This window comes from Amblyomma mixtum, chromosome 4 (genome assembly GCF_055824585.1).
Source record: "Amblyomma mixtum isolate Tamu chromosome 4, ASM5582458v1, whole genome shotgun sequence".
NCBI classification, from domain to species: Eukaryota; Metazoa; Arthropoda; class Arachnida; order Ixodida; family Ixodidae; genus Amblyomma; species Amblyomma mixtum.
Window position 1 is genome coordinate 67,874,074 of NC_143015.1, and position 71,775 is coordinate 67,945,848.

The 71,775-nt window shown below is 48.0% G+C and overlaps 2 protein-coding genes across 2 annotated transcripts; one reads left to right on the top strand and one right to left on the bottom strand.

Annotated features, from left to right (window-relative positions):
- The first annotated feature begins 5,616 nt into the window (after positions 1-5,616).
- On the top strand, positions 5,617-41,321 carry LOC149346757 (uncharacterized). The gene is made up of 5 exons (XM_089541413.1): positions 5,617-5,688; positions 13,291-13,395; positions 36,495-36,542; positions 39,079-39,129; positions 41,232-41,321. The coding sequence occupies exons 1-5, from the start codon at positions 5,617-5,619 to the stop codon at positions 41,319-41,321; spliced, it is 366 nt and encodes a 121-aa protein (XP_089397539.1).
- A 9,633-nt stretch (positions 41,322-50,954) lies between these two features.
- LOC149346758 (uncharacterized) lies at positions 50,955-69,732 on the bottom strand. The gene is made up of 6 exons (XM_089585444.1): positions 69,570-69,732; positions 66,561-66,637; positions 56,473-56,568; positions 55,412-55,459; positions 53,890-53,937; positions 50,955-50,999 (listed from the first exon to the last, which is right to left on the bottom strand). The coding sequence occupies exons 1-6, from the start codon at positions 69,730-69,732 to the stop codon at positions 50,955-50,957; spliced, it is 477 nt and encodes a 158-aa protein (XP_089441570.1).
- Positions 69,733-71,775: the final 2,043 nt, after the last annotated feature.

Genomic DNA, 71,775 nt, shown 5'->3' on the forward strand with positions numbered 1-71,775 from the left:
TTTGACCGCAGGACCTCTGACCTTCGACCACTTGACCTTTGACCTTCGACCACTTGACCTTAACCTTTGACTTTTCGAGTTGTCGGTAAAGGGCGGTAAGAAGCCACGTGGCAATCGAGTGGTGCCATCTGATTCAATCTAAATTTGTAATTTCAGGGTATGGGGTTCAAATGCTGGAGCTGTGCGTTTTGACTTAGGCACACTCCATGTAACTATCTGCAAGATATCTTGCACATCTTCTTTGAATGTTTGTAACACGTCCTGACAAGATGCGCACGACCTCTTATAAACATTCAATAACGGTCGCAGTAGTCACATGAGACGCCTTAAAACGGCTTGTTCATCTTGGCAAGAGCATCATATCTGTTTATTATTGGTGCACACTGGGTAGGGAATTCTGTCGCGCATGTGGCACAGGGATCGGAATAGCATGTCTGGAGCTATAAAACATTCCTGCCGTATGCAGTTATGCATGCGTGCACATGTTCGTAACATGTGAATTTAACTTTTTTTTTTCTGTTGTCATGTTTCGTATGGCCACGCTTCTCTCTGGGTATTTCCTGTTCAGACATAAATACTGCACTGCAGCTGCGTATAGCTCAAGCCGTAAAATGTCTCGTGTGGAATGTCACCTCCAGGCTACTGAAGAAGGATTTCTTGAAGACAACATTAGTAAGCATCTTGCGTAGCTGCTGAAGACATAAAACTATTTCCTAAAACATCTTCCGGAAATCTTTCCTAGGTGTCTTCTAGACAAGTATTAAACAGCGTCCTGCAAATATCTTTTGTAGCCCAAGATGTCTTTGACCATTACAGACATTTCAAGATATCTACAAGATATTCTGTGCTGAGTGGTAACGCTCTCTGTGGCGTGATCCGCAGCGTCAATACTGACCCTTATTTCGTATCGACCTCACTTGTGATATTCGCATGCCCCGCAATTTAGATGACCTTGACCATAATTCCCTGTACCGAATGCGCTTGGACTTTTTTACTCTAAATACTTTATTCATTAATTTGGTTCATCAAAGCCATTTGTGCTCGATATGTGCTGTTCGCGAAGATCTTGAGCAGTTGGTCTGCTGCTGCCTGATTTTCAACACTGACCCCAAGTCATTACCAAGAACGTTAGCACACCACCTGTGCTGGAGCATGTCCTTGGACCCTGGAGTGATGTGACTTTAACTGCGCGTAGAGAGCCTTACTGATAATCTTCGGGACACGCGTTGGATACACAACATTTGATGTTCCTGTTTGTGTGTGCGCGAGTGTAGTGGATGCTTGATTTCCCTTTTCAGCTTTTTTTTTTACGTCCTTTTCCCCCATCTTTTGCACCCTCTTCTATTATCCTCATCTGGAGTAACATGCCAGATTAACAACCGCGAAAACCTCTAATGTATTGATTAAAATCCCTCTCTCTGGAACCAGTGCATAAGAAAAGGATTATTTGAGGTCGAAGAGGAAGGAGTACGCAGAAACCCGAGCTTCAGCAGGTATAAAATTGCCTGCTGCCAACCACGGGCCTCCCGAGCCCTTATCAGGCAATCGCATTCAAACAAAACGCCAGCCTGTTTTCACGTTCAGCAAGGCTGTTCGTCGGTATTTTTGTTTCCCAGAGTTTCCTTATTTACCGCAACGAATTTGTTTCAGCCGTCCTGCAATGAGGGCAAATGTCATGGCGTGCATGGCATTGGTCCTGGTTTACCTAGCCAGTCCAACATGCGGCTCAAAATCCGCACGTTTTCATCTGCCCGAGCTTACTAGGAGATGCAAAAACTGTAAGTAACGTTTTGCATGTCGTTCTCTTTCAAGGTCCGATTCATGGCTGATAGCTAATTGCATGTAAGGAATGACATGATATGACCGGGACATTAAATAATGTGCTCGAAAATAAAACATAATGATATGAAGGCTACTAACCATGAATCATGTGGAATGAATGGTTGGATTTGGTTTACGGGCAACTCAGGTATGAGGGAACCCGTAGTGGCCGGAAAATTTCGGGTGAACTGGGTTGCGTTGGTCGAAACGTGCACTGATATCCCACAGTAAATGGACCTCTAGCATTTCCGCTCTTTCGAAATGCGACTGCTGCGGCAGAGACCGAACCCGCGTCTTTCGAGTCGGCAGCGGAACGCAGTAACCACTGAGCCACTGCGACGGATTAGTGCAGCGAATGAAATAGTAGGGCCTTTTATGTGGGGGAAAAAAGAAAACGGCTGGTCTATGAAATTAACACAGTGTGTTTCAAGAGAAAAACAAATGTTGTCGTAGGCCTTTGGGCGCTCAATATTGAACCTTTTGGGAAGGTCCCTGCCTGAAGCAGGATTGTGTTTTTTGTAACGAACAAAAAACAACCCACCGGATTCCACCGTGCGTTATAGGTTGTGTTTTGTACTTTCAAAATATTCTCTTTCTCGTAAACAGAGGTTAGGCTACTTATTTCCTAGTGCTGAACACCACAAACAAACAAAAATAAGAACGCATTGGTGATCCCATCTACAACTAAATGCCCGGTGGTCGCATTTCGATGGAGGCTGTATGCTAGAGACCCGTGTACTGTGCGATGTCAGTGCAAGTTAAAGAGCCCCAGGTAGTCGAAATTTCCGGAGCCCTTCACTACGGCGCCCCTCATAGCCTGAGTTGCTTTGGGTCGTTAAACCTCCATAAATCCTAAACTGATCGTTGAAACGCGATTGTGAAACTCACAGATTTCAATGAGAAGGAGCAAATCAGTATGGACGCTCTAATATATTAAATACTATCGCTCTACAAACGACTTGTCGATCGGCAGCTCACGGCAAAAACATAGCTAGCCCCGAGAGTTCACTTTGCGGCCAAGAGAAACGTTACATATATTCTGCACTCTTCTGTGTCATCACAGTTAATCGGCCCGATATTGGAAATGTATTAGCAAAGGCAGGTCCTGCAAAGGACACCAGTGTGAAGCCATATGTTTCCAATATTGGGCCAATAACCTGTACTGTTTGGGTTTGTCTTCCTTTCTGAATCCTGATTACCGATCGCACAAGGTTTTCCTTGTTTGAAACGGCATAACAGATGAGAGATTAACTTGCTCGTCTCAAAGGATTACTCCAGCCTCAAAGCGGTCATCGAAGAGTGTCGCAGATTCAACGCAGTCTAAATTCGTAGCAAGCAGTTCCGGCGACTTCCAAACACGGCACTTTTGTTAAGACCTGCGCATATCACATCGCATTATCTACCCACCAGCTCGGCTGACATATGCGACACGGGGATCAGGTTCCTCTTCCGACAAGTGAAGGCTATGGAGTCTCCTGCTCCTCACCATAGCGACCTTGAAAGCAGCGTTGCCATCGTCTCATTGGTTCACGTCGTTTTGCGGCGTACGAGTCTTGGCTTCCTACATTGTCGTTTTTTTTTTGTAGCGTAACTACACAATGCGGGATGGAAGGAGCTTCGCGTCCCCTCTGCACCGACGATACTGCGCATTCGTGGCAGCCGCGTGACGTCACGAGAGCCAGTTGACGTCACGTGCGTGACGTCAGAGCGGGACGTCACGAGAGCCAGCTCGGCTGGAGCCAGTTGGCCGACCCGTGCAATTTCCTTTTCATCCTTCTCTCAGCCGCAACAACAACAGTGCCGTCGGCACAGAGCGGTGGTAGACACGGCGGATGTGGGCTGAAGAAACGGATGAAGTTGCTTTCGCAATTTCCGGGCTTAACCAAGCTGAGCCTCTGCCAATTTTTTGCTGTTTTTCACTCGGCAGCTTCCACTACCCTGTTTGTCCTCTAAAAAAAATTTGCAAAGAAAAGAACTACACATACTGCTGACTACATTCGAATCAGTCGGTGAGCATGGATTTTTGCTATGTAGAAGACGGCGTTGAGCGGCAAATGCCGTGGGACGGAGCAATCGTGGTAGGCGAACAGACAACGTGAACAGCAGCAGATAGTTTTGCTCGGTGTACGAACCTGTACGATTAGTGCCTACGCAATAAAATACAGAGGATGTTTACTGGATTCGAATCGTAGCACACGCACGGATTTTTGCAATGTAGAAGACGACGATGACCGGGCAGTGCCGCGGGATGGAGCACTCGCGATAGTCGAGCAGGCAACGAGAACAGGCCACAGCTGATTTTTCTGACGTCGGGTGCCCAGCGGATTAGTGTTTACACTAAAAAAAACTATATGGAAGAGAAAGGAAGCCCATATGAGCAGAGCTTTGCATCGAAAAGGAGATCAGCGCTCAAGCAAAAAAAAAAAAAAAATTACTCGGGCGCTTAATATGCGATGACATTGTTTTAGCAGTCGTCTGCTACTTGTTGAAATAGCCAGCTACTTGCTGTCGCCGACTTAGCTAAGTAGTCCCTGAATACTTACTGACATTGGCTGGTTAAGGCCGATTCACACGACGGACCGTTCGCCCGCGGCCCGCGCATTACGTATTCATGCGTCAGCACATTGAGAGGCGCGCTGCCGGCTGTGAGAGACCGCGGCCGGCAGCGCGCCTCTCAATGTGCTGACGCATGAGCACGCAGTGCGCGGGCCGCGGGCGAACGGTCCATCGTGTGAACCGGCCTTTAGCCCTACACCATCCGCGGACTGTTGATACATATATACAGAATACAAATACCGAGCATTTTGGCTTGGCCGCTACCACGTTGCATTATCCATCCATCTGTTTGTCCATCTGTTCGTCTGTCAGTCTCTCAGTCTGTGCGTCTGTCACTCTGTTCATCTGTCAGTCTGTTCGTATGTCAGTCTGTCAGTCTGTCCGTCTGACAGTCTGTTCGTCCGACAGTCTGTCCGTCTGTTCATTCGTCTGTCCATCGGTTCGTCTGTCCGTCTGTCCGTTTGTCTGTTCCTCTGTTCGTTTGTCCGTCTGTCCGTTCGTCTCTCAGTCTGTCCGTCCGTCTGGCTGTTCGTCTGTCCATCCGTCTGTCCGTTCATTCGTTGGTTTGTCCATTCGTCGGTTCGTTTTTGTCCGTCCATCCGTCCATCGGCCCGTCTGTCTGTCTGTCCGTCTGTCTGTCTGTCTGTCTGTCTGTCTGTCTGTCTGTCTGTCTGTCTGTCTGTCTGTCTGTCCGTCCGTCCGTCCGTCCGTCCGTCCGTCCGTTCGTCCATCCGTCCGTCCGTCCATCCGTCCGTCGGCCCGTCTGTCTGTCTGTCTGTCTGTCCGTCCGTCCGTCCGTCCGTCCGTCCGTCCGTCCGTCCGTCCGTCCGTCCGTCCGTCCGTCTGTCTGTCTGTCTGTCTGTCTGTCTGTCCGTCCGTCCGTCCGCCCGCCCGCCCGCCCGCCCGCCCGTCCGTCCGTTTGTCCGTCCGTGTGTCTGTCTGTCTGTCTGTCTGTCAGTCTGTCCTTCCGTCCGTCCGTCCGTCCTCCCAATCCCCGAGGTAAGCTGCCTTCCGTTTTGTCTTTTTTTACGCTTTGCATTATATGTTCACGGTCATCCGCGGCAGGTAGCTCTAAGCTCATGAGCGTGCCTTGGAGACTGAGAGCCTGCATGTGGGAATAAGAAATAAAAACAATAGCGCAGCCAGGGGTGGTCGAGGTTCTGATTTATATCACACCTGCTCGCGTTTCCGTGGATCTAAAGTGGGTTGCTTAATTTTTCCTCACTCTTTCTAGTTACCATGCACCTGCTGATCTGCATAGACGACACCAGCCCTGCAATCGTGGGACTTCATAAGGGCTATGGTGTGGACGTGAGTGAAACTACGCACGCTTGTTTGCATTCAGTGGTGTAGCTCCAGGGCGAAACGAACGTTTGCTTCAGCACCTAGAAATTAAGTTTAATCAGCCTTATATTTTTAAATTTCACTGTCCAAAATAACGTTGCAATACCATTTTTAAATGTAATTCATTCATTTCTATTCGGATTAAAATTTTGGCTGCGACAAACGACATTTTGTGGGAAGTATATTACGGTCGCCAAACTTTCACCTACTAACGCAGTGAAGTTCTGCTGTGGCATACTTTTGTCTCGCCAGGGTGTCAACGCTACTCAAACATCTTATTAGTATCCCGGTTCTGTTATCAGAGTTGTGAAAGCGTTTTAACCACGTGTACTTTGAGCCGAAGAGCACGAATACACCACTCTCTGGTAGCCCATGGCCTCGCATGTGATGGAAAGACGCAAATCTCAATGTGATCTTCAACTCAGCACGCCATGAAAAGCTCTCAATGGGTAGCCAGGAAGAGAAAATGAGAGTATTGTATTCCTTCTAAACAGTTAATTCGCCAGCCGACTAATGATGCAGCATTACTGATCTGAGTAAATACGAATGTGGTTGGTATCGGCCTCATAGCTGAGGTGCAATGGTGAGCCGGTTGTATATTGCAACGAATTAAAGCGAAAGCCTTTAATTGCTCATACTGTCGTCCGTTAACAAAGCGTGTCACACGCCTTTTAACTCGGGAACTAAAAAAAATAAAGGAAACTAATAGCGACCTCAGATAGAGGATTAAAACGGAACCTAGAAGCCAAGTTTGATGATGTAGGTTAATTAGTCAATTATGGGAAAAAATGTGGGAATTGCGTCGAAATAGCGCGGACGTCAATATAGCCACGAGAACGGTGCGACGTCATATCGAACGCAAGTCGCACGGCCTAATGAAAATTATCACAGAATGTTCGAAAAAACATAAGAATTGTGTCAAATTAGATGGAAAAATGTAAAATTGAGCGTAATTAACACTGAAGATCCCCGAAAGATGTATAATTTGGGTATCGATATAGCCACGGGAATGGCGCGACGTCACATGCGCCGGAAGTCGTCACGGCATGTGCCCTCGGCTTTCGCCTCTCGGCACTTTAGTTGCCAAAGTGTTCTCGCAATTTTTTTTTTTTTTACATACGTGGAGGAAACGGACAGCAAATGAGCCGAATGCCATTGCCTAATGATGGCCGGTTTACCTTGAGGAAGAAAAGATGATGAGGAGGCTAGCGGCGGCATTCAAAGCAACAACGGGGGGGGGGGGGGGGGCAATTCGTTTGGCAATCCGCTTAGCTCTGATCTCGTTCTCAGTACCAGAACTGCCCGGATTCTCAACCAGTATAGCCTGAAGTGGTACCGGCGATGTGTGTGGCAAAGGCATAATTTAACCTGGATAGAATGAGATGTCGTGATTTCGTTGCTGCAATCTTAGCCTGCAAGACTTAATTAGTGACTCCGGCTGGGCAATGCGTCATGTCCACTTCGTGTCTTTTTTTTTTCGGAGCTGTTGTCCGTTGAAACCTTTTTATTGCAATCTTTATATCTTCGGGAGTGTTCGTTGCTTATGCTTGTTGTTATCTGCAGCTTACAAAAACGTTTCAAGTTCCAAGTTTATTCGACAGATGAGATTGGGAGATACGTAGGAAATAATGAAAGTAACATACTGTTAGTCTGTAACGGGACATCTTGAACTTTGTAAATGTAAGATTGCAGTATCAATTTATTTATTTATTTGTTTATTTATGTATTTATTTATTTGTTCAGAGTACCCTAAGGGCCCAGCAGGGCATTAAATACAGGGGGGGGGGGGGGGGGGGGAGTGATGAAAAACAAACAAACGTGCACAAAATTTTTACAAAGGAGCAGAAAAGGTAATCAAAAATACACATGATGCAAACAGGGCAAGAAAAATTCCAAATAATTCTATAGCCGCCGCGGTGTCTCAGCGGTTATGGTGCTCGGCTGCTGACCAGAAAGACGCGGGTTCGATCCCGGCCGCGGCGGTTGAATTTCTTTTGAGGAGAAATTCTAGAGGCCCGTGCACTGTGCGATGTCAGTGCACGTTAAAGAACCCCAGGTGGTCGAAATTTCCGGAGCCCTTTACTACGGCGTCTCTCATAGCCTAAGTCGCTTTGGGACGTTAAACCCCATAAAACCAAACCAAAACCAAACCAAATAATTCTATAGAATACAAGTACATGCGATACCCAAATGAGCACTTAGCAAGAATAAATACAAACCACAAAAAAAAAACATTAAATTTACGAACAATTATACTATTATGGCTGGAAAGAATTGTTAGTAATGTAGACTGAAAAAGTGGCAAGTTTGGCATTAACACAATGCTAGATGGCTAGGAATTCTACTCATTTGTCGCCAGAACAACAGGTGATTTTAGTATTTTTTTTGTGCGCGCGAATACTGGGCAGATTTTATGAGATTTAATGCATTTCTACGAATACAGCAACGCAGCACGAAACACGGGAACCTGAAATATCTCAAAATTAAGCATAACATAAAACGAAGTAATCTTAATCATTACAATCAGAACATTACAGAAACAAAAACAGTGATGGGTTTTGCACGAAACTCCTCCTTTTTGTCGTGGGCAGTAAATTAGAGTTGATAAAGAGAAAACATGTCGCAATAATCAAATTGCGCACCTTTGATATACCAATGTCGCCGAGAAAAGTAAACTCAATAACAAAGTTGAGTACAACCGATTGAATTTCAGAATTTTTTTGGTCTTGAACCTGTTTGACTTGTTTCGATCCAGTCGGGATAGGTTCCAACCGGAACGAAATATTACTCCGGAGCCCAACTCGGGAATGAATTGGAGAGGCTTCAGCCTGAACACGAACCGAACTGTAAAGAATTCCGGGTTCATCTCTGTTTCTAAGTCTGTCGCCTTTTGCACTGTGTCGGTATGGGAAATTCAAACGAAATAGCCTAGCCGTTGCTCCTTCCCGTGCATCGCTAAGGAAGCTCTACAGAGAAAGCTGGCCTTGATGCATTTTTTTTTTCTGCCAAGCGTAGCAGTTTTTCTAGATTTTCCTACACTAAATAGAATTTCACAGAACAGCTACTGCTTTTAAGCAGGTTATTAAGGGATCTTGCTTACAGAAGGTATCTTGCTTATTTCCCAGTCTTCTTCTGTGGTAGAAGGCACTGCTTGGGATGATGTCACTGTATACCGCACGTAATGACAAGCTTTATGTTACTGCATGAATACCAATCAGTTTAGCTTTTGACGTCACCACCAAATCCGCAGAGCCAGGAAACATGTCCTTAAGAGTTTTTAAGCGCAAGGCAGGGGCAAGTGCTGGCCGTGAACCCTCCCCATATTCTGCGCATAAAAAAATCCCACAGTGCACGTCTACATTGCTGGTTGACTGAAGAGCCGTGCTGAAGCCACCTGTTGAAGATATCCCGAATTTGCCTTGAGTCAAAAATGATGACATCTTTCAGTAGTCCACTCAGTGCGAAGCCGCCACATTTCTCCATTGTTTCACTGATGGCGCAGCTTCCCCAAAGCGCCTTATACAAATGGGCAAGAAGAAAAATCAATAAAAAATAGCTTTATGGTAACTGAGAAAGTGCCATATTGGGTAAAACGAGTCTTTGGTCCTATCAAATGGGAAACTATAGAAAGAGTCATGATGAGCAAGATGATTCATATGATTTGTTAGCATTTCGCAGAATACAGGCGAAAAACGATGCGGGCATGACAAGCATCACCAAGGCACTAGAGTTTGGGACGGACCAGGGTAACTGCAGTGTGTCTAAGGTAAACGTCAGCAACGATTGCTGATGGTCTGGCGACTCAAGGGCACGAAAAGGTTTGAAGGAGTTTAGAGGGCTAAAGTGGTGAAAGGCGAAAGCCTGAGTGCTGCATTCTGCTACGCGATTGTTCACTGCACATTTTGTTGGTGCATTAATTAACTGCCAATTAATGACGCTTAAGCTTCGCCTTTAGGAGTGGAACGCGACAGTGTGTTGTAGCGCTGCCACGGAGTCCAAGGAACGCCACCACTCGTTCGGCGCGTTGTGTTACCCTGTGAACGCAATGCTTTTTGAGGGAAGAAAATGGGGCTGTAATTCTGTGTCATCTCGGTGGACACCTGAGCCGCACGGTACAGGAAGGGAGGAAGTGTGAGTGAAAGAAGAAAGAGGGGCCAAAATGAAGAAAATGAAAATTGTATTTGAGGAAAGGAAATTACGCAGTAACTGTCTCACATGTCTCAGTAAACACTAGTCGAAAATTGTATTTGAGGAAAGGAAGTTGCGCAGTAACTGCTTCACATATTTCGGTGGACACCCGTCAAAATTGGCGCGCGGTGACGTCACGACAATTTGGACCAATCTGAAACGCGGACAATTACGCCTTGCTCATCGGCAAATTGGTTTTTGCGGAAAGGAAATGTCTCTCATATCTCGGTGGACACCTAAACCTCACCTTAACGGGAAGGGAGGAAGATGGGAGTGAACGACGACGACCTTTGTTCATTCCAAACCATCGAGCTGGCATGGCGGAGTGGTAGCGTGCTCGACTCGCACTCCGGAGACCGGGGTTCGATTCCCAAGCTCGGCCAATTTCCTACTAGGTTTTATTTATTTATCTGGTCTGACAAGAAAGGTTAATTAGACTAATTGGTTAAGTAAGCAATTAACAAAACTCAAACTTACTTGGAGCATCCCTGTACGATACCTTTAATTGGTTGCATGGTTAGTGGCCAAATTACAATTGACCCCGTTTGAAATTCACGCACTGTGACGTCAGTGCCGTTTCGACCAATTGAAAAGCGACATTTCTGTCGACAGCTCATGCTTACAACGATGAGGCATTAAAGGCTTCCGCCTTAAAAAACGGCTAAAAGTTTTAGTAATACAAGACATGAATGGATGTGCAGGCCTTTACCTACGAGAAGGAGAAATGATGGAGTAGCGTGGGAGAAAGGTGATGTTGTCAGGTCCTATTTTCTATGATAAAATTTTGATAAAAACCGAGCCAAGGACAAGAAAAAGTGCCAAAAAAAAAAGATTTCTGTAGCTTCCTGCTGCCTAGATGACTGGTCCATGGACCAGTGCAGAGGATCTTCGTCGTTTAGTGTGGTCGGATTGTACGGTTGATTTAAGCTGCTTTGGAGTGTAGGGCTTTGAACGTCTTACGCAGTGCCAGTGCTAGGAAGTTCAGTGTACTTTGTGCATCCGCTGCTTTTTAGTTTTTCGGGGGGCTTAATTCACGCATTCAGTCCAGGAAAATACTTTTTCTAAGCTCTTAAAAGCACCATCGTCTTTTCGCTTGTGCTGTTATGTCTTGCCTCTACGGTTTGGAAAGGCTTAAAGGGAGACTGAGGCGGTTTTCGAATCAGCTAATTTTTTAGGGTTTTGAAGTAGTGTCATTGCTGATCACGTCTGTGAAATTATTTTTTCGATTTTGGCCAAACCAGTGGCGCAATCACCAATTAAAAACGCGATGCTTAAATCTCCCGCGCCGCGCGCGACCGCAGGAGAGGAGAACAGCGGAGAGGGAAACCTCGTCCATGTCGGCCAACGTGACGTCACGTTGAGGAGCCGGGGATACTTCGGCGCACCCGAGAGAGCTTTCAGCGCGCGTTGTTTCTCGTGCTGCATGCGTTGTTCCTCGTACTGCGTGCGTTGCGACATACAAAGCCTGTCAGCCGACCTTGAGAATCAGATTCAACACGAGGTACTACTCTGCTTTCGTGTCCACGAACAACTACGCCCGCGACTGTGTCGTCTTCCACTGTTTTCCGCAAGATCATACGCTCGCAGCGCAAGCGCTCGCTGCTTTGACGAAGAATTCAAGCAGACCAAAGCAAGCGTACTCTGCTCGAAGCACTTTCGTGAGACCGGCTACATGCAGAGCTTGTCCCTAATGTGATCTCTGGAGATTTCGGTCGCGGCTGAACCATGACGCAGTTCCTTTCATTTCCTCGCGCATGAGAGGCGTGTCACCATTTCGAAGAAGCACCTCTTCTAAAAGCAGAAACATGCTCACCAGAAACATGCCCCTGCAGAAACCTAATAGAGGCTCAAGCATGTGTTGCTCTTCTCAGCTTATAGGTGCGGCCAGACCACCTGAAGCGTGCTCAGCAAGGCTCGGTTAGTGATTTTATACTCGGTTCGACGTGTCCAAGCAAGCAAGAAAGCAAAGCAAAACACAATAAAGCAAAGCAAGCAAGCATTGAAGCTTTTCATATGCGGCATCTCGTTTAATCGTATCGAAACGATTAAAATGAAAGCGTTCGACGTTCTGATTTCGGATGCAAATTTAACAGAGAAATGAATGCAAAACATCGTCTCGCAACCTTAGTCGGTTTCTTCTTCAAGTTGTGGCAGCGAACGAGTTGCAGCTAGCTTGGCTTTTAAACACACATATAGTTGGCCACTACTTCACTGAACCTAAACTGCAGAAATAGGAAGGTCGAACGTTTCCGAGGCAGCGATTAATATTTTCTGGCATCTGCTGAACACGCCACGAGTGAAGCAGCAGCCTTGTGCGCGTATTTAGCTTAGTTTCCAGCGCACAATGATTCCTTCAATGCCCTGTGGTCACATGCCTCGCAGTGCTTGGCCACTGCGCTTCGCTAATTTTGACATCAGCTTTGTGCTGCTTCATCGTTTCCTTGAAATACTTTCTTGCCCCAACCTACGCCGGGTAGTGAGAATAGGATTTTTTGTACACAGCGCTTTGGGCCTTTTCTTTAGGATGACGCTCTTTCGGGCGAGCCAGGAGGCGTCCGGTGGTGGTAATTGACTTGAGTATTGTTCGCACCCCTTCCTTTCCGAGAATACCAGCCGAGGTTGTGCTGGCACCTTTTACGCATGATCTGCGTACGTGTCTTTCACGCTAGCGTATGCTTGTGCTAGGCGTAGAATTTTTTGCTCGTGTCTTTTTTGCTTTCAGGTGATACGTGGAATGAACAAACTGTAGTATCCTTTTCTTTGGAGGTCAGTAAAAAAATAGTCGCCATATTCGCTTTTACAACGCCACGGAAAGCTGCGATCTGCACTCAGCGCAGCGCCGGATCCGCATCGGCAGCTTCTCCAGTCCTCAAAGTGACGTCACGACTTCTCTTGACCAATCACGGGCGGCGGCGCGCCGCGCGGCGTGCCCCGCGGCACAGGCCGCATATTTCTGCTAAAAAAGGCAATTCGCGCTCGTTTCTGCCTTATTTGGATGCGATATTCGAGCATACAGCATGAAAAACTATAGGACGCCGCTGACAGCCGGATTTTCAAAAAAAGTGCTTCAGTCTCCCTTTAATGCTCGGTTGGAATTTGGACATTCCATTCTTTTTTTGGGCAAACATTTGACGAATTTCTTACAAACTATCATGCCTTCCTGACTATGAAGTGCACTTCTGCATTACAGCACAATTTCTTCAGACTCACGCAAAATGAAATGATAAAAGGCAAAAAGGGGGGCTATTTCAGAAAATGCGCTAGTAATATTCGAGTTATCCTGTAGGGTAGTGAAAAAATCAGCGGCACGTTGCTGCTGTGCTGTATTTACTGATATAAACTCCCGCAATGGCCTCTCTTGATGTTCACGATTGATTGCAGATGATCGACAAACCGGAATTTCAGAAAAAATATGCAGAGTGCTTCGATTCAAACGTGGAAAAGCCTGCCGAAAGCGACGAAGAAATCTGCGTAAAGCCCACCGCGGTAAGTGCGAACTCGTTTTTCTTTTCTAAATATCCATCATTCAGATATCACAAGCACTTGAGATGCTTAGGGTCCACGATACCTGCAGGGATTGAGTAGGCAGCATATGCAAGAAAAGGTCAGCCACTTTGCAGCTGAGTGAGTGAGTAGAAACTTTATTGATTTCTAAGATTTAGCCTGCGGTGGAGGTCGTCTTCAAGTCTTCTCTTCAAGTCTTGAGGTTGCCTCCTTAGCCTTGGGTGGTCCCCTAGTCCAGGGCTCCACTGAGTCTGGCCACCTCGCTTGCGTGTGCTATGAGTGCCCTTTGGGCCTCTAGCTCGCCGCTGGTGAGCCGGCTCTCCCATTGTTCCGCACTCGGTGTGTCGTGTTTGTGGAACGATATGTTTCTATCGCATTCCCATGTTATGTGGTATAGTGTTGGCCTCGCTTCGCACCAAGGGCATGTGGTGCGGTATTGTGTCGGGAACATCTTGCTTAGTATATATCAAATCAAATCAATTTATTTAGCATTTCTTTCAATACAGAAATAAATGCAAGGATAAGAACAAAAAGCTGCTTCTCGAGCAGCTTGACAACGGTTCTTACCCCTTGTTTTCTCTTGGCAACGGATAACAGCAGAAATAATACAAAGCTGCGATTAAAATTGTACGAAGATAAGAGCATGTAGTATACATAGAAACTGTAAACACAAAATATATAGTAAACACAAAATACATAATATACATAGTAATTCCAAACAAAAAAATGCTGCATATTAGTAAAAAGTAATAATACTGGTTCAATGTAACTGATAGACATGGATTCAATAAGACGAATACTAATACTTAATCACCAATATTTTGCACACTGAAGAACATCTAACGGCGAAATTGATATATGGCTATACAGGACTAAAAACATTTCCTGCTACATTTGCAGGCATAGAAGCACAGACCACAGTTTTACCACAGACAGTGTAATGCAGCCACCATTAAAAATACGTGCACAAAAGGCTGCAATAATAAAACAAGATTTCAAAACATTGACGTTACCTCCCTAAATTGTGAGTGAACAAACACTTAAGGTGTTGTTTCGATAGTGTGTGGATGTCCGTGTTTGAATTATGATAGTTGTTAAGTAAAGTAGGCATAATGTATTGTAGTCTGTTGTGACCATGATTCGTGCGGGAAAACGGCACCAACCATACTTCTCTTGTTCTTGTATTGTACGGCACCTCGGGTGGTTTTGTTAAATTGCATAATCGTAGAAAAGGCATCCGATTAAATTTCAGGGAATATTTGTATTTTAATAGGGCATTCAGCTCGTACATATGTGTCACAGGAACAACACCAAGTAAGGGGAACAGGTCACTTGTGTGAGCGTCGTATGGAACATCTGCTATGTGACGGAGAGCTCTTTTTTGTAAAAGAAGGAGTTTGTTGATGTTCGTTAGTGATGTAGTTCCTCATACAAGATTACAATAGTTTAGGGGAGGATTGAAAATAGCATTATAAAGTAGCAGCTTTATTTTGAGTGGAAGAACTTGTCTAAATCGGCAAAGTATCCCGCAAGCCCTGGCCAGACATTTAATCACACAGCCTACATGGATATCCCAGATCAAGTTCTCGTGAAAGGTGACACCGAGCGTTTTCACTTCCTTTGTTATTTCTATCTTCTCAGATCCTAAATAGAGATTAAGATTACGGTCAACAAATTTTTGTGATGGCGAGAAAATGACAGCCTTTGTTTTTTTATTGTTTATTGCTAAAGAATTAATTTTGCTCCATTCTGACAATTTATTCAGGGTAATATTTCCAAATTTCTCGAGTTCCGTCGTATCGTCACATTGAATGAAAAAGCTCGTGTCATCTGCATAAATTACCAAAGAGGCTTCTGGGGATACCCGTGTTATATCATTAATGTATATATTGAAGAGTACCGGTCCGAGGACACTGCCCTGTGGTACTCCGCATGCTATGCTTCGTAATGTGGACTGCTCTTCTCCGATAGAAACGCATTGTTTTCTGTTTTCTAAATAAGATCTTAGGAGAGCAAGGACAATGCCACGAAAACCGTAGTGCTCTAATTTAGCGAAAAGAGTTTGATGATTAATTCTGTCGAAAGCCTTTGAAAAGTCAACGTAAACACCTAATGTTATTTTTCTTTCTTCGAATCCTTTGATAATGAAATCTTTTTGGGTTAGAAGAGCCAGTTCCGTAGACATATTTTGGCGGAAACCAAACCGGCGCTCCGACAAAACATTATGCTTATTACAAAATGACATAATCCTTTTACAGATGACTTTTTCAAATCCCTTTGAGATAACTGGCAGCACCGAAACTGGGCGGTAGTTCGAAAGCTCATTTTTGTTTCCAGATTTGTACAGGACAGTCACTTTAGCCCTCTGCATGTTCAATGGAAAGACACCAGTGGCTAGACACACATTGAAAATATGGGCAATAACGTCTACCAGGAGGTCGACAACAAACTTAATAGGCCTGATTTCCAGCCCGTCTATATCTCGTGCTTTGCTGTTTTTGCAGGACATAAAAACGGAGTGAATTTCCTGAAAAAGAAAAGCGACAACTGCTCGCAATGTGCCAAAAACAATACTACCAACCTGTAAAAAGGTAGAAACAGACGAGGAATCAGGCCACGTCCCTCCGTCGCTGCCACCGCTGCCAGAAATGAAATGTTCCGCGGCACGACACCAGTCGAAAAGTTCGCTTTCAGGTGATTCCGTCGATAACACCAAGGGGCGGTGGATTTCGGTGCAGTCGTACGGATAAACTTGATACGCCTATCGGTGCGTCAGGCTGAAGACCGCAAAAGGTAGCAGAAATCCAGGCTGGAGGCTACGCAGGGCCGAAGAAAATCAGCGGCTGGTGTAAACTGTAAAAAGGTAGAAACAGACGAGGAATCAGGCCACGTCCCTCCGTCGCTGCCACCGCTGCCAGAAATGAAATGTTCCGCGGCACGACACCAGTCGAAAAGTTCGCTTTCAGGTGATTCCGTCGATAACACCAAGGGGCGGTGGATTTCGGTGCAGTCGTACGGATAAACTTGATACGCCTATCGGTGCGTCAGGCTGAAGACCGCAAAAGGTAGCAGAAATCCAGGCTGGAGGCTACGCAGGGCCGAAGAAAATCAGCGGCTGGTGTAAACTGTAAAAAGGTAGAAACAGACGAGGAATCAGGCCACGTCCCTCCGTCGCTGCCACCGCTGCCAGAAAAAAAATAAGTTGGGGAAGGAGTCTGTAGCTTCCGCCATTTTGCGGCTTCTTCCTTGCTTAGCTCTTTGTGTGGTGGGGGGTATTTGTATCTTAGCCCCCTGTATAAACTTAGTGTTTCAGAGTACCCAGCCCCTAGGCTAGTCCAGAGCTCCTCCGGGGCTTGTGACCCCCCAGCTCGGATAGTAAGCTGAACTTCTACCGGTAACAAGAGCATGTGGGAAGGGTCGTTCGCAGTTCAGATAATACTGACTGTTTGATGGAAAGCACGTCACCAGACCAGACAATCATCAATGGCCAGAACGAAGTGACTTCCCTTTCTTGGAAAGCATCACAGCTTCTAACGATGTCACATTGCCGACAGAAAATGTCATGAGGTGTTCTATGCATTGTTTCAACGAAAGATGGTAAAATAAACACTTAGATTAAAAATGCCCCTCCAAAGCCGTAAATTTCTGGTTCAGGTTTTCGAGGAAGGGAATGGGCGGAGGAACTGCGTGCCTTCGCGGTGGGTGCCTCAATTGCGCTTTGAGGGAATCGGCAGGGATGAAAGATGGAGTGAAAGAAAGAAGAAAAGAGGAAAAGGGTCCACCTCTGTCCGCGTGTAATGACCCAAATGTTCGTTGTGGGGAAGCGCGTAGTGCTGGCTGCCACCGCTTTATCGCTTGTTTTCCTCCGCGAGGACGATCCGCCCACCGAGAGCGCCATGCCCTCTTTCCTCAGAAGCGCCCAAAATGACCCGACGCTGTATTGTTTCGTGGCAGACCACCAGCTCTTCGCCGGTGAGAGAGGACGAGGAGTGCGTATGGCAGCATACGGAAGTTGAGGCCATAAGCTGAGATCCGCAAACGTTGACGTCAGAACGCAACACGAAGGGCCAAAGGTCAAGGGTCACGTTGACAGGGAGAGGGAAGGAAGAACAAAGGGCGCTGTTTGTACGGATACGAAACGAGAGGTTGCAAGAACGACGGGACAGTAGAAAAAATTCGTGAGATATACTTAAGACTCAATACTAGCGGGAAAGCGAAAACATTACCCTCTCTGGGCACGTATGACACAACCCGGAACGCTGTCCGACGAACCGCTGCGTCAGAGTTTTGATAAAGCAGCCACGGTGGCTCAGTTTTTATGGTGCTCGGCTGCTGATCCGAAAGACGGCGGTTCGATCCCGGCCACGGCGGTCGAATTTTGATGGAGGCGAAATTCTAGAGGCCCGTGTACTGTGCGATGTCAGTGCACGTTAAAGAAACACAGGTGGCCGGAATTTCTGGAGCCCTTCACTACGGCCTCTCTCATAGCCTTAGCGCGTCGGAACGCTAAACCGCATAAACCAACCCACCCAATAATTCTGATACGGAAGTCTCTGAATCTCTGAAGGCATAATAGTTATGGTGCATACATCGTCAGTTCGAATCTCTGTCGCAAGCTAGCATCTAACTTGACTACCACATGTGAACTATATGCAATCAGACTACGCCTCACACCACCAGGAACGATGTACGACAAATGGGTGCCTCACAGTTTAGGTACCAATTCCAGGAAAAGGCGCGGTACATGGAGATCGGCCAGTGGCGAGTATTTACAGACGAACGGCATGTTTAGGACAGCCTGAAGAGTCGGTGCTTCTCTTGCTATGTGCGTCATTCAGCCATTTCATGGCATCAACGCACTCTTGCCAACGAGGGATTTTCTGTACTATCTGCGAGTACACACACACACGCCACCAGCTTTTCTCGTAATGGTACTAGTAATGCTTTCTTATTAAAACTGGACCGAAAGTTTCGGCACTCCCTGCTGCGAAATTTAAGCCCAGCTTGATTTCGCAATATACTTAGGCTGAAATCATGGACGGTGCTGAAGCCGTCTTCAAGACTGCAATACGCACCACTTCCCCTTTGGCCTACAAGACCTCTAAATGCCCTTCAGTGGTGTAGAGTGGCGCGTTGCAGCCACTGCGCTGTTGAGTCGTCCTCTTCCACGATGCTGCTCCCTGCGGCAATGCGTTACAACGTTACTGGCTTATTGCTTGAGTGCAGAAAGCTGAAGCCACAAAGAACTCGTCTTCGTTTCGAGAGACGCACAGTGCGCTTGGGCCGCAAAATCAGAGTAACGCTGGCCCTTTACCCTTGATAAACCGTGTTGATTTTACAAACAGGCCCCATAGTCGCCCAGGTATGAGTTGGTTCACGGCTCTACTGACCATTCATGGCTGTCTCATGTTACGACTGCCAGTTCATTCGTAGATGGTACGCTGATTTGAACATAATCAGCCACGCACCTGTGTTATAATTAAGGACCCAAAATCTTTGCGCAAAGAATGGCGACGTTTGGGGAAGGCAGTGCGTCGTTTTTCATAAACCCTCCACAGTATGCAGCCTGTGACATAGCGGACTGGATATACTGCATTCGCTTTCGCGCAGGCGGTTGCGGTGCAAGTTCGATGTTTGATGGCGACCTCATACACAGTTACGGCATCCTCCGCCTTTTCATACTCGCTTTCGCTGTGTCACTGCCCTACTTTCTTTGCCGTGATATAGGTCAGTGGGTTACGACAACAACGACGACGACGCGCAAACCAACAGCGTGCGCCTAAGAGCTGCGCTCTGAAGCCCTCCTCTTGTGGTTCTGTGGACAGTCGAACTCTGACCACCTCCGTAATTGAAGGGGCGTTTCTCCTCGAGCAGATTCACGCAAGAACGACGGTTGCAGCGAAAAGAGCCCCTGTGACGCGGCCGAACACGTGACGACCGAGCCAGGGCTCCTCTACTTCAACGCGTCAAGGTGTGGAGGACCCCAAGTTTCAGCCATCAACATGGCCGATCACATTAATAACACAAAATAGAGCACCGCCCGAAGCGTCCGGTGCGCCAGTCGCCGTATCCCCCACCTTCAAAAACCAGAAAACACACTGTTGTTTTTAATGCGCAAGGATTATATGAATGTAGAGGCGGGAAATTCTGCGTTATCGTAGTCTATGCCAGACGGTCCGCAAAGCCACGTGGCCTAACCAGGAAAGAAAGAAAAGTGAAGTTTCTCCTGATGAAGGTTGAGAACCCACGCCGGCGCGAACAGATCAGCTCCGCTGGCGATTTCACGAGATGAAGATAACAATGGCGCAACATCAACTAACGAAGATGGCAGGACCGCGCACACACGCACCAGCACCAACTTTCAGATTTGAATCATTAGCATGTGTGACCAACTTGCCCAATTCTACACGCTTCTTAATCAAGCTGCACTAGAACACTGGGCAACTGTTCTTTTTCTTCAGCAAGGAATTCATTACAGTGATGCAGTGTTTTATGTCCATAAACTATGCAAAAAACCCCGCGTGCATGCTTACGCATTCACAAGACTAATCAGTCTTAAGTGCCCCCCGAAATTTTTCATACCCAGCAATGAACGCAGCTTTTCCGTATAATGTAGGATTTCACTATAACAATCAATATATCCGCAGACTACCCCGGAGCAGTCTTGTAGTTTTTTTTCTTTATTAACGCTTTTGCTGTCGTCAAAAGCATCCCTCATTGGTTTTCTACCACAGTCTTACCTGCTTGATGCAATCGACAGAAACACTCCGGTACATATAAGAAGAATGAACCCTTACCTTCAATACAGTCTAGCCCGTTTATAACGAAGCCACGTATAGCGAAATAGCGGTTATAACGAAGGGATTTCAATTTCCCATTCCCATTTTTGCATTTTCAATACATTTTGGGTTCGGTTTTAACGAATTAAATAAGAGCGCGTCAGCGGATATAACGAAGAGATTTGATACCAACCGAAAAATAATCTGCCAATCAACACATTTTTTGCGTCCTTGAGGCGATTTTTTCCGGGAAAACAAGAGGAAAATTCGGCTGACGGCGTCCTTTCGTGGCGTCGTCTGCTCTCCTGCGGAGCGAAAGGTTGCTTCACTGCATCGCATGGCACGCCGGTCTCGTGTTGCGCCGTCCTTGAACGGCGTCACGGCGTAGAGCGGTAGAGCACGCCGCGCAGGAGAAAAATGTAAAAAATAACAGAGACGATTTTTTTTTTTCGATGACGTCACAGAGAGCGGCCGTCTTGGCCAATCGCGGTTGTCTATTTCTCCCAGACAGTCGGCGCCACGGCTTGACTGCAGTCTGCAGGAGGTGTGGCAGCGCGCGCTTTGTTTTATGTCGGTGCCGCGGTGCGCAAGGCAGGGAGAAAGCGCGGCAGCATTGTGCATGTCGGAAGCGTGGCTCATTTTTATCGTTATCGCGGATCGTTGTATGCTGTTTATAAGGACAGAGTTATTCGACTTGATCTAGCTTGTCCAGGTTGGGAGCACGGCGAACGCTACTGAGATCGCGCGTGACGCCATTGTCACTTGTTTTGACAATGCCCACATTGACGCCCGCATTGACGCTATCACGGTTTCCTGTCTTGTTCCGCTTCTTTTTATATTTCGTGACCGCTTCGCCTCAGCGAAGTCCGCACTCGCGAAACGTGTTCAGGGGACGCTGGACGACTTCTTTTAGCGGCAATAAATCGGTATGCCGATGTTTGCATTTTTTTTTTCGTAGTCCGCATATTACGAAATAGCGGATATAGCGTAGTGATTTCCGATTCCCGCCGACTTCGTTATAAGCGGGCTAGACTGTATTTCCGGAACAGTATGTCAATTTTTCGCCCGCAAATGTTGGACATGCGTCTACTCGCATTGCCTCTCTCTCTCTCCGAGTCTGGGCACGGTCCGATACCAAACATAGTTTTGAGTCGCTTGGAGGCGGCCTCTCGTCCCTCGAGGACCGTCTCATATTGTGTCAGCGATGGGATGTTGCCGACATTTTAGTGCGAGCCCTTTTATACCTTTGCATGACAGAAAGCGTAGCAAAATGACGGAGAAGCCAGAGCAGGCCACCCTTGTGGACTGATGGCTCTCTGATGCTCGGAGCTATGGCACCGTCTTCCTCCAAGTTCTGGACCAACGTGGTAGGCTAGCAGGATGAGCAACTAATCGGGTTTGCGCAGCGTATGACAACGTTGGCCTCAAGGGGTGAGGATGTTGTGAACGCTGCTACTTACGCAAATTTCAAGGCGTTGACTATAAAAAGGTTTTACATGGAGCCTGCTCATGTAAAACTTCAATTTTTTAACGCTGGGAAACGCCCCGGGGAAGAGGTACAGGTTTCGTGAGTCAACTGCAGTCACTTCAGGCGGTCAGTGTAGGTGACGTCGCAGGCAAGGATTCTGCAAGGCAGCAGGCACGAGAACAAATACTGAAAGAACAGCTACTCAGACAATTCCTTAACGGCCAACGAGATCCGGTGAGTTGTCGCATCGTGCGAACCCAAAACCTACAGTGACGCTGTACAAGCAGCAGCGAAAGAAGAGAAAAAGAAGGCGATAACCTGCTGGTGCCACTCCGCATGGGGCCAACAACAACCGCAGTGAGAAGTGTTTAAAGAGGAGGATAATGACCGAAACGATTTCCCTACGCGCCTGAAGCGGATAGAGCAGCAGCTGGAAGAAAGCCTACACATGACAGGAGGAGAACACCGACGCGAGTATCGAGTAAGGGGCTACGGTTACTGAAATCGCTGTCGAGAAGGAAATTCTATTGCTCCAGCTATGACAATGCCTACTGATGGGCACGCCCGCTGTGACCTGACCGCAGTGTTAGGTGAAAGAAGGTTTCGCCTCTCGGAATGAATGGAGACCTTGAGGTCCTTAATGTGGTTGTAAAGCCGATAAACGGTGCACTGCCCGTGAGGGTCGTAAATTTGAGGGTCGTCAATTTTGATATGGTCAGTAGTAGAGGCGCAAATATGAGAAACGAGCTACAAATCCCCATTGCCGACAGGAAAGACGAAGTAAATCATCACCTCATCTTGCCTTACTATGCCTCCTTCATGACAAAGGCCTCTTCCATATCTCTCCAACTGACGGTGTATTCTGCCGCCTGGGGTCCGAAAAAAATATTGATCTCATCGACCGAACCAATTTTTTGCCACCCCATGCTACGCTTGCCTTCTCTGAAAATACAGACCGTTTCCCTTAATGGCGCCAGGTTATCTACTAGGGACATGTTCTACGCATGCCAATTTCTTAAATAACCTGTTCCAAATGTTCGACATGTCTCTCCTGGCAGAAAACATGGCTATCTTTTCTGTTCTATGTTTTGAGAAACCTATCTTTTCAGAAACATGCTATCCAGTACTGAATCTACACTAAGGATGCACCACCTGTTTATCGCAGAGTGTGCCAAATTCCCCTTTCGAAAAGGGGAAGAGATGAACGGTCGGGTGGAAATGGTACTCAGGGCTGACATAAAAGAGAGAGAGAGAGAAATTTTATTTGAAGAGGAATTCGGGGCGCGCCCCAGGGTCCCCGCACGACCCCACTGGACTCAAGTATTTATGTTCCTAAGGTCCATAACACTGGCAGCCCGGCCGGTGGCGATGGTCTGCGCGGCCGGGTCCTCCGAGCGCAGCAGGGTCTCCCAGTCCTCCCAGGTCTTGCGGTTCTCTAGGTCCCGCTGACGTAACTAACCATTCAATATCTCTCTTTCAGTGCTGCGGCATTCTTAGTGGAGAAGCCCGATTGGTCTTACAGGCTTGTTGTTGACTACTGTGATCTGAACAGACTCTTGTAGACTCGTACCCAATCGCTAACGTCTATCTGGCACTCGTCTAGAAATGTCAACTACGTACTTAACGGTCCTTTATATCGCCAGCGGCAACTGGCAGAATTAATGGGACTCTGGCGGCAAGGACAAAAACTAGAGGAGACACTTAAACTCCACCTTAGGGATGCGATGCGATAGCGTTGATGGGGTACAGTTTATGTACGCGGAATTAGAACTTTCTACTGCACATTCACAGATCCCTGGGAGTTCTCACACCACTCCTCCCTTAGTGGTGCAACGGTTAAGAGATGCGTCACTTCCCTGCGACGGCAGGTTCTGCCTCCGGTGTGGCTTGTGAGAACAGGTTGCTCTTCCTGATCAACCTCTCGCGACTACTTGTTAACCACTATTAACCATTAACCATGCCATTACAATCTGGGCCACGCAAGGCAACTTAGTCCACATGGAATCCTGCCTGCAAGCAACGGCGACACTAGTCGACGACTACGCGGCCTACTGCGGACTCCAGTGCGCCCCAGCTAAATCAAAATTTGTGCACGTACGTCCCACCCCTCGCGCACGTACGTCCCACCCCTCGTGCACGTACGTCCCACCCCTCGTGCACGTGCGTCCCACCTGCACATCAGTCTCCTCTCAGGACCGACCCGGGAGGCCAAGGAGATCCGCGTCTTGGCCTCTTCATACAGCACCAACGCAGGGTCGATACCACCCTGTCCAAACTTCGCACGGTGGGAGACCAGGTGGGCCGCATGGTCCGCCGGGTCTCCAACAAGCGGGGCGAATTACGAAGCGACGATGTACTGCGGCTTGCCCATGCTTTCGTAACGAGTACAATCCTCTACTCAACCCCCCCCCAGCACGTACGCAAACACACTGCGATCACTGCGACGGAGGGCCGAGCGTAGGTACCGACGCACCAAGTCGAGCCTTGACCTCAGAGATGCGAGGCGCATGCAAAAGAAAATTCAGCGCAGAATTCAAGCTCTCCAGGCACAACGGTGGAGGTCATTCTATGCAACGCTTGATCAACTGAAACCTTTGTCACGCATCTGGAATGCAGTTCGTGGCCTTCGAACATCCCCACACCAGCTGCACCCTTTCCATTCTCTTGCACTCTTCCAACGACGTGGCCAGGTCGAGGTAGCTGAGGATTTCTGCGCTAGTGTAGCAGGAGCCTCTGCCCCAGCTGCAACGCTGCAATGTAGCGATTTTCCCGCGTCTCGGGATTCTCTGATGGACCTTCCCTTCTCCGTAGAGGAACTTGACGCCGCGCTGGCTTGTTGCAGACGATCATCATCGCCGGGACCCGACGGTGTGCCATACACTGCACTTGGAAACCTTGGACAAGCTAGGCGTGTCCTTCTGGAGTATTACAACAAATCGTGGAATTAGGGCACAGTTCCAGACGAGTGGAAGTCCAGTCCTCTAGTTCCGCTCCTGAAACCAGGGAAATCGCCTCTTGACCTGACATCATACCGTCCAATTGCGCTGGCTAGTTGCGTTGGCAAAGTGCTGGAAAGGATGGTACTTACACGAATTGAGTGGGATCTGGAGCGCTACCGCATATATACGGATATAATGTCCGGGTTTCGACGTGGACGCTCCTCAATTGACAACGTGGTCGACCTGGTGTCATCCGTCCAGCACCAAAAACGTCTGAAGCGCTTGACCGCGGCATTGTTCCTGGGTGTAAAGGGCGCATACGACAATGTAACTCACCAGGCTATTTTCGACGCTCTGGAAGCTGCCGAGCTTGGTGATCGCGTATCCTGCTGGATACGCAGTTATTTATCTAACAGATCCCTCTTTATTCAGACAGAAGATGGCCCAACATCTTCTCATTCCACTTCCCGTGGAGTGCCGCAGGGTGGAGTGCTCAGCCCAACGCTCTTCAATCTTACACTTATTGGGCTCATTGATATACTACCACAGTCGGCGCAACTCTCAATCTGTGCGGATGACATCTGTATCTGGGCATCCGGAGTTACGCGCCCACAAGTTCAAGCGAGGCTTCAAAAGGCGTCAAGTATTCTTGCGGCCTACCTTCACGAGCAAGGCCTACAGATTTCAACCGAAAAGTGCTCGCTTGTAGCCTTTCCACGCAAGAAGATGTCTCCTTATACCGTGTGCATAAACGGCACAGCAATAGCCTATGTAAAGAGCCATCGGTTTCTGGGAGTAATCATCGACCGAAATCTATCATGGACCCCCATATTTCATACATGAAAAAGAGGCTGACAGCGATTTCTCACGTTCTCGCCTTTCTAGGGGGAAAGTCGTGGGGAGCGTCGGTGCGGTCGATGATGCAGCTCTATAACGCCTTATTCATGGGATTTCTTCGCTACAGCCTTCCTGCACTTGGAAACATTCGGAAAACAAACATACGAAGTCTGCAAAGCGTCCAAGCTCAAGCTCTCCGGACTTGCCTAGGATTGCCGAAATGTGCCTCTACGGCCGCCTCTGTACTCATCGCCAAGGAGCATCCAATTCCTACCTACTTAACAGTTGACGCACTGAGGGCACATTTCCGACACATCTCCCGGGTTCCCTCACCACCTCGCATGTCTTCCTACTACCAGGCCGCGCACATCGTTTACAGACATCAATGACGCACATCGCGTCATTCTGCCTTCCCAGTTTACACCCGCCTCTAGATCGTCCTCGCCACATTGGAGCCTGCACAATCCCCGTGTGCTTCTTTCAATACCTGGCATCAGGAAGAAGATCGACTTATCGCCGATTGAACTCAAACAAGTCACTCTTGAATATTTTCATGAGCACCATGTAAACCGGGTGCACGTTTACACCGACGGCTCAGTGAACCCTATCAGTTCTTCTGGCTCCGTGGTCATCCCCGCAAGAACTATAGAAATTAGAGTTAGGACAGCTCACCACACTTCTTCGACGGGTGCAGAACTCACCGCTCTTCGTGCCGCCATTGAACACATCAGTCAGCAGCCTCCTCAGCGGTGGTCTATTTTCATCGACTCCAAACCTGCCCTCCAAGGCTTACAAGCTGCTCTTCGCCGTGGAGCCCATGAACAACTGGTCGCAGAAATTCGACAACTACATCACTCTGCCACCAACAAAGGACATGACATTATCTACCAATGGCTACAGGGGCACAGCGGCATAGCAGGCAATCACCGCGTGGATGAAGTCGCACGAACTGCTCACCACGATGGCGATTTTGTGTAGATCCCCCTTTCGAGATCAGGCGCAGCGGGCAGGCTTCGCGCACTTGCGCGGGACATCACGCTTGCCGCGTGGAATTCCGACCAATTCTGCAATTTACGTCTAAAATCCTTGGACCCAGATCTGAAGCTCCGGCTTTCATCAGGCCTACCACGACGTGAAGAAACTTTGCTGTGTCGCCTCTGGCTTGGTGTAGCTTTCACCAACCATTATTATTTCTTAATTGGTATGGCTGATAGCCCTGTATGTGCCATCTGCGGGTATGATGAAACTATAACCCACATTCTTTGTGACTGCCCTGCCTACAGCACCGAAAGGCAATCCCTCAGCCGTGCGCTGTACCGCCTAGATCCACGCCCACTGACTGAAATGAAGATTCTCGGCCACTGGCCGCGGCGATCGTCGGCGGTGAAAGCCTTCAAGGCACTGCGAAGCTTCTTGCGGACTTCTGACCTGCGCGATATGTTGTGACTTCACCGAATGCTGACTTTTTAGAGTGTCTTCAATTTTCTGTTACTCCCCTTTCTCTTTCACTTTTTTTATCCCCTCACCCCCTTCCCCCCCGTGCGGGGTAGCAAACCGATTATTATTCAGGTTAATCTCCCTGCCTTTCCTCTTCTACCTCCTCCTCCTCCACCAACTAGAGGTCATCTACCGGAAAGTCATCGAGTGGGCTCTCGACCTCCCGGTCGCCACGTCCGAGCAGAAACTTCTGGCCTTGAGCGTGGTGAATACATTCTGAGAGCTTCGAGAAGCCCACATAGTGAACCAATACACGCGTCTTGCACAGACCACGTCCGGTCGCCGCCTCTTGGACCAGCTACAAATCAAACACGACTACCACATTGAGAAAAGGGAGAGAGTGCCAGAACCTGCTGACGCGCCCTCCGAGTCCAACCCCTTCCCCGCAACATGTCCAGGGAAAACCCTAGTGGTTGTCGACAGGCGCACGCGGAAACGACGGCGCGATACTATGGCAACCACCAACAAGTGTATTTGGTGGACGTTGCTGGCCCACACCACGGGAGGTGGTACACTGCCGCAGTCGTACAGAACACAAACACAGTTAACGGGCTCACTTTCAAAGCCTACAGTGAAACACACGCGGAGGAGGTTGCCATTGCTCTGGCTGTCACTAATCCCTAGTCGAAACACATCATCCCTGAATCGCGAGGGGCCTGTCGGAATTTTTATCTGGGATAGGCTCCCCTGTATGCCTGGTGCACACTGCAACATAGATGCCGATACGAAGCTCCAAATTGACGTAACCTGATTTGGGCCCCCGGTCACCACGGAAACGAACCGGCCGATCAGGCCGCCTGCCCAGTCTCTCCCCGGGCTATCTGGTACACGGCCGCAGTCGTACGCAACACAAACACAGTTAACGGGCTCACTTACAAAGCCTACAGCGCAACACACGCGGAGAAGATTGCCATTGCTCTGGCTCTCACTACTCCGAAGTCGAAACACATCATCACCGACTCGTGAGGGGCCTGTCGGAACAATAGGTTGGGCTGGGCTCCTCCGCTTGCCTGGCGCATACTAGAATATAGCTGCCGATGCGAAGATCCAACTCCACGTAAACTGATTTGGGCCCCGGTCACCAGGGACTCCAAGGAAACGATCAGGCCGATCAGGCCATCCGCGCACTCTATCCCCGGGCTATCTCCCTGTCCTTGGAAGCCCACTCCCACTCAGACAGTCTGGCCCTTACATTCAAACACATCACCGATTACTACAAGGAGGAGCACCGGCGCTACCCGGCCCCTGTAAGGGACTGGATCGCGCTAACGAGTGCCTCATCAAAATTCTTACTAACACTGTACTGTGCCCGGCGGTACTTAAACATTTCAACACATCCTTTGATGGCACGTGCCAGTTCTGTGGGGAGGTGGCTGACACCCTCCACATGGTTTGGGCGTGTCAGTCAAACCCATCTATCCCCCCAACCCCAACCCCACCAGAGAGGAATGGGAGGCGGCCTTGCTCGGCTGTCAGGACCTAAAGACCCAAAAGGCCTTGGTTCACCGGACGCGGGCGGCGTTGCTTGCCAATGGGGCCCCGGAATAGGGGCTCCACCTAGTATTGTTAGGGGAAAGGGCCAATAGGGCCTACACTAATCACCTCTCTGTAAAAATTTATGGCACGATAAATGTTTTTCACCACCACCACCCTATCCTTGGAAGCCTACTCCCAATCAGACAATCTGGCCCTTACACTCAAACACACACCGATTACTACAAGGAGGAGAACCGGCACTCCCTGGTCCCCTGAAAGGGACTGGATCGCACCGACGAGCGCCGCCTCATCAAAATTCTCACTAACACTATACTGTGCCCGGCGGTGCTTGTCTGTGTGTACTGAATTATTTGTTTGGTTTGTACACAATAAATTTCTCTTTGTGTGCTTGTCTGTCGGACGGCCGAGTCTCTCACCGCCACCCTGCCCGAGGTCGACGTCTCTCAGAGGCAGGCCTCCCGCGTTTGCGAGCTCCTTGCCATCCAGGAGGCTACACCTGAACAGCTAGAGCGGAGCAAGCGGGTACGGTGGCGAGACTTGACGTCGCATTGGGTACCACCAGACGTCCGCGACTTCGGCTGGCTGCGAGGCTGGAGAGTCCTCCCAACGGGAGTCCGCAACGCCGCGTGGGGCATCGCTACTTCTTCTCGGTGTCCCCAGTGCGGTGCGACAGAGACCCTCGAACACGCGCTTTTTGAGTGCATCGTAGCGCGCACTTTTTGGAGGCTGATGTCGCGAATGTGTTTTGTTAGCCTCGACTCGCACACCAGGCCGCGCGATGCATTTGTGCGGCTCTTGCTGTGTGTCGGGGGCGGGGCCTTTGTTTTGTGGCGCCAGAGAGGCGTCGCTTCCTTGCAGGGCCCGCCTCAACGCGCCATGTTCCCCATGCTGCAGAGGGTTCGGGCGCGCCTGTTTCAACAGGTGTGTTTAGATCATGTGACCCTCCCAGAAGACGAGTTCCTGCGGCGGTGGAGCACCCGCTTCTTCGCCGCCAGCGGGGGCCGCGTGACGGTGCGCCTCCTGCCGTATTGAGTGTGTGGTGCGCGGTGTCGGTGCGCGTTCATCGTATTTAGTGAGCGTGCTTCCCCCCGCGATGCCTGGACGTTATGGACCCTTTGAACATTCTGTGCTGTGAATGATTTTGTGTGAACGGCGACAGCAGTCGCCGTCGTGTTCTTGTTTCATAGGTTGTTTGTACCGAGCGACACTAGTCGCTGCCTTGTTGTTTTTGTCTTTGTGAGGGACTATGGTCCCTTTGTATGAGTAATCAGTCCAATAAACTTCTCTTCAAGGCTTGAACATTTCAACACATCCTTTGATGGCGCGTGCCAGTTCTGTGGGGAGGTGGCTGATACCTTCAACATGGTTTAGGCGTGTCAGTCAAACCCATCTATTCCACCCTATCCAAACCAAGACCTACTGAACTACAGACCTGCACATTTGGCACTGCTCCAGCGCGCATGTTCTAGTTCATGCCTTTTGCCGCTAGGAAAAGGCACCTACGGGAAGCGTGGCGCTACATTATACCTGTTGAACAAGATGGCCTCCTCCATCATTTAATTTCAAACAAGGAAGTTTTGTCGTTTGTCCACGTAATCATTAACATCCATTTATCTATGCTAGGCACGGTGGTGCTGACGAAAACAAAGCGGATAAAAAGAAAGACGTTTTTTATACTCATCCAGAGCGAAAAAGTCGTTATTGTGGATATTTTTATCGTTGATGTTAAGATAACAGAAGAAGACGAAACAAATGTATTAAATATCTTGCTCAATTTGCCAAACGATGATGATGATGACAGCAGACGAACAGGTCAATCGAGCACCCTCAACGGCCAATAAGCTAAAGAAAGTTGGCGCACGCAGTCCCATAGGGCCCCGCCAAATGTGCAGGTCTGTAGTTCAGTAGGTCTTGATCCAAACCACAAACGGTTTAAAGGACGTAGGCGGCGTTGCTTGCCAATGGGGCCCCGGAGTAGGGGCTCCACCTAGTATTGTGAGGGGAAAGGGCCAATATGTCCTTATCCCAACCACCTCTCTGAATATTATAGCCAGTAAATGTTTTATGCGAAGCATACTACTTTAGCTACCACTTCAGCCCTTCAACGTGGTTATGCGCCTCCAAATCACGTGATACATGACGTCACACCACGTGACACGATGACGTCACGACAGTAGAGAAACGGGGGCCCACCTCGCGCCGTCGCTGTGGTTGTGCGCCTCCAAATCACGTGATACATGACGTCACACCACGTGACACGATGACGTAACGACAGTGGAGAAACGGGGGCCCACCTCGCGCCGTCGCTGTGGTTGTGCGCCTCCAAATTACGCGACACGATGATGCTTCGCATTCTCCAGGCTTAACCAAGTTCAGCCTCAGCCATTTTTTTCGCCACCATCATCGTGAAGAATGCACGCATTAACATTGACAGAAACGGCTAGTGAGAGCACTTCTACGGCGCAATGTTCTAAGGGTACCCCCGAGGTACGTCGTTCGCCTACCTCTACCGCCGTTGGCCGACCTTTATGTGGCACCAGTTTTCCCGACATTCGTACGAAACATGCGACTCAGCCGTTTCTCGTACAGCGTTCCGGTTGGTGTCATAACATCGGTCGTTGCATATAACGCACATATGTTACTCAAGTTGGAGGCTAGCTTGCTACAGGAATTCCAACCGACGAGATATGCACCTCCAATTGTGTGCCATCACAGACTTTCGTATTAAGGCGAAAGCCTTTAATGCCTCATCGTTGTCGACAGAATGTTATCAGCAGAAGCTTGTAAGCACAGGTGTCATGCTTTCGACGGGTGCCCACCGAGATAAGTGAGAGAGTTACTGCTTAATTTCCTTTCCTCAAATACAATTTTCATTTTCTTCATTACGGTCCCTCTTTCTTTCTTCTTTCACTACGACTTCCTCCCTTCCTGTACGGTGGATTTCAGGTGTCCACCAAGATGACAGAGAATTACTGCGCCGCTTTCTTTCCTGAAAAAGCGTTGCGTTCAAAGGGCAAGGCATCGCGCTGAACGGGTGGTGGCGTTCCGTTCCGTGGAGGTAATTGGGATACGCTGTCTGTGAACCTCAGGGGCAGGGTCGCACCGCTAGCAGCTAAAATCCTGCAAGATAGCTACATCCGTGGCTACCAACCCACACACAAACACTTAATATGGGTACCAGCTCACCAGGGCATCCCAGGGAACGAGAGTGCACTTGCCTCAGCCCGAGCATTTCTCCCCCTGGCACCCCGTGGTGGTGGTGGTGGTGAAAACATTTATTACGAATGAACAGGAGGTATGTTTGGATCAGCCCGTAAGGGACCGATCCTTACAAACACTAGGTGGAGGTCCCTAGTATGGGACCCCAGTGGCGGTTGCCGCCGCCCGGGCGCGCCCGACTAAGGCTTGTTGGGCCTGTAAGTCGTGGCAGCCGAGCAGGGTCGCCTCCCAGTCTTCCCGGGTTGGGTTGGGGATGGGGAGAATAGCGGGGTTGGAGGGGCAGGCCCACACCATGTGATAGGTGTCAGAAGACACTGCACTACAGAGTGGGCAGCTGCCGCTAAAGGAGGGGTCAAAATGTTTTAGCCCTGCCGGGCACAGCAATGTATTGGTGAGAAGGCGGAGAAGGAGCCGCTCATCCGCCTTCTTCAGGCCTTTACATGGGCTAGGGTAGAGGCGATGACAATTTTGATAATATGTTGTAATATCTTTGAATGTAGTAGTAGTAGTAGTGAAAACATTTATTTATTTTTTTTTCAAAAGGAAGAGTTAGGGAGTAGGGGGATGAGGATAGATAGATGTGGAGCTTCAGTGGTCGGTCTTCCCTAGTCCAGGATCCCGTTGGCCTCCGCCGCTGCCTTGGCCCTCGTCACCAGCATAAGCTGTGTGCTCGGGTCGGAGTCAGCCAGGAGGGCCTCCCACTGCTCTAGACTAGGGCTATTTACCCTTTGTAGTAAAGGGCTTTTTTCGCAGCCCCAGGTGGCGTGGTACGTTGTGGCGTAGCCCCCACACCACACGCACTCTTTCGCGTATCTGTTCGGCCACATTTTGTGATACATGGCTCTGCTTGGGTAGGTGTCTGTTTGTAGTCGTCTGAGCGTGGTGGCCTGCTCTCTGCCGAGGATATCCGCCGGAGCCGAGTACTTCTTGCGCGGTCCCAACAACGCCTTCATTGCCTCCCCGTAAGATTCTGGCGTGCTGAAGGGTTCCACCGGCACACCCGCCCTCCGGTTCGTGAACCCTCGGACAACGGTGTCTGCCATGAGATTTCCCTCAACCCCAGTGTCAGGGACCCAAATGATGGTGTGTTGAATGCTTGTGTTGTTTGATCCATGTGTGTGTTGTTTTTGTTCGAAGAGGATACTCGCGGCTTTTCGGCCGATCCTTCCATCTCTGTATGCCCTTGCTGCAGCCTGAGAATCCGTCGCTATCCAGTAACTCAGTCCCTGCCAATTGGCTTCAGTCAGGGCTAGAGCTATGGCGATCTCTTCCGCTGCTTCTGTTGTCCTTGTGCGCGCTGATGCACCAGTAACTATTTTCCCATTGGTGTTCACTACTGCTACCGCCCTAGCGTTTTCCTTCGTTCTGTACTTGGACGCGTCAACATACAGAACCATCTGTTTCTTCTTTAGGAACCTGTCCAACTCCAATGATCTCGCCGCCCGTCTTCCTTCGTGGTTCTTGGGGTCCATGTTTCTGGGCACTGGTTTAACCAAGAAAGTGCTCCTAATTTGGCTGTCAATGTCTGTCTTGTCTTCGCCCTCGTCTTCTGCCGGGTATCCTAGCTTGACCAGTAGTGCGCGGCCAGCGGCTGTTCTTTTAAGTCTTTCCATTTGAAATCTGAGCATGGTTTCGCTGTGCTCCTCATAGGTGCCGTACACCCCCATGTTCATCAGCTTCTCTGTCGAGGCGCAGGTCATGACGCCTAAAGCTTGCTTATACGCCCTTCTGATGCATGTTTCCATTTTGTTCTTTTCCCCTTTGTTAGGTTGTAGGTACGGAAGCGCGTACGTCATCCTCGGTATGATGAGCGCAGAAGTGATCCGTAACGCATCTCGCTCCTTCACCCCTTTTCTCTTGTTCGTAATCCGGCTTAACATCCTGCATATCTGTTTCGTGGAGTGTTCCAAGAGCTGGATGGTATGGTCCCGTTTGCCTTTCTCCTGCAGCCACATTCCCAAGATGCGAAGCTTATTTGTCCTTCTTACGGGTTGTCCATCTATCTCTAATTCTATCGTTCCCCTGTCCTCTTTATTTTTGTGAAGTCTAATAAATTCTGATTTTTCTGGGGAGCACTGCATCCCGCTAAATAAAGCAAATTGACCGATCTCATCCGCCGCTCTTTGCAATATTTCTTGCTTGTTTCCCGTCGATCCTTTTGTCGTCCACACTGTGATGTCGTCTGCATAAATTGAATGTTCTACATCTTTGATGTTTTTCAGTCTCCTAGTTAATCCAATCATTGCTATGTTAAAGAGCAACGGTGAGATGATGGATCCTTGTGGCGTCCCTCTGTTTGCCGTCGTCTTCTTTTCTGACCTAATGTTGTTGATGCCGATCGTTGCTGTTCTGTTAGACAGGAAGGCCTTTACGTATGCGAAGATCCTCTCCCCACAGTTTGTTACCGAGAGTTCTGTGAGAATGGCATTGTGGCCGATGTTGTCGAAGGCCCCCTTGAGGTCTACGGCCAAGATTACGCCTTCTCGAGTGCCCGATATTTGTTTTAGTACCGTGTCTCTTAACTGGAGCATCATGTCTTGCGTGGAGAGCCCCGTTCTGAACCCGAACATGGTGTCCGGAAACAGACCGTTGTCCTCCATGTGAATGCTCAGTCTAGTCTTGACCACTTTCTCGTATAATTTACCGAGGCATGAAGTTAGTGAAATGGGCCTAATGTAAAGACCGGATTCAAATCGGGTTCCTGATCGGATGGGGTGGAGAAAACAGCCCGGTGAGAGAGCGCGCGGGCGGCTGCGTCTGCTGCCTCGTTTCCTGCCAACCCCTGATGAGCAGGGGCCCATATGAGGTAACGGTGTGCGGGGTCCGTATCCCGTATGCAGTGCAACACAAGCAGAAGAGGTCGCGATCGCTCTCGCGACCTCACATTCTAATTCAAAATACATAATCACCGACTCGCGAGGGGCCTGTCGGAACGTCGAACAAGGCACCCCGTACGGATGCCGTGGAACCTCCTACCCCACTACTAACTTACAACGACATACTTCAGCACTTAAGCTTATCCCATCGGGTCTACCCTCCGCCGGCTAAGACACTAGACATAGGGGAGGAACAACAGTCCCGAAAGCTACAGACCAAAACTTACAACAACCCACGAAGACTACACGCAGTAGACTCGGAGTCATTTTACTCACAACGCAAATTATGCGGGGGGAAGGCGAATCTGTACCATATGGTAAGGGCCTGCCAACAAAATCAGGCGATTACTGTCAATAACCAGCCAACGCAGGAGGGGTGGGAGGCAGCTCTGTCCAGCTCGGACGAAACGAGTCAAAAACAACTCATCGAAAGAGCCCGGACCGCCGCCTACGCCAATGGGGCTCCGGACTGAGAGCTCCTACCGCCGCTGCAACCTCCTAAACTATTTCATTAAAATATTTTCACCATCACCGTTCCGTGGCAGCGCTATAACATGCTGTCACGTTCCACTCCTAAGGGCGAAGCGTAAGAGCCATTAATCAGCAGTTAATTAGTATTTAGTCATTAATCAGTAATTAGTCAATAATTAGTAATTTGTCACTGCCTAGTAATTAGTACTTAATTATGCGGGACGTCATCCAGTGGTGACGCTACCACTGCCACAGAGGCCATCAAAGTGGTGCGGAAAACGCTTTCGCTTCTACAAGTTCTAACGCTCATAGAACAAAGTCGCTTTGGGACGTTAAACCTCAATAAACAAACGAACCAAATTGTGATTCTTCCGTTCGTCGGACAGTGTTCCGGGTGCTCTCATACGCGCGTGCCTCTGTGTGTGTGAGGAGCTCAAAGAAACCGAACGTCTACTTTTTGCGCCCAGGCAATGCAAACTCCGAGAACCTGACAAACGTATAGCGAGAGGGTACGAATGTTGGCAGTGCGGGGCGCAACCAATACGCAAACACAGGAACTCGTGGAAAAAAAATTAATGCTGGTAGCGGTCTGAAGTTTTCGCGCGAAACGGCCGCCGCGGTGGCTCAGTGGTTATGGCACTCGGCTGCAGGCGCGGTTACGATCCCGGCCGCGGAGGTCGAATTTCGATAGAGGCGAAATTCTAGACGCCCGTTTAGTGTGCGATCCCAGTGCACGTTAAAGAACCCCAGGTGGTCGAAATTTCCGGAGGCCTTCACTACGGCGTCCCTGACAGCCTGAGTTGCTTTGGGACGCTAAACCCCATAAACCGTAATCCAAACCGTGTTTCCGCGAAAAGTGCTATCCGCCCACAAAGTAGGCCACTTATGCGCCTTTCGTTTATTGAGAACCAAGACAGGGTTTAGACCGTGCCCGTCGCGGTTCCTCACCGTTTCGGGCGCTCGGCTAGTTAACCGGTGTTCCCGGGTTTTAACCCGGCCGCGGTGGCCGCCTTTCGATGCAGGCGAAACGCAAAAGACACCCCTGTGCTGTGCGTTTTAAGTGCAGGTTGAATATCCGCAGGTTGTCCAAATTATTCTGGAGACCTCCACTACGGTAGCTGTTTCTTGCTTCTTTCACTCCCTCATTTACCCCTCCCATTACAGCGCGGTTTAAGTGTCCAACAAGAAGGGTCGCAGATACTGCGCTATTTCCTCTCCTCACAAACCAAATTTAAATTTTTCCCGACCGTGAATAAGATTAGTCTGAGTTATAGACACTTATCTGCTCTGTGTCAGCGGGCCCAGGTAGCCGGCATATCCGCGTATTCTCCAGTCCATCCGCCGTTCCCTACAGATTTCTTGTACAGCTCATTACGCCAATTTGTCGCACTGAAAAGATAGAGGTCTGCAAAAGAAATCATGATGAAGAACTGCACAGTATTTATGTTTTTAAATATGTTTGCATGTATATATGTGTATATATTTTTTCTCCACGCAGACTGGCGTGATGTTCATGTGCATGAAGATGACCATGTTTGAACTTGCGGTAAGTGTAGCTGCATTCTCGTCGTCCATATCTCAGCCTATCAAAAGAAGAGACATCTGGGCTTGTTGGCACGGTGACATAATGAATAAACAGAGCTAAAGACTAGGACGAAGAGCAAACAGGACGTGCGCTGACTTGCAACTAACGTTTATTGAGGAAAAAAGAATATATCCAAGCCAAGCAGCCGCAAAACCATACAATCATCAAAAACAAAAAAAAAACATTTCATGACAACCCCCTACACACGTACTGTTAAAGAAATCTAATCTCATTATCTGTTAAAGCAATGGAAGGGTCACTGACACATTCTTCCGCTAATCTCATGATATGTTGGCCTCTGTGATTTCCCGGTGTATCTTTGCCGAATGGGCATCTACAATAACTGCCTGTGATAGAAATAGATGGCAGCCTTTACACCCCTTACAATGGGTAACCATAATCGACCCCCTACCAGTCTCTAGTGATCACTCGTGTTCCGGTAGCCTAGTACCTTCTGGAGTGCATTTCGTAATGCAGATTTTAGGTAATAAATTCGCGTCGTTGATACTTACCGGCTAACTGAAGTACTTAATTTCTGTATACATGTGCAAAGCAACTAGATTATGAATCTGAGGACCTACTATTCGAGGCCAGCCTGCAAATGATACCGACAAGTCGCTAGCTTCCTCTAGAGGCAGGATGATCCAGTAATCCAGTAATGCTGTGAAACCACACTTTTATGTGCACGCAATAGACATGCTGTTCACAGACTTATGCATGCAGCGGTTGTGCTACGGAGTGAAAAAATATATATTAACGATACTTGTTTGCTGGAAAAAGCCTTATATCTAAAGAAACGACGCAATTCAAGCACAGACCCACAGTGCATCAAAGCTACACGTCTTTTCATGCCAGTTTAAGAACAAATGTGCGTGGCTTCCTGGTTGAAAATTGCCCCATATGATGAGTTCGAGATTTCGAGATTTTCAAATCCTGGCCCCACCTGCTGGAATAAGAACTGCGCACAGTTCTTCAAAGCCGCATGGCGGTCTATAGAATTGGCTTTATATCGGCAGTACCAGTCTAAGTGGCGGTAAGTTAGTTGGTAACCAGGAGGCTTCAAAGGACGCTGAAGGGCCATGAATAAGAACACGATATGTCTAACACAAAGGATAGAAGGTTATAAAGGAACAAATTAGTGTTAATGAGACCTTATGAGAATATAAGAGGAAGATGACACGGGCTGGGCATGTGCGGCAAAAAGCACGTTACTGTCTGTTCTTTGGGCTGATTGGATTTCGAAGTAGTATGAACCGAAGGGGGCTGATTCAAGTGGCCAGATGAGGTTGAAAAGATTGTGGGGGAGAGTAGGTAGGGATGGTCGTAGGGGAGTAGGTAGGGAGTAGGGGGACGGTCACGCAGTGGATTCAGTTAGGCTGATGGTGATTAGCTCAGTGACGCTGCAGTGTCGCTGCTCAGTGACGCTCGAGTCTCTGTCTACGCATCCAAAGCAGTGGCTCCGAGCTGCTATACGGCTACCATCCTTGTAGAAATGCTTGCGCATGAGGCACGCATGAGGCAATATGGCGGTGTGGGGTCTGTGTGACGTGGGAAACGTGTGTAATGCCTTCGGCTTCTGGTTACCTCAGTTATGAATGATGCATATGACGTTTTACAGACATCTTAGGTGTATCGACCATTGGGAATGCGCCATACACAAAGGTCCGATTAGTTTTTTTTTGTGTATCTTTCATATGAATTTTATGGGAAATGCCGCATGAGGCCTAACAGAAAAGACACACTAATAAGGGAGACGAATGATTTACGAATCTCGCCGCACACTGCCGGAGAAATATCAACTCGCGTCATATAAAGAGATATATGAAGCGATTGCAGTGTAATGTCTGCTTGGGAAGAGGGTGGGGATTTTTAGTGCTGGGTGAAAAGTTGGGTGGAAGCAAAGAGAGGGGCGTTTGCGGCTGAGGTCTCCCAGCGAAGGTTGTATTAGACGCCGAAGAGAAACGAGAAGACTTGCGTTTGGCGAAAATAAAAACCCTAAATATCGATTCCAACAGGAAGAGCAGCACAAACAGGCTAAGAAGTTGTATCCGCCTCGCATGCGGGAGGTGTGGGGTTCGATCCTCAGTGCCGCCGGGTACCCACCGGTGATACAGTGGGCACAAGCTTTCCGCTGGTCTGGAGCTTGGCTTAGTTGGAGTGAAATGCTTGGGGAATGGGTTTTTGACCCAACATTGAAAGGAAACACATTGTGCCATGGCCCTCTTTCCCCGCGCATGGCCTTTTGCCATAAAAATCCATCATCATCATCATGGTTAAGGAGTCGTACAATACGAAGACGTAACGCATTGCCCAATGCAGTGCATATGTCCGTGTGGGGCTTTAATGGCAACTCAGCGAATGCAGCTAGTCTCCCGTCACTTTAGACAGTTTATTGTCGCATTTTTGTGAAATTATGCCATATACTATATAGCAAATGAGCTCGAATAAAGTGTTGTTTTGTTTTAAAAGCATTACAACCAGCACTTACTCGTTGCAGAATCAGGGAAAAGAAAAGAGTGCCGTGCTGGAGTACGCTGGAAAGGTAGTGGTAAGTGCACCCTCCTAAACCATCCCTTTGCAAGGATCTGTTCTTAATGTCCTCCTTAAGCATGCCAAATGGATGAAATTCTTACAATGACTTTTTAAAAAAAGCCACAATAATTCTTCACTGCTGAGCCTCACTAAAGAAGAAATATTAACTTAGGTGGCCCGAAATACCAAAACAGTGAAGGTTAAGGTAACTTGTTGTAATAGGTTTGGTTTATTGGTTTATTGGGGTTTAACGTCCAAAAGCGACTGAGGCTATGAGGGACGCCGTAGTTAAGGACTCCGGAAATTTCGACCACCTGGTGTTCTTTAACGTGCAGTGCCATCGCACAGTACACGGGTCTCTAGAATTTCCCCTCCATCGAAATTCGATCCCCCTCGCGGCCGGGATCGAACCCGCGTCATTCGGGCCAGCAGCCGAGTGCTGTAACCACTGAGCCACCGCGGCGTGGCAACTGGTCGAAATAAACGTTTCCTATACAAACCCGGTATTTTTCTGAGGAATCAAAATATTTACAATATTTTGCCTAGTTTTCCTGAAAAGTAAAAAAACAATGCAAGAGGAAATGTACTCAGGAGTCGATTGTCGAATGGCTACAAAGATAATATACCCTCAGCGCCCAGGTCGAGACGTATTTCGCAAAGATGGTCTTGCTTTTTAAAGACAGAACTAGGTACTGTACGTAGATACTTGTAGCCTGTCGCCCATTATGAGCAATATTTCTGCGCATTATTTCTTCTGCTTAGTTTTTCTTCACTGGTCATCAAATTTCGATATTAGAGCTAGCCGTAGGGATTCAATACATGCCGGGTACCTTAGCTAAGATCGTCGCCAGACACCAGTCGTAGCTGGGAAAATAAATCGGAAAAGAGTTATTACAGGATACACCTAATTCTGATTTTCATTCATTCTTTTGATCCTGCGTCATTGTCTCCTCTTGAGGCAAAGCCGTCTCTATTAGGAAATTTTGAGAGGCGCTGAGTTATAGGCGGGCAGTAGGAACACGGTAGAACCGAAGCGAGAGATCTTGGTTGCTGCTCTTTCCACATGACTACCGTACGCAAGAGCCTCCATCCCCTCCTTTTCATCCTCTTTATTATCGGGTTTTCAATCGGTTGAAAACAAACCGCAATACATACCGGGAATGTGCTTCTCGTGTTGATGTCAGCTGTGAGCGACACATGACAACAGTTGCAAGCGCAATATCTCCAGATCACTTGACCGCTTCTCCCCTCCCAGCAGCGGATAAAGCATGCGGCAGTCGCATGCACTTATATTTAGCAAATTTTCTCTGCGGCAGACATTTTTTTTTCTCGCAATCCTAAGGGGTAGCCGCTTTTATGCTTCACGAGGATGGCAGGACGAGCCGGTTGGGTTGAGGGAGAAAAAAAATATTTCCTAGTCCTGTGATGGTGTGACTTTGTGCATTCGATGAGGCTGTCTCTGGTATCTAAGCTTGGCGCTGGTTTTCGCTGTTGTGGTTTTGCGTTACAACAGCAATATATACATTGACAATAAAGAAAGGTGGCCTCGGGCCTCTTCAGCGTACGGATTCTACTTTTGGTTATCTCGGATGATATTCCTTAAACAACTTCTCTCTTTAAACCCCTGGGTTTATTCGCTTACACTTTCCTTTGGTGCCCAAACACAGTAGTAGTCACTGCATGGAAAATAAATCTCTCAGAGTTGCAGTAAAAAGCAAGTCTTCGATGGATATGAGTTTCATCGATAGATAAGCACTATGAAAGACTTCAGCGTAACAATGTTTCGTGACCTGCCGTGGTGGCTCAGTGGGCGCTCGGCTGCTGACCAGAAAGACGCGGGTTCAATCCCGGCCGGGGTGGCCTAATTTCGATGGAGGCGAAATTCTAGAGGCTCGTGTACTCTGCGATATCAGTGCCCGTGAAAGACACGGGTGGCCGAAATTTTCGGAGACCTTCACTACGGCGTCCCTCATAGCCTGAGTCGCTTTGGGACGTTCAACCCCTTAAACAAATTTTATTGATACGAAGATTACGAAGTACCCACTGATAGTGCACATATTTGCATTTGCCGAAACTTTGAAATTATGCGAATCAGATTTTTTCCCGTAATCTTTGCAGGAATGTATCGCCGCTCTGCAACAGAAGGTAATCCCGTACCGGCGCAGCGCTGTTGAGGATTCCGCTATTGGTGACACCGACGCAAACTGAACTCCGTCGAGTGAATCTGCATCGCCTACGACGGCAGTGCCCTCTTTGGACGACACCACAGTTTGACCACACTAGTGTCAGTAACCTGAAGGTTTTGCAAATCTGTCCACGCTGAAACAAAACCATCCACTACTCTCGCTGTTCTCCCAGTCTCAGACGTTTATTAAAGTTGGAAGCATTGTGTCCTCACGTAGTTGTGAAGTAGTCCGGCGGTCAGGGAGAGAGCAAAAAGCCTTCCAAAAGAACCTCTTTGTTGGGCTGACTACGCCCACAAAGAACTCAGTGACTCGCCGGTGTCGTGAAAAAAGCCTGCCCGGCTGTAGCTGAACAGAACGCTTACCGCTATCGTCGGCGCTCCATTCGAAACTTTCAAGAAACTATCGCAATAAGGCGCCAAAGCGACTACACACTGGAGCACAGTGGAAACAGTCGCATGCGGCTGTGATCATTTCAGACAACTCTGGCTGTACGTCGTGTCACAAGCATACATAAAGCATAGTATCGCCCGGCTGAAAAAAAGTTGTACGATGCAATGAACTCATAGAGTTTGTCATACAAATATCACAGACTTGTCATTGAAATCATAGAAAATTTTCATGCAAATTTCCTACATTTCTGAGAAATCATACAGTGATCATAAAGATGTCATAGAATATCATACAAATTGAATAATATATCATAAAAATTGTATGATATTCTATGATGAAGGCTCTATGAGGTTATTGCATCATATAACTTTTTTCAGCGGGGTGGGGGCTTTGAAAGTGAACAGACAAACAGCACATATGACACGCGACAACTTCTAACTAGTCGGCTGTCTTCTGATTTGTCGAGATGCCTCTAGGAAATAAAAAAAAACAAATCTCAAGCATTTCCCCGCACTAGGGCAGAGATATGATAGCTTTAAAGATTGGGAAGTTTATCCTTCGAGTATCCACCGCATGGCACTTAGCCCCAAACTAATGCTTACATGCGGACTCATTCAGTTGTGGATCCCCGTTTGTATTTCGTTTTGATTCAGGTGTGCATTTAGACGAAATCCTCTCAGTTGCTCAAGAAGCGAATAGAGTGGCAAACCTCTTGTACGCAGTTGAATGCGCTCAGTGGTTACAAGGACGAAACAAGAGAATGACAGTACGGCAACTGGCAAACATTTAGTAACGGGACTAATAGCTGGCTACCCACACAGTAGGCGGCGCCTGCAACCATTATTCATTGTGAATAGACGGGGTTCCTAAACGCAGTTTCTCTACTCGTATATTAAAAAAGTTTGTGTATCATCCTCATTGGCCAGGAGGGGATCGTAGGAGTTGTCGTTGACGACGAGCTGCAACTGCAGGGAGGTTTGGGATAGCGAAAAGCTGTTTTTGTATCCGTATGGAGAAACAGATAAGGCCTGAAGCACAGGCATTGTGGCATGTCGGTGTCCCACCTTACTCCCCATCTTGAAATTGCGCGCGCGCAACGCATAAGTTTATAGAGTACGTCAGCGCTAATACGTTGCGTGTTTGCTAAAGCACTCCAAGACGATGCAAGGGTAAGCATATCGGATTCCTTGCGATCTTGTCTTCTGTTCTCAGACATTGCAAGGAAACAGATGCTTATGGAGGTAAGACACTTGCTGTTTTTATAGCGTGTAAATAACTTCAAACAGGTTGAAATGGCATCATTGGGCCTGCATAAAACGCATTGCGAAACCGGGAACACTCGAAGCAGTTCTCGTTGACTCTCACAGGAATGGTATTTCTGACAAAGACCACGATAGGAGGCGGCGAATATAGACAAATGATGAGAAAGTTTGCAAGGGATTCTAGTAGGACACGTTCACTATTTCCGTGCACACAACAGCCACAGCCGAGAGGCCTGAGTGGCAGGCTATTTTGACGTTTCACAGAAGACTGCCCGGTTGGGAGCTGCTGATGGGGACTACAAACCGGGCAGACACCTGTTAAACGTCAATGCGCACCTGCCGCTCTAGAGATCTCGACTGCTAATCCCAGAATAAGGTAATATTAGGTGTACTACGTTTAGTAAAGAAAGCGCGCACAACTGCTCCACTGTTCATGTGAACGCCACGTTCACCTCACAGCTAGATTGTGCATTCACGTACCCCGTCAGATAGCTATGCGCCTTTCTTTGCCTCAAAACCAACAAAGTTCTAATCGTACTTTCTTTTTCGGAAAAGGAGGTCGAATGATTCAGTTCTGTGCATTTCTTTACCTCAAAGCCAATGGATGGTTAAGACTGCAATTAAGGCAAAACTGGTAACAAGACTGAATAATTGACCTCATGCAAGCGTGCCCTGCAGTGCGCGAAGTGTGCTAGTAACGCGATCGCCCGGTACGCCCTACCCTGCGTGCCTGAAGCACCTTACACTTGAGAGGCTTTGGAGACATCGCAGCGGTCCGAGAACTCGGCCAAGCAAGCCATCGCCACAGACTGGGCTGCCAACGTCATGAACCTCCGGGACATGAACATTTGAGTGCAGTGGTGTCTTGCGGGAGTCTAGAATCTTGCTTGCCCCACACAACCTCGTATAAAATACGTCCTGATACGGCTTCAAGTCGACTTGAAGCCTGTCAGGGGGGGGGGGGGGTAATTCCAAGCAATAAAGAAAAAATTGCGGAGATAGCATAGTGCTTTCGTGCAGTGACCAGCGCAGCTGATCTGTTCGCCCTGGCGGGCGTTGAAATGCCAGTAACGGCAATACTTTTTTTATTTATGGTTGCGAAAGCAATACTACACCCACCGTTTTGCCTCTTCAGCGTGGCCGCACTTTTGCCGTGGCGGAGACTCCACGGATGACCTTGCGCCGTCGCCTAGCAACCGAAGCAGCTGCCGCCGCCGCGCTTAAACAGAAGATGCCGCCGCCGCCGTCGCCGGCGCTCGCTTCGCCAGTTGAGCTCAGTAGAGAAGGAGAAGGTGTTGTTTCGAGGGTATATATACGGTTTGCCTCAGTGTTTATTCAAAGCCATGACTTCAGCGATCGCCCGGCTTTTGCAGCTTTGGTCGTCAAGTGTACCTTTCAGTCTAAAAGGCTGATGTCGTAAAAGCACCTTGCCCTCGATCTCATTCTTCGGCTTTGATCAGCCAGTAGGCGCTCTAGAGATCCACCTAAGAGAAGTTTTTGCCGTGGCAGAACCGGTGCAGCATATCTATCAGTGGCGGTGGTGGCCATTTTAGATCGTTATTTGGTTCATGGGACGACAAATGCAGGCCTGATCACTTCGTGCCGTAAGATCTCTTCCTACTGATTTCTGATTGTTTAGCAATCTCACTGTGACACTAGTAGGGTATTTTATTGCGAAAGCACTATGCCAGGTCTAGTATGCCAATACTATGCCAGGTCTAACCGCTCGTCGTGTGGTCCGTGACCCGTGGACCCCCCTGCTCCTCGAGGAGCCGCCGCCGCCGCACCTAACAGATGGTGTGACGTCAGCTTGCTCTCTCCACCGCAGCCAGGAGAAGCCAGTCGTGCAGCGCTCCTCGAGGAATCTCGCCATGAAAGTCATCGACCAAGAGTCTGTATCTGAATCTAGTTGCGGTACTGCTTCTATTGTTTTCGCAACCAACCAGGTTTAACCAGAACTAAGCCACACCAATTTTTTTTTACAGGCCCCGAGCATACATTGGTCACTGGGCAGTGCTTGTTGGTATTGCCTGCCGCAGATTTGGTGACGAAGAACACCAGGCTCTATAATGCCGTAGAAGGTTGTCCAGCTCCTTCTGTTTGCGTCGTGCAAGCGTTGGGTTTATATCTGAAGCTGTGCTTTCATACTTGGGCTACTAGGGTCGCCGATGACGAGTACGTTAAGACAAACATATTGCTAACCTTGGTAGGTGCATCGATGAATGCGATGGTTGTGCCTTTGTTGAAGTGTCAATATTCTTTGCTGCAGCTGGTACTCAGCACCTGAGCATTTCCATTTCGGAAGCGGGTAATGCATTTGGAAACGCCTATTCCATGGTCGACAAAAATTGTCTGCCCCCCTCGACGACACCCTTGACGTTCTTAGTATTGGCAACGCCTACAAACATCATGATGCTGAATTCAAATGGAACGCCACCTTGTGTCTGCCGTGCACTGAAAACTGTTTGACGTTCAGGCGTTGAATTTGGAGGTATGGCCTCGTCCGTCAAAATCTCGACAGTCTTTGAATAAGCTAAAACGATGCTTGCTTCTCAATCGCGAAAACATTGCGACTGTGCTTCGAAAGTCGCAGGATAAGAATGCACAGTGACCGATATTGCCGCGGTTCAGCGTCCTGACGCCGAATGAAAAGTGTTTTCCGCGGTGCGAATTTTCGGACTGCCCCAAGATGTTCTCACAGGCATGAGTTCCGAAGCAAACGTTCCGCTGATGAGTAGTCGCGCCTGTACTTACCAAGGTGGTTACTTCACCACCCATAGCCAATTAAAGCCGCCGCGGTGGCTCAGCGGTTATGGTGCTCGGCTGCTGACCCAAAAGACGCGGGTTCGATCCCGGCCGCGGCGGCTAGAATTTCTTTGGAGGAGAAATTCTAGAGGCCCGTGTACTGTGCGATGTCAGTGCACGTTAAAGAACCCCAGGTGGTCGAAATTTCCGGAGCCCTCCACTACGGCGTCTCTCATAGCCTTAGTCGCTTTGGGACGTTAAACCCAATGAACCAAACCAAACCATAGCCAATTAAAGGTTAGTGGTTCGTGCTTGGCATGTCGAAAGTTGGCATTGGTGTTCAGTTTCGGCTTGGTCGGATGCGGTGAAAGTGGCTGGAGAACGTCGATGTCGCTCCACTTAGCAGAGGTATCATTTTAAATAAAGACGCTATTGTCGTCGAGCTTAAGGTGGCATGCGGTAGAATCGTACCGGACGCGTTGGGGCGATTCGCAGCATATTCATCGTTTCGCCGGTACGCGGCCTGACATTCAACGGCTGCTTTTTAAGTTTCCTCTGGGGGCTGCGTAACCTTACGCCTACTGCCACTGTGTAGTTTTGGCTTACGTGCCTTTTACGTGGCACTTTTACCGTCAGTTCATTAAAGCAAAATCCGCCCACTGCATCTTCCGCATCTTAATTAAAATGCAATCACCCATAATGCTGGTCATCATGCATGTTTTTTTTCTCCTAATCTCGTTGTATTGTGAAATTGGAGTGAAAACATTTTAATTAAGGTACGGACCAGAGTCTTTGTTCTCTCTGATCAAAATTGAGAGCCTATTTCATGCACTTACTCATTCTTGGATAGCACGTAGTCAGTCGTACATGAACATATCGATGCGTACTAAAATTACATAATAGAGGAGCAAATTTTTTCGCCCGGCCTAGGCCTGTGTTGTTCAAGCATGTAGCCCAGTCGCGAAGAAGCGCTTTCATTAATTTGCCGGAACATCGTCGCCATGTATACTGAATGCGCTGCATCTACAAACCTCGATCGTTCTTCCTGTTGGCGAACAAAGTGCACTGAAAGCACAATACGCTGGTGGTTGCGCAGTTTTTCAGATGTCTTTTTCTCCCATTCAATTACCTCTAGCAGGGTTAAGAAGCTACCACCACTGTGGAGCTGTTGCCAGGTCATACGCACTGATTGCCTGCAATGTGCCATCACGTTCGCATCTCATGCGCGCTTATTAATACTTTCGACGTTATATAGACTTTGTGAAGATGTAAAAAAGCTGAGCGGCGGCTGAATTTCTTTGGAGGAGAAATTCTAGAGGCCCGTGTACTGTGCGATGTCAGTGCACGTTAAAGAACCCCAGGTGGTCGAAATTTCCGGAGCCCTCCACTACGGCGTCTCTCATAGCCTTAGTCGCTTTGGGACGTTAAACCCCATAAACCAAACCAAACCAAAAAAGCTGAGGTGTGAATGTATTAATTTTTCATGATTCCTTGCAATTGATATCTGCGGAGACAAAGTTTGATCAAAGTTTTGATACGGTAGTGAAGGAAGGAATAATCTCTAAGTTAGACGCTACTAAAGTGTGCGGGAAACGCCATCGCCATCATCAGTGCTAACCTTCAAGCGAACTTAGGGCGTTGTAGGAGCATGCTAGCCCGGCCTGCAAGGCCCTACATTTGTTAACTCGGGAGATTCATGACAGCTGGCGGTTGGTGTTTTTGTCCTCACAGGCAATAGAAGCGGTAAGGCTCCTATGTAAAAATGTGTCCTTTTTGCCTTGGGAGAGAAGGGGAATTCGGGATTAGACAGCTTTGTATTGTTGGCAAGAAGCAAGGCTGTTATCCGATTAGGATTTTATGAATGTGTATTCACCTTTCGGGAATTTGAACCGCAATTGCAGCATGTTTTTAAAAGAAAGAAACCCTTTATCTCCACAAGCTGCTTTCGAAAAGGAAGTAAAAAACTTGTTTTTCCTTTTAGGGATGTGAGATAACCTTTTTTTGTACTTAGATGCACATGTGGAATTGTGTTTTTAAGACAGCGGTTGCTGACGTCGATATCGTTTTAGAAATCTTTTCTTCTTCCAGTTGAAAGAAATGAGCAAAAAATAACGTAGCAATAATTCCAAAAGCGATGCGTGATAACATATGCTGATTCAGCGTTTTATAGCGTTTTATAGCGTTTAGTGCTATCGCGCCTTCGCAAATAGAAAAGAACCCTTTTTTCTCTGAAGAAAGCTTTAATTATCGCGGAGAAAAAACGCTAGAGCATGTTAGAAAAAACAGAACATGAAAAAGAGAGACAGAAATATATCTCTCCGGACGAGAAAAACCGAAGTAACGGAGATGGTACAGTTTCAAAAACGAGAATAAAATCGCTGTCACACGCTTGTAGATTTTCCTTACCTTGACAATAACGACACCAGAAGTCGCTGTTTGATGGAAAATGATAAATTTTATTGACGAAAAACTTTGATGGAACGGGAAGTCTCACCGCGCAGTGTTCAAACTCCGCAGCTGCTCTTGCAGTCGCATACGTAGGCCCGGAGTGGATTACAACAATTTATGACTAGGGTAGGTTATGGATACGATGCAAAACGACATGCAAAATCGCAAATCACAGGGCCCCGTGTTCTGGCGAGTTCGTATCATAATTGTCACATACTATTCCTTCTTTTGAATATATCCTTCGCGTTGGTTCTTTTTTGCATCACTTTTACCCGGTGCATAACATATTATTTTTAAGCCGTGCTTTGTTGCTCTGTTACTGCGTTTCATGCAATAGGCGAGCCTTTTTCAGCGATGGTTATTGACGTTTTTGTTGCAATCTATTGCAAACTATACAAGGGATCTGAGGCCTTTTGCCCCAGCTTCCTCTGTTTTCGTTGGAAAGAAAAGAAAAAAAAAATGGTTTGATTTCGCTGAAGGGATTCCACCTCACCAGTTTCTTTCGTTATTCCACGTCCAGACCGACGTGCGTCGCAACGTATCTTTGAGACTTTCGCATTTCCAAGATTATCATATCTCTGCTGCACTGTAAAGGACAGTGTAGCAACCTTAGGTGGGCCTCTAATCTCTCAGCAGTGCTGGTGTATCTACCTTTGTATATCGCCGTTTTCACTGTGCGTGTTGTGAAGTCATTGCAAATTGTTTTATTGTTAAATGTTCGATATCATTTTCATGGCAAAGATGCGTGTTTGTTATGCTGAGCACGCGGTCTCTATAGAACTCGCTTTTCAGTACTGAGCATTTTTTAGACGCGAGGGGAGAGAGAGAGAGAGAGAGAGAGAGAGAGCGACGAATGTCCTGTACGGTGTATTTCCTCCATGAAATGTCACGCTCTACAGCGCTAAGAACTATTCAGAAACTACTCATGCATCACACGTAGAGCTTCTACCAACGGGGTCACATGAACTGTTTGACGACGGTCGTCAATCACTGGTAGTCGGGACGAGCCCTCAGAGTGGTTTAAGGAGCATAGTCGTGGCGCAGTGCGCCTTACAGGGCTGGTAATTTTAACACGATAGTATTTAGGGTCCCGTTAGATGGCAGTCCGGTGTCAGTGGTATTGACGTGTGGAGGAAAGAAAGCGGTCCACCCGCCGTCTAGATCACGTGGCCTTGTGATGTCATCGATGGCAAGTTGCAACCTGCTCATCGCCATGTGAGCAAGCTGCCCACAACGGCAGATAGCAGTAAAATGAATGATTGCTCGCGAAAGGTTGCTCGGGAAGAGGAACCTGAGGCTCACAAGTCCAATCGGTCGCTGTTTGAAAGATGACAGGTTGCAACCTGCTATCCGCCCTGTGAGCAAGCTGCCCACAGCGGCAGGTGGCAGTTAAATGAATGACCGGTCGCGAAACGTTGCTCGGGAAGAGCAACCTGAGGCTCACAAGTCCAATCGGTGGCTGTTTGAAACCGCCACCTGCCGGGACAGTTTCTCACCAATTTACAGCCGTTTGCCGGGATCGAAGTGAGGAGTCTCCATCATCTGTAAATCTAGAGCAGAGGATGTAGAATTCCTAAGAAATGGGCATGTAGGCAGAACCTACGCGACCATAGAGGATAAATAATGGGGGATAAATTTCTGTCACATTGCACTCAAAGGGTTAGGGGAAGCGTTATGTGACTATGAAAGAAAGAACAGTGATTGTATCTGCGAAGTGACACGCAAAGAGCACCCCAGGCGACTGAAGGGACTCATTAGGTCTATTTCGCCATTCCCTTAGAGCGGATCCTAAGTCTCAGATAGAGTTTAGGACGCAACGCGAGTGGTCCACTCGTAAATATCAATGCTGTCATACGTAGAATTCTTGGCCACAGTATTACAACCTAGTACTTCAGCACACTACCTTGGGCACGCTAGGTTTGTGGAAAAACGCCTCAGGAAGTTTACAACATAGAGTAAGCTGAAACCATTCTGCAGCCCTGTTGCAACATTAAATCAGCAGGCATGTGTCTCAGATATGTAGGCTTCCCACACTCACCACTTTCGACACGTCTGAAAACTTTACGAGGAGGCTTAAAAGCAGCAAGTGCTGCATGAGAGTACATACAATATTGCCTGCTTTTACATGGCTTGCTGTGGGTGTGTCTTTTGGTATTGATTAGCAAGCCTGTTAGTGTTATCTGGTGCGTTAAAAAAAACTGCGTCTGTGCGACCTCATGAAGTTTTTCTACCGTCACCGACAACCACAATGACTAGCTGAAAAAATGCCATTTTAGATTTTTCTGCAGTGGTAGTGGACCATAGGGATGGATCAAATGGTCAGATTTTCTCAGTAGGTGGTCATTGGCGCCTAATACATCTTTACTCTCTGCCAGCGCGCTTCTTGCAATTCACCTCTGTGAAAACACTAACAACAGCCGGGAAAAACAAGCGGGATCGAACACTCGGCACACGAAGTGTCAAGCGGTGTCTGCGATTGATACTTTATGTTTCTTAGGCACCGCTTGGTTGTAAATGCAGGTAAAGAGACTGAGATCGCCCTAGCTTAGCGAAGTTACGATGCTGGCACTAAGAGCTAACCGAATGGCTGCTGGAAAATTTACCAGGCAGCGTTAATGCAGTATGCGTTACTAGGCGGTGGTATCAACGCGTTTAATTCAGGAAATTAAAAAGCGCGAACTTCAAGCTTAGGCCCGCATCCACGAATAACGAGAAGCGCCCGTCGCCACGTAGAGTGCTGTTGCCCACCAAACACGGACGTGTCATGACTCGTCTCCGGAACCGCTGTAATCAGTGCTCTCGACAGCGGTTCACCCGTAGGGGAACGGTTTTTTCACTATCATGGAGATGCACTCCTGCAAAAGTGAGTCAGGTTCAGCTTCAGTCAATCTTATAATCTATCAGTGAGTTATTCAATCAATTCATTAAATATGGATGAAATAGTCAATAAGCAACTCATTAAAGCGATGGAACAGCCAACCATACAAAACATCCCAAAATCAAGCAATGAAAAAGACAACTAATCTTTACTGCCCATCCGCCCGCGCGTCCGCCCGCCCGCCCGCCTGCCCGCCCGCCTGCTTGCGTGCCTGCGTGCCTGCCTGCTAGAACTGGACGAAAGTTTAAATGGCGGGCCTATTGCCCAAACAAGGCAGGTTAAGAATGAAGGGCTATTGTGCCAGCTTCGTAATAGATATTGTCTCGCGTTAAGCTACCTTTATCTATATAAATAGACAGAGAAGAAGAAATACCTGTGTGAAGACAACACGGCGTTTTTAGGGTGCAAGTCTTTCTAATGCACAAGCCACACACCTTCGCGAGCAGTAGCACTGTTGCACCCGCGTTAGCATGAAGCTAAATCATTACCCAAGCTGCGCATATAATTGGCCCAATATTGGCAATGGGTAGTTTTACACTGATCCTACAGACGTTTTACAGAGCCGCTTTACATAGGGACTGCCATCTTTGATCACGTGATCACGTCGCCATTACACGCCCCTTGACTGTTCGGCGCGCGCCTCGTCGCGAAGGCTGCTTAGCCTGAAGGTTCGGTTCCGACCGGCAGTGCTTTGGCCGATACGGTTGTAATGGAGTGGGAAGACGACACTATGTTTTGGCCAAAGCTTCAAAGGACATGTGCGAACCCTAATTTGATCACTTGAGGCATTAAAATGTGATCGGGCTTCATGTCGTAGAGAGTCGCTGTGCTCTCCGCCATTTCGAGCTAACGGATGGATCACCTGAATACTTGCCTTTGCATGCGCTGAAGGTTTTGCTTAATGTTTGTTTATTGGTTTGGTTTATTGGGGTTTAACGTCCCAAAGCGACTCAGGCTATGCGAGACGCCGTAGTGGAGGGCTCCGGAAATTTCGACCACCTCGGGTTCTTTAACGGGCACTGACATCGCACAGCACACGAGCCTCTAGAATTTCGATGGAGGTTTGTTTATTGTTATAATCTAAAACGGCAACGTTTAATGCTCTTGCGGCCGCGCAGGTCGCTGTCCTGTATTGTGTACCTGCATGCAGACACTGCTCTAAAACGCTCACATGCATATCGTACGCATTTGTAAACGGTGGTAAGGAAACCTAAAATATTATCTACTGGTTTGTTAAGCACAGAAATGCTACAAAAACAAACACACTAATTTTGACTAAGTACCATGAACCAAGCAGCCTTCACAAGCTGGCGTGCAATCGTTTCGAAGGATTCCGCGATATTGGTGTAACGCGCACATGGCAACGCGTTCAGACTACATGAGGTTCACAATTAAGTCAGACTCACATATAAAATAGCGGTACACTTCACGCTCGATAGGCGGACATGTAAATGCTCGAGGACTCGCTGGTTGTAATTTATCAGCTGCACTCTGAGCTTGCAGAGTCACTTTAATGATTGACTCGCATGGACCGCGAGCAATTGACAACCACCCAGCACAGCAGCCGTAAAGAAAATGCTTTATTCCGAATATGGTCCGTGAAAACCGCGCTACTTGGAGCGAAGTTTAGAGTATATAGCACCGACACGGCGTGTAATACACGGACTGACGGTAAGCGTTGTCCGCTGGCACTTTTGTGCATTGCACAATATACAGTACCGGTATGTAGGAGAGTAAGTTGTCTTTTTTTTTCTCGTTCCCAATTCGGCCTCGGGCGCTCCTTTTACTAATGGCCGCACACCTTACGAGCAGTGTGGTCTCAGCACAATTCACAGCGACTGAAAGCGCGATGTGACGGTTTCGGGGGCGGCACAGCTTCATGTAGTTGTGTTGTGCACTTACCCTTGCAGATTTTCCAAGATCGAAACCTGCCTTTCTATATTGGCTATCTAGCGCTGCCGAACGTGTTTGTTGGGTTCGCCCGTTCGTAGAAAGAACTCCTTGGGCAGCCATTCGCGATATTTCCATTGCTGCGTCAAGGCGTCCACGCCAGTGACTTACGAGGCCCGTAATGGCGCCGTGTTCCGAGAGCCCGTGTGGCGCCATCTGGTCTCAAACAGAAGAACTGCGTGCTATAAAACGGTCTATATAGGACCGGTCGGTGCCAATATATTTCCAATATTGAACCGATTAGTTGTGCCGCTGGGGTAAGCGGTAATACCTGCGCACCGCTTTTTATGAAAGCCTTTTACAGGTTTGAAACATATCTGACCAGTGCAAAAAAGACGTTGACAACAGAGCACTGAGCACAGGACGGACGTGGTCCTGTCTTAGTGTTCACTTGTCTGGGTCTTTTTTTTGCTTTATTGACGTATGTTTCAGGAATTAACAAATTTGCCACAACTAACTCAAACTTTGATCAAAACTCTAAAAACTGCTTGCGTTGCTGCTGGGTATCAGTTGTGAGACTTGGCGGACACTCGCCGTTAGTTCCGCGGCATGAGCCAACGAAGCTAGTTGAAAAGTGGGTTTTGACGTCAGTGAAACATCAGCAAGGTGTTTTTCTACCTCGTTCTGTCGATTAGGAAAAAAAACTGCGATGTAAAGAACAGTACAAGTAAAGGACGAGAAAACCGGAAAAGCTCTGTTGGTTAATTTGGCTGCCAATACATTTAAAAACAGAAGAATGGCAATTTTGTACCCAAACCGTCTGTGTTCGGGATGATAAAATTCTAACAGAAGCGGTGGTACGTTCATCGTTGGCAGTACCACGATATTTGCTTAAGCTAGGGATAGGGTAGCACAGATGCTTCATGCTCCATGTAAAACTTCGTAGAAAAACAAGGCATAGAATAAAAGCCACTCACCGCAAGTGTATCTGCAAATCCAATCGCAGCAAATTTCATGAGGCGAGGCTGCAAGTTAAAAGAAATGAAGCGTTACATAGAGATCGAAACATTGTTATTGGAGACAATTGTTATTGGAGACATTGTTATTGGAGACAAATGGGACATAACACTTGTATTCATTTAACATATCGCCTATTCTACGCATAGGTATCGGAATAGACGCCGACGATTTCAGTCTGACCTACAAGCTTCGATGCATATAGGGACATCCTTCAGAGAGTCTGTAGAAAGTTTTCATCCTCACCGTAACAATCATTTTCTGGTTGACAATTCCCAGGAGAATTCCCAGGAGTTCTTTTCGTCGACGAATACTGAGGTTTTAGAGGTCGATAAAGATTGCTGACTGTTCGGTATTACTACGCAGCCCCCCACGGAGGTGTGCTACAGCCAAACTTTAGCCTTTGCACTGCAAGACACTTTTTTTCTGATATTTTTTTGAATACCGGCTTTGCGGGAGGGCTATATAAGGTGTTTAATGTTCAAAAAAAAAAAAAGCGACAGCGCTAGGTCTATACACTTGATCGTCGTGGAATATGCTCACCTGCTGCGGTCACTGACTAGCTTTGTTATCATACAGCCGCCGCGAGGGCTCAGTGGTTATGGTGCTCGGCTGCTGACCCGAAAGACGCGGGTTCGATCCCGGCCGCGGCGGTTGAATTTCTTTGGAGGAGAAATTATAGAGGCCCGTGTACTGTGCGATGTCAGTTCAGTGCACGTTAAGGAACCCCAGGTGGTCGACATTTCTGGAGCCCTCCACTACGGCGTCTCTCATACCCTTAGTCGCTTTGGGACGTTAATCCCCATAAATCAACCAAACCAACCAACCTTTGTTATCATACCGTAGAACAGGCGATTGCGAATGCAATCCAGATATTGTTCGCGACATTCGACTGAATGCAAAAGCCAACTTTGCCCGAGCAACTTTTTCGCCGGACTTTTAGCAGGCAGAAATTCAGATCTGAGTACAGATGTTCTCCTTTCACTTGCGCTTGAGAAAGGGCGTAGAAACTTACATCTGTGTAAATGCCTGGGCCACAGAGATATGTAGCTCGGCTCTGGAAAAGCAAGCTTACCATTTGAACTGAAAATCTTCCTCACTAGCGAAATAATTTTGGGTCGCCATTAAACTAGGACTCTCGGTTTGCGGAAAATTTGATCTCAGCCATACTAGGCGGCCGTTGCAGGTACATCCTGATGGCAATTGGGTGTACCCCTCTGTCTAAGTAACTAGGATAGCCTTTTTTCGTTTTTGTAAAGTATCTATCCCGGAGCGATCTTAGCAAATCATTTTACTAGATGGACAGGGAGAATTCAAGATATATCCTCAGAAGAGGAACATTTTACCTGTCAGTAAAAGTGTGCTTTTATATAACTGTCTTTTTCTGACGCTTTTTGACCAGCAGATTTGTATTTCTCTTGGAACAATAAAAAGAAGCACTTTTTTCTAGCTAGGACTACTAAAGTTCGAGCAAGCACTTACCGAATTCTCGAACAAGGTTTTCTTTGTGCACAAAGCCATGACCGCCAGCTGCCAGAAAGACACGGAAAAAGTTTGTGCAAATATTTTAAATATTTTCTTGTTCATTTTCGTAAGTCCGAGATCTGTGGAAACACTAGATTGCATTCAGATCGCTCCTCCCTTTCATTTTTTTTTTATTGTCTCTTATCCATCCCAAAAAATCAGTGACCAATCTTAAAATGGGGCGCCCGCCTCCCCGTCTCCTCGGGCAAGTGCTGCAAAGCTTCCTCTTTGAGGGCAGGTCGAAGCACGAGCGACCATATAACGCAAGGAAAGCCTGGAGTTGTTGGGCAGTTTGCCACTAGAACCTATTTTGCCCAGGATAAATGCATCTGCGAAAAAGACACCGAAGAAGTTTGTGCAAATATTTTAAACATTTTCTTGTGCATTGTCGTAAGTTCTAGACCTGTGGACAAACGATATTGCATTCAGATCGCTCCTTCCTTCCATTTTCCACGGCCTGCCAATCGACTCCGTGCACCACTCCCATCCACTGCACTTCATGGCTGCCATCCAATTTCTCATTAGTAGAACATTCAGCCCATCCCTCATGTAATACCCCATTCCTGGGGGTTTGTGGTATTGATAATAAATAAATAAATAAACAAATAAATAAATAAATTAATTAATTAATTTTCTGCTGCCGGACAAGCATCGACGTAGCAACTTAGGTCACAAAACAAATTTTCACATAGGTGAATAAATTGATGTAATTTTCCCCAGTGTTACTTTACCAACTGGGTAACCACAACGTCCAGTCAACGTTTTTCTAGACCTACAAGTGAAAAAGCCTATCCCTTATTTGCATTAGCTCGACTGATGATGTGGGGAATGCCGACTTGTGCAGCCGCGGAGGCGCGCTCGGCGGACAAAATACATATATCACGCTTTCTTGTCTTGACATTAGAATAGGATGAAATGTCTTAATTCTTCTTCCCATCCCGAGGTATTCGTTGTAGAAGGCGCGGAAAATCTTAGCATGAAGTTCGTAAGCGTACTACCCCACAAGTGGGCAACCTTACCGATCGGGGGCGCTCGCATGTGTCAGCCATGTCCAGTGGACTAGTGTTCTCCTTGAAGCATTCCGTAATCATCGTCATAAATTGTTTGTCCTCCATCTGCGGTTGGTTGAAGGACGGAGTAGACTGTTAGGGGCAGCTAAACATGCTTGTCCGTGGAAGAATGGGCTGAAATTAACGTCGCCTTTTGTGCGCAGTGCAGATTTGTTGACCGTTCCATGTTACTTATCGGGTGAATCGAAATGTTCGAGGAAAGAGATTTTGACGCTGATGGCACTGTTTTACAATGTGGGCAAGGTATACAGAGGAATGCCAAAAACACTTCACTAAGTTACGCGTGCAGTTGGAAGGTCTATTTTTTAATTGACTTGGCCCGTCTTTTCATGTAGCGCTATGTTAATATAAACTAAAGATAGCTCCAATATAAAAGGAAGCATATTGTGTGAATTTAATCAAATAAATGCTTCATAGGTTTCGCCGTAAAGAGCATTCATTCCTTTCTTGCGAGTAGCCTTACTCTGGATGCATAACGCCTTGCGGTATTTTCAGCATCAATTGAATAATAACGACATCATTCGCTATTGTAGCAGCACTGATGTTCTATTTCACATTGAAGCTACCCCCGATGTAGGCAGCAGACGATTACAAGTTGCACGTAAATAATAAAAAAAAACAATTATACCCTTCAGTCACTCATCGTATTCAGCTTAAATTGCGGTAAATATCACTTACCTAAAATGTTGAATCTGAGGAAATCAGTACAAGTGCCTGGGCTGTGAGACGACGCGATAAACATTTTATCCCTGGGCGATCCCTTTTGAAAATTTTTTTTTGTGCCAAACGCACCTTTAAAAAAGGCAGGGATGCAATCATGACGCGAGCGAGAAAGGAAGCTGAATTAAAAAAATATATGTATTTACGTCAAACAAAACAAGCACCTCTTATTCAATAATTCACACAAATTCATTCAAAGCCCCAGCACAATGAAACGAGAAAGGAAGAGCAATGTGTGGGACACTACCCATCCCGACACCGTGCTTTTCCTTACTATGCGTCATTACATTATTGAAAAGTCTCGGATGTGCTAATCAGCATGTTTTTTTCATTCAAACTATTTCATTTTGCTCTTCGGTCGAAGGACGGTACCAGGAAAAGTTGGGATTCAATTTCTTATATTTTTCGAAATAGTAGTAGTAGTAAAAGACTTTTAATCGACCATAATTTACAGGCCGAGCATTTCGACCGCCTGGGCGACCAGAAGCCGCTGTTCTTCTTCCCCTTCAGCGCCAAGCCAGTCAAGCCAGGTGGTGATGGATAGAGAGGGTGGGGGGAAGGAACCCGACTGCTGAGCAGCCGGGCAATAGAAGGGGCAATGGGCCAGGTCCGCATAGATACAGTGGCAGTTGGGACAGGAAGGGTCCGATCGATAGCGATAGAGGAAGAGGCGGGACGGGGTGATAACTGCATTCATCTGAATGTGCCGAAGAAGGCGAGCCTCCGGCACCGTGAGTGATGGATGAGGGGGAGGGTAAAGGCGTTTGTCAAGGCGGAGCTCAAGGTAGACCTCTTTTATGGTGCGGCGAAGGGTGAGTTTCCCACCGTCCTCCGAGGGTTTGGGCCAGGGGATCAACGGTGCCCGGAAAAGTGTGTCGCGGGCGAGCTGATGGGCCAGCTCATTGCCGTCAGTCCCTGAATGCCCAGGGACCCAGCGGAGGAAACGATGGAAGGCTGCAGTGCGAAGACCGCTCGTTCGACCTCCTGTTGGAGAGAAGGGGTCAGGGTGCGTTTCTGTATGTGGTGTATAGCGGCTTGTGAGTCCGAATAGACTGTGTACTCTTGGAGAGAGGGAAGGAGGGAAAATGACTGAAGGGCATACGCAATGGCGAGGACCTCGAGGGACAATGCTTCTGGAGGGTGTAGATACGGCCCGCTGGTGTGGGTTTCAGGAGCAGGGAGGTGTGGATGGTACAGGGCGTAGCCGCAGGAACCTCGAGGAGCCACGAAGGAGGCACCCGTGTAAGCTACACCCTGGGTATCAAAAAGAGGGGAATGGTGCTGTACGGCCGCATGACGACGTCCGGCGTGCAGGACGGGGGACATGTTGGTCGGGAGGGGAAGGATACGAAGATTGGGGGCGGGGGTGGGAATAGGAGAGGTAAACGGGGAGATTGGAATGGGCGAGATACCCGCTTGAGTCAATAACCACTGACCCTGACGGGTAAGGGAAAGCCGGGCAAGCTGCGAGTCACGATGGAGACTGAGAAGAGAACGAAGAGGATGGAGGAGGCCTGTGGCAAAGAGCTTAGTGGTAGAGGTAGTGATAGGGAGGTTGAGAGCTGCCTTGTCGAGGCCCACAAGGGCAGTCTCGGGAGCGTTAAGTTGAGTCTGAGTGAAGGAAGCGTAGGGTGCAATGTACAAGATCTTGTTGAGGGCCAGCGCGTGGGCAACTCGGCACGCGTGAGCCTCGTGGAGACCTGAGCGTCTCCACGAGGTGGCGCCGCTAGGTGGCGCCGCCCTGGTTAGCTGGCTGCCTACCGCGCTCTGCTTTAACCTGCCCCTGGCCCGGTCCAGGGCCTCGCCCGCCCCTGGATTTACACTCCACCGCTTCAGGAAGGCTCCCGAAGCACGTGGAAACCATCGGCATCACGGCCCGCTGCCGAACTGGCCTTCCAAGCGTCTCCAAAACAGTGAAGCGGCGCGGCGCCTCGCTAAACCTAACGCGCCGCGCCTGCACCGCCGCAATGCAGCGTCTGACCAAGCCCCTGCAGCCCAGACCCACCGATGCCGCCACCGCGGGGCCTGTTCCAACCACGTCGACAGCTGTCTCTCAAACGGGTACGTTCAACGCCGCCCACGCAACCGAGCACATTCCTGCCGCACTGCACGCCTTGAGCGACGCTGGGAGCACGGGATCGACGGCCGCGCCGCAGCCGGCAGCGTTCGTCGTCGGCGCAGCGTCCACACCTAGCCAACTCCACGCTCTAAGGGACGCCAAGAGCTTCGGGGCCATAGACGCGTCGCAGCCGGCTGCGTTCGTCGCCGCCGCTGGAGCCGCTGCACCTACTCCAGCCAAAGGTCCCACTGACACCAAGACCTCCAGCCCGGCACCCGCGTCGCACACTGAGACTCCGGCTGAGGACTCAGACATGGACCTTACGACGTCCCCGGCAGACGACACTCCTTCCCAGGAAATCGGCTGGACCACCATCATCTTTCAAAACAGATATTCTCGCTGCTCGCATGATGGGATCCACTGAATCAGTACTCATAACGTTCGCTGGTACCGTCATCCCCCACTTTGTTTATTTCAAACGCGTTGCCTTCTGGTGCCGTCCTCATAAACCTAAACCTCCCACCTGCACCTGTTGTCTCACTCTAGGCTATCGCGACCACCAATGCCCCCAGCACAGCGTTCCGGCCAAAAGCCGTCGCTGTGATGCTCCTCTACCCGCTAACCCTTCCGCTCATGTGTGTGCCCAGGCCTGGTGCGTTCATTGCCAGGTGAACACCCACCCCTCCCTCGACCCTACTTGCCCCTTCATCCTTGCTAAGCAACGCGAGTGTGCTAAAGCTGCATACCTCCGACGCCTAGCTTTGCGCCGGGCCACTCAACCCACCACCCCTTCCTCCTCCCCCCCACCTCCTCCTCCTCCTCTAATCATGAATCTCCATCATCTTCGATCACGTCACCACCAGGCTCCTACGCCGCCATAGTTAAAGGATCCTCGGTGCCAGCGTCCCTCTCTTCCACTACACCACCCTCTCCATCCTTGACTGACGAGAGCCGCTACTTCGACCTCCGGCTCGCAATGCTGGACCGCCAGCAGCGAGAGCAGCAGCGTATTTCCCACGATCTACAACTCCAGATGCATGCCTTGACTCAAACCCTCCAGACAACCACCTCCTCTCTTACCTCCCAGCTTAGCAAGCTAAATGAGCACCTTGCCACGTTCACCACACCTTCCTCCAGCGCCCAGGTCGCCCCTTTGGCTGACCTTGTAGAAACCACCATACAGGCCCATCACACTCGCTTGGTTCAGCTGGAAACTTCGGTTCTCCAGATTCTTACCACCCTCCAAGCACAATCAAAGCAATTGGAATCCTTCGCATCTATGCTCCAATCCGTCCATGAGTCACTGCCCCCGGCAAAAAAGAAGGAACGCGTACCATCGCGTTCCTCTCCACTATCATAATGGCGTTTGGCGAGGACCTCGAGATTGTGCAGTGGAACTGCCGAAATCTTTGCCACAATAAGACCCCCCTCCACCAGTATCTACTCACCCGCCCCTCCCTACCTCATTTTCTCCTTCTCCAGGAGACCCGGACGGCCCGCAATGTCCCAGGCTACCGCGCCTACCATGCCACTACGGCCACACCACTTGCGTCTATTTATGTACGCAGTGACGTGCTCGTAGAGCAAATTGACATCCCCTCCACCCTCCTTAAATATTTAGTTGGTGTGGTTTATTACCACCCTTCTTCCCGCATCTCACTCGCCCTTTTGTCTTTTTACAACTCCCCTGTCACTTCCTCTTTATTCTCGGCTCTGGGCAAATTCCTTCACTCTGTTTCTTCTACCTCCCATCTCCTCTTTGGTGGTGACTTTAATGCCCCTCACACACTCTGGGGCTACCCACAAACCCTCAAACCCGGCCCCCTCCTCCATTGCCTGGCCCAGGAACGCCACCTCACCCTTCTTAATACTCCTGGCTCTCCTACTCGAGCGAACACTGCCTCACAACGCCCTACGACACCCGGCCTCACTTTCTCTCGGGGTTCACTTTCCTTTCGCTCGCAGGTGACAGCCGAAACTCTTCTAAGTGACCACTTTCTCATCCATATCACAACCTCTCTCTCCCACATCCCTCGCTGTCATCCGATTATTCACACTGACTGGTATGCTTTTCGCACTAATCTCGCCTCCGACTCCTTTCAATCCTACGACGACTGGACGTCGCGCATCTCTGCAGCGCTCACGTCCAGTAGCCGTCGCGTTCCCTCTCGTTACCCAATCCAAGACCCAGATCCTCCTCACCTTCTCCGTTTATGGCGTCGCCGTAAACGTCTTCAACGCTCCTTTCGCTCCCAACCACACAATGCCCAACTTTCCTCCCGGATCACTGCTTTGCGGGCCGAGATCGTCGCCCACTGCGCCTCCCTCGAGCACTCTCGTGGGAGTGCTCTTTGTGATGGCCTTGATTCTGCATTGCACTCGCGATCCGCATGGTCTCTCTTTAAATCCCTCCTTGGCACTAAGCCTGCCCTTGCTCCCACTCTAGCTAAAGCCCTCACTCAGGGGACTCCCTCCGAAGTTTTTGATCAACTCGCCTCTCTCTACCTCCCGCCCCCTCTGGCATCCTCCTACCCGGTGTACTCGGGTGGACCTAACCCCGATCTGGACCAATGCAATTCACTCTCCGGGAGCTCGAATCTGCTCTGGCTGCTAATTCTACACGCTCGGCTCCCGGTGAGGATGCCATTACATACACCACACTTCGCAACCTTCCTGACTGCGCCAAAGAATTCCTCCTTCAAACCTACAATGAGGCCTGGGAGAGCGGCTGCTTGCCGAGCTCCTGGACATCCTCCCTTATTTCTATGATTCCAAAACCGGGCAAACCTCCCTCTCTCTCTAACCTCCGCCCAATCTCCCTGACGTCGTGCGTTGGTAAGACCCTCGAGCGAATGGCTCTGACTCGCCTCTCTGATTTTCTTGAGGCACGGGAGTTCTTCCCCATTCTCTCATTGGCTTCCGACGCCGCGTCTGTGCACAGGACATGTTTCTGATTCTGATTCTGATGTTTCTGATTCACCACCGCTGGCCTCTCTCCTGCTCCTGAGAAATCCGAGCTTCTCCTTCTTAACCATTCCTCCTACCAGCGCTCACACAACCACTTCGTCTCTCTCCACCTTTCTGGCTCTCCCATTCCTGTCGTCACACAAAGCAAAGTTCTTGGCTTCCCTTTGCATGCGGCTAAAAATGTGCAATCCCTTCGAAACAGAAATTTGATTTATCCTGTAAAGACAAAGATGAATGTTCGGGAAACGGTATCGATATCACCACGCCTGTGTGCGATGTACTGATTGAAACACGGCCTTTAATAAAAGCTCCCATGTCTCCCTGTGCTCTACGTGGCTCACAAATTAATGTCTTCGCCCCTGCACCTATTTTCGTTCTCCTTTCAATAAATTTCCGCCTTGAAATTATTAAGATACAGAAAGTCTTACATTATTCCGATATTGACCCCGTCAAAAGCTGGCCGGCTAAGAGGCAGATATTATGTTGAATATGCTGCCGATAAAAGCTGCAGATAAAATCACTTTCGACGCAAGTGCCATACGCACGCCGGGAAATTCGCATGTGCCTTTGAACGTCAGGATCCTTGCTTCGGCTTCATTCAAATAGCCGATTCGAGGATACATCTCGGCTCGCGAACTCTATCTGTTGCATCCGTATACATGTCTTCGCTGAAGAAGGTATCATTGGATTGGTTTGTACAGAAGCTTTGTGACCGCTGCTCGACCTTGAATTATTAATGCGAAAGCATTATGTGAAAGTTGTGCGCAGAATCTGTCACCGGAAGTTGTCCGCAGATCGTGGCACCTGAAGTCAAATGACGTCATAGTCGTGACTTAAGTGTAGTAAAGGCTATTGACTTGAAAACCACAATGATAGTTAATAAAGACCTGATATAATGAATGTCGCAGTATGTCGTCACTAGAAACCGGATATAACGAACATGCCAGATATAACGCAGTACCAAACTACGTCATAGCTAAAAACCGTATATAACTTATTGTCGTAGTGTTTTGTTGCCAGAAACCTTATATAACGTCAGTGGCAGCGTAAAAGGGAAAATTAGGCGCCAGTAAAAGAAAGAAAGTAGAATGAAATAGTAAAAGAATTAGAAGCGCATAGTTGTAAAAAAAGAGCCTAGTCGTATACAAAATGCACTTAATGGTAATAAGAAAGCAGCTAATTAACGCACCAGCTTTTGCATACTTTTGCATTTCCGCAATGCAGCAGACTTCAGTGCTTTCAAAGTTTTTATTAGCGGTGATTTGAGACACCCATCATTCTACCTGGGTGAAAGGAACATGGATTCCCGCGGACGAAAATTTCAAGACATTGACAATTTGAATGAGTTGTTACCAGTGATGGAAGCGTCGCATTACTTCTGCCGCACACGGCTTCCCACGGTCGAAGATTTCTAGACATTGTCAGTTTGGACCAGCATGTTGCCAACGATGGAAGCGCCACATTACTTGTGCCGCCAGCTTCTGCCACAGCTTTAGACCTGACTTCGATTTGATCAGACGTACGGGCTGTCGACTGCAGCTTACTATATGGGGGTGACCATTACCCAGTTTTAGGTTTGCTGACGGCTTCAGACTATGTGGTTCGAAAATCAGCCATGTCGAATTAACAAGGACAAGTTGAGGGACGCTGGGACATGCATGTCTGGCGACATAATCGACAAAAGCTTTATAGCAAGACAGCAGCAACTGCAGCGGTCAAGTTAACCGACCATTTCCAGACCCCGGATTTAAATCCCCGAAATCTTTGAGCAGCGCGCAGAAGGGCGCAGCGAAAATTAATCACGAAGTCTTGAAGACGTCCTTGAGTAGTCTAAATTTTTCCATTCTGCCGCACAGAAGCAAACTCTACAGGTCTCAATGGGCTTCCTTTCGAGCTAGGTTTGCTGTATTCTTTCCAGTGAAGAGAAAACGGCGCTTCATTGTCAGTCGTGCTGTTGGATATTGTGCTACGAAGCCATTTTACGCTCTTTCATTGTAAAATAGAAGCTCTTGCGGAATTTGCTCAGCAATATACAGGTGCATTTATACTTGAAAATTCTATAACTACTCCTTGTTTTTCTCCTGCTTTGTTCACGTCTCTCACTCGCGCCCTGCTGACGTTGACAGAACTACATACGGCCCTACGCGGCCTGGAGGGTCGTTGTGCCATGTCACCTGTCGCTGAGCATATGCCCGGACAACACTTTTAAGTTCACGTTCTTCATGTCAGCACTCCTCGAAAACCCACCCTGCAGCCCCTCACTGGTGTTTCCTCGTCGGTGTGGAGGCCCTATTTAACACTTGCTAGTGATGAAAGCATTGCTCAGACGAGACAAGTCATCTTGTCGCAACGTTGTCTAGCCGGCTGAGGCTCTCCGTACACCTTGGGTCTGTTTGTGTCATAGTCTCAAGAATCCTAACTTCCTGCCCTCTCTCTACTATGTATTTGAAGTAGAGCGTAACTGCAACACGTTGTATCTACCGGTGTTCAGCAGTGACGAACACTGAGAGCACCCGGGGTTGTGAGTGCATATGATAAGAGCTTAGCCGACGACTCTCACGTTGCTTTAAGCTCTCGGTGCATCCACCTCTTCTCGCTGCTTCTGTCACCCCCCCCCCCGCCCCCCCGTGCCTTGACAAGGCGCTAACCTACCATCTGGCCGACGGTGGCGTAATCATCGTAAAAAGATTGGCTGACAATAGATGGGATTTTTCGCAGTGCCTAGCTTTGTCTTGGCAGCTTTTAGGCTGCCTCCGTCCTATACTGCAGGCTCGCCAATAAAGTGCGTTCTTTTTAAGAGTGTGTCGATATTTGATATTGCAAGCTACCTACTCTTACTTAAGGGCAGCAGCTTGGACATATTGGTTATTCATTTGTGACGGAACAGCGCAAAACACCGGGACAAGAGACAAGCGCTGCCAAGGTCTTGATAGTCTGGACGTGGCGACACAGGTCAAATTTTATTGGCATATTTAAAGGACGCCAAATAGTTATCAGGCAAAATAATTGTTACTAACATAGGAAAATGCCGTTACTAGCGCATTCGTCTACGACGGCTTCCTCTCTCGCCCGTGCGATGAAGAATTAAGCCTTTTCAACCCCTTTAAACCGTGCGATGGATCATGAATTTGAACACGGGCCAAATGTAAATGCGGGCAGCTCTGTATAGGCACTATAGGTGTGAAATCGGTGCGGTCGCCGCCAGAATCAATGAACGGCGCCAATAACCTAACTTTTAAATAGTAGCATGAAGCTTCTAGGCAAGGAACGCTATCTCGCATAGACGGGAGTTCAAATCCCTTGGGTGCTTTCGCTAGTTGAGAGAGTCAGGTTGATTCTGCTGTTTGAAATACCATAAAGAAGGCTTTAAGACAAGGAATACAAAAGAAAATATCCTGAAGTTTTGTACTCTAGATTCTTTATGTTCGAAGCCGTCGGCATACGGCTTTATGACTTTGTGATGCGAAAGGCTACCAGATTTATCTCGAATGATCAGAGCCACATGCAGCTGCGGCTTCGTTGCTCAAGATTTTTGTAGGCACTATCAGCGTGTTATTTGGAAAACACTTCGACAACATCAAATTCAGCGTGGTCGAGAACGGCAGTCGTTTTGTTCTTCGATGCATTTGTTGCTATTGCTGCAGCCGAGGTATCCGTTATTTCTGGTTGCAACTCAGCCCAGTGAAGAATTTGTCCAAGCACCACATAAGTCTGCTCGTCCATGGTCCACGGCGTTGTTACCACAGCGTAGCAATGTAAGTTAAAACAGAGGTAATGGTAATAGGACAACACAGCCAGCTATGGAACGAAAAATGATAGGTGTAACGTTAAGAGATCGGAAGCGGGCGGAGTGGGTGAGGGAACAAACGCGGGTTAATTGCATCCTAGTTGAAATCAAGAGGAAGAAGTGGGCTTGGGCAGGACATGTAATGCGAAGGCAAGATAACCGCTGGTCCTTAAATATAACGCAGTGGATTCCAAGTGAAGGCAAACGTAGCAGGGGGCGGCAGAAAGTTAGGTTAGAAATTTAGAAAGTTAGAAATTTGCGGGAATACGGCGGCCGCAACTAGCGAAGGACGGGGTTAATTGGAGATACATGGGAGAGGTCTTTGCCCTGCAGTGGGCGTAGTCAGGCTGATGATGATGATGACGATGATGAAAGCGTCTTACGGGAAGAGTAGCATGGGTGAAAAGCTGGAAGAAGGGAGTCTGATCATCACCTTTCTTACGTTCTAGGTAAACTTTTAGAGAACGAGAGTGATTTTGGCGGGTCACAAAAATCGGTTCTTACCGCTTTGTACACATCAGGTTGAATTCCATCAATTTCAGTTTTTACTTGGTTTGCGCACTCCCTTGCTGCACCCACCACTGAAAAGGCGGGAAAACAAATATCATTTTATGGAGTCAATTGTGATGCATACATTAACTTCATTATCCAGGCGAGGGTCTCAATATAGGGAGGCTGAAACGAGACCTTCTGCAAATAATACTAAGGAAAATTGCCAACAAATAAGCAGCGACAAAGGCAGTCACTTATACAGTACTAACAGTGGCAATGTAAAAAGAAAAACGCGACACGCGATGCTAACGATACTTAATTGTCAGAGCCGGGAAAGAATACATATAAAAAATAATCGCCACTATATGTGGCGCTACGTGAAGTACCAAAGCTCTTGTACTATTTAACTGTCAGTTGTTTGCAGAAGCAAATGCGCTTAGAGCAATATTTCCCACCCTAAACATGCAATTGCAAACTGTAATATCCTAATAAATATAGAAAGCAACGTTGCTCTTCTGTGAGATTGACTATATTAAAGGCATTTGGTTGCCATGCCGTGAAGGAAATCAGTGTTTTAAGCAATAAATAAAGACTTGCAGTGAAAGAATTAATGCTTGCTAATTAATATCGCATGATCTAAGCGAGAAGATCTGTAGCTCGTCACTTTCGCACTTTTTTTGCGTCCGGTAAAATTTAGTGGGCGCCTAATTTCTTTCGTGCAATTTTGTAGTCGTCGATCAGTTGTCTGTTTCACAGGAAGCTAAAACTGCTAATGCTGAAAAGCAGCACTGTGGCCCCATTTAACAGTCATATGGTTCTTTCCTACGGAAATGTGTAATGATGTCAGGGGTGGTAGAAAGCGTGCTAGTACTCTAGTATGTTCTGTACTGTGGTATATAGAACCTACTATCTTGGTGCAAAGACAGAATAGCCAGCGAAATTGTGGACGAATATTTTATCGCCAACGCACGAGAACTTTCCCTTAGCACGCCGTCAATAGCGTTAACACCTGTTAAAAGTGTGTGAACACGCGGCTGACAACAGGTCAATGAGTTGGAAACTACAAAACTGAGACACAAACGCGCTTTTCAAGTGGTGTCGATCGCTTTAAGTTTCCACAATTGTAATTCGACAGTGGCAGGTCGCGAATCCTTTGGGTGTTTATGTGCGTGGTGACAGAGACCTGCTCGTTCAGAAGACCCTAGCCTTTAATTATTATGTAAGTGTCGTTATGGTAAAGCGATTACAGGGAAAACAGTGCATGGATAATCCTACCTGATATAATATTATTTATAATTTTTAGAGTGCAGCTAACAATAACGTCTAGCTTTCTAGTCACCGCTGTGAACCTCACAATAGCCATACGATTTGAAAATTAAGTCAGCTAGTTGATCTGATTTTAACATGGCAAATTCATGCAGAATTTTTTCAGCAGACTAGGTAGCAGCGAGAAAAAATTATAGTTGCATGCAATCCCGTTTCGTTATCGAGACACGACTGGCTGCGTCGAAGGTACAGTCCTCAGCAGCATAAGGAGAAAATGTTTTTGCACAAAACTGAGAATCTTCTTATTTTTCAGAAAACTTGGAAACATTTTGTGGATATTAAGTCCAAAAAAGAAATAGAAAACTGAAAACAAATATTTTCTGTGGCTTAACAAAGTTGTGCGTGGATGTGAATAGTGAGAGGTAGGGTTAATGTTATTGTTTATCTTGGTTATCTTTACGGTTACATCTTTACCGTTTAACTTGGTACGTCTCAGTGTTTAGGTTTTGTTTTTACCTATCATTAAGTTATGGTTACATTAAAGAGTAGACATTTTTAAAGTGCGACACATTTTTTTTTTTCAGAGTCCTCATCTTGTTGTTTCTCAACTGCCACGAAGACGGCCCGATGGTCGATGAAGTAGCAAGCAGCCCTCTCAATGGCTGCGACACAGTACTTTGAGGCCAACGTTTGTCTCTGGTAAACCAGGACGATCATTCTTTTATCGCCGCAGCTCGTTCCCTCCTTCTGGATTCATTCCTTCGTTAATCCGTGGCCCTGGCACGAGATGCCGAACTAGACGACGAACCATCCTCACCTGAATCCACTCGCCCTTGCTCTTCGTACTTACAACGCTTCTCGAGGCGTGCGGCTTGCTCTTCATCCGTCTTCTCAGCTCGCTGCCTCCTCTTGGATTCGTTCCGAAGACGAAGCCTGGCTTCTTTCACTATCTCCGACTCACTTTCCATATCTGCCGACGAATTCCACCGAGCCGCCCCTTCTATATATGCTATGCAACGCCGGCTCCTCCTCTGCTGTTTCAACGCGATTTCACCGGCTCCTCCTCTGACGTCATGGCAGATGGCGCGGCGAGCGGCGCTTCCAGCTGCGGTGGTTGCTAGGCAACGGCTCAGCTCGCGGTGTGGCCACCAGCCACAGCGAAACGGCGAGAATATGGCCAGTGTAGCTATCGCTGCAAAACTGCGCTTGTTGAACCTAATTATCAACACACACTGAACAAGAGATAGAGAAGCCTCATGGGGCTCTCCAAAATTTCGGCCAGGGGTCTTCATTTGGCTGGAGCGTTTCTAATGGGCGGGGTTCAAATAGGGTCTTCACCGCGATGAGGAAGGCCCGGTTACGGGGAAGGGGGCGCTGTCCAACGCTTTGCACGAAAGAAGGCAAGAACTGTTGTCGAAACGTTGGAAAACTCCCCGAGGGTTCGCCTCTGTTGACTTTGTATTGGCCAGAAACCCATCTACTTGACCTCTCTTATCATGGTCGTAATTATAAAGCAATACAAATTAATGAATGTTCCATCTTTGTTCCGCCTTATACGGCTCGCGACTGCACACGAATTTCTACCCTCGTAGCAGAGACACAGTTGGAATGCTGGAATCGCTGTCGTTCTTTGGGCCTGCCTTTCGAAGAGGGGCGGAGGCCACAATTTTGTGTCATCTTATTGAAGTTGTAAGATCATTAAGTGTGTAACGAGCACTTAAGTTAGAAGGTTAAATGTTTCGTCCGAATACTTACACTCCTGGCAAAACTTTTCGCCTCTAATTTCTTCTTCGGCAGACGCTGCAGCTGCGGTGTCAGCTGATGCGTCGACAGACTCCTCAACTTCACCTTTGACTTTGATAGCTCCACATGCTACAAAACCCACGCCAGAAATGTACAGGGCCGCAAGCATGGTCATTCTTGCCGCAATATTTGCAGACATCCTCGAAGAACTGGAGAGAAAACAAGATCGGATTTTTGCGGCAGTTCCAAACTACGGGCTGCAGCCTACAACGGAAGTAATTATTAGGTCTGTCCTAAGGTTCTAAAGCACGAGTTCTGAAGCTATCCTCGTCGTACCCGATTTTCTTACCTTACGTGAGGAACCCTTCATGCTTCCTCACGCTTAGGAGCCACAGGGCTACGGAATAATCTGAAACTTCTTTTCATCGTCCCTTGCGATACGAGAACTGCGGAAGTGTGAGGCTTCCCTCAGACAAGCGTGGTCTTAAGGCTAGGTATAAATTATTCAAAATTTGTATGCTCTCAAAATAAAGAACGCACAGCGGTTATTTATATTGGTGTCATTATGTGAACGCACCTGCTCCACCTTTGTAATTTATGGGTATGAATTCAATTTGATTACTTTAATGAGACGCGTAAGCAAAATGGCGGCTCGCGTGCGCTGCTTCGATTGTTTCGTGGCAGCCACTGGGGTCGTTTTCAATTGCCCTGTTATAATATAGAAAGTGCGTATCTTTGGTCACAGAGGGCAATAAAAAATGGCAGATGATTTAGCTTGGCTTTGAGCGGAATAGAGTTACTAGTTAGGAGGAGCACTAGATACAGCGGGTTGGGGCACTGACGTGCTAAAGGCATTTTAAATGAAGGCCTTTACCATAAAGTCCTAAAGCTAAGCGCGGAATATTGTGAAGTAGCACTAGTTACGATGTGTTGAAGTCCTTATGTCCTAACGGCATTTGACCTAAAGACTTTTTCCATGAAGGCATTTGGCCTAAAGGTCTTTATGTGGAAGGCATTTACCATGAAGACCATCGCCCTAAAGGCCTTCACTATAAGGCCTTTTCTCTAACGACTTTTCAGCTAGCTATAAGTGTTTGGAGTAGGGAATTGTACCACAAATGCCTTTGACCTAAATCCCTTTACAATGATGGTATGGTGGGTTAAAGTCCTTACGTGCTATATGATTTCACCCAACGGCTTTTACCGCAGAGGCATTTTACCTAAACGTCTTTACGCGGAAGGCATTTGTCATGAAGGCCATCACACTTAAGACCATCATCATAAAGCATTGAGCCTAAAGGCCTTTTACCTAAAAGCATTTTAATGAAAGGACTGTACCACAAATACCTTTGTCCTAAAGGCCTTTATCCTGATGGCATTTACTCTGAAGGCTGTCATCCAGGTGTACCTTTCACCCAGGCCGTCACCGAAGTAAAGCCTGTCAGGTTGCCCACAACCCAGTGGACAAGTGCCCAAAGTCTGCAACAAAGCAGGCTTCAGGGACGCACGTGCCCTAAATCGAAAAATACGCCTAGTAGTGCAACCAATACAAAAAAGCGCACGACAGCAACGTCGGGCTCGAAGGCAGCCCGTGCACCTGCACCGGGCACAGTCTACCGCGCGCCCCCGAGCACTTAGCCACATACCTTCGTTATCGCGGCTTCGCGATTTGCAACGGCGTTCGGGTGGTCGGGGCCAGCACTGGGCTTGCAGTGTAGCCAAACAGCACGTGGCAGTCTGCAAGATTATTAGCCCTGTCAGGCCGGTACGGGATGCATTGCACATGGCACCACACTCTCGCAAGACGCACTTGCAGGACAAAAAAACAACATACTTACCGCTGGTGCCTTTTGAAGGGGAATCCAGACCGTACGCCAGAGTCAATCAAATAATTTGTTCGCAAACTCCCCTCGTGCACATGGCCAGAAAAGAAAACTGTGCTCACAAAGGCTGACAGGGGCTCTCAACCTCCTCGCTAGGCTGTAAAAATTGCATGAAATGGGGAAGGGCATGATTTGAAGCTGCTGATAAGAGACTAAACATAAAACCTGTTCCAGCCATAATAGAACCGTGATAAGAGAGAAGTGCTTGATAGGCGGTGAATTTTTTTTCGGGAATATCCCGACGAAAACAAAGCATTTTAAAAACGACAGCGAAGTAAATGCGGCAGCTTGGTGACATTTGCTTGTACCCTGTTGACGCTTATTTCTTTTATGTG

Bases quoted from the DNA above. Each gene is read 5' to 3' on its own strand.
- LOC149346758 (XM_089585444.1), bottom strand. From the start codon at position 69,732: ATGACCATGCTTGCGGCCCTGTACATTTCTGGCGTGGGTTTTGTAGCA. The intron at 55,460-56,472 runs GTAAGGTTGCCC...TCTTTCTGGCAG, and splicing joins CATGCGAGCGCCCCCGATCG to CTGGCGGTCATGGCTTTGTG. The intron at 51,000-53,889 runs GTGAGTGGCTTT...TCACTTTTGCAG, and splicing joins GATTTGCAGATACACTTGCG to GAGTGCATCTCCATGATAGT.
- LOC149346757 (XM_089541413.1), top strand. From the start codon at position 5,617: ATGCACCTGCTGATCTGCATAGACGACACCAGCCCTGCAATCGTGGGA. The intron at 13,396-36,494 runs GTAAGTGCGAAC...TTCTCCACGCAG, and splicing joins TCTGCGTAAAGCCCACCGCG to ACTGGCGTGATGTTCATGTG. The intron at 39,130-41,231 runs GTAAGTGCACCC...TAATCTTTGCAG, and splicing joins AGTACGCTGGAAAGGTAGTG to GAATGTATCGCCGCTCTGCA.